Raw genomic sequence first — 69,864 nt, 5'->3', positions numbered from 1 at the left:
TAATCCTTGCTGGTTTCTTAGGATGGGAAAGGGGAGGCCGTCTTGGGTTCTGTCGAAGAGGAGGAGCAGGCTGAGAGCCAGCCTTACATCCCCGGGTGTTATTCTTGGCCTGTCTTGCCCCGTCATGGAAACTCCTCCCCCCGCAAAAAACCCCAGCCGTTCATTTTCCATTGCACACAAACCAGCCTGCCAGGAATATCCCCGGTAAGGTGACACCCCAGGCGAGGTTTGGACACCGAAGTATTTTCCTTTCTTTCCAAGAGTAAAGCCACGAACAATCTCGCCCCCGCCCCTCTCAGCCACCCCCAGGTTTAGGCACTGCATTCCCCCCCCCAAAAAAACCCTGAAGGTGCCACACTGCATTCGGACCTCAGTTGGGTAGCAGAGATTGGGGGACCACCCCACCCCCCAAGTCTAGACACAGGGCCTCTGGGCTCCTGGGTTGGATGAAGGGCTAGCAGTCGAGGGAGGGGGGTCAGGACACCTGGGTCCCACCCCATGGGAGAGGCCATGTAGGGTACAGAGTCAGTGGTGGGGTTTTGCTTAGATTTATCAGCTACTTTAAAATGAGGCTGCATTTTAAATTGCATTTCAACCTGTATTTTAAATTGGTTGTCCCCCCCCCATTATGTTTTTACTGTGATTTTATTGGTGTTAGCTGCCCTGAGCCCTGGCTGGGGAAGGCAGGGTATAAATAAAAATTATTATTATTATTATTATTATTATTAAATAAAAGCACACATTCTACTCACGTAAAAACACCAGGCAGGCCCCACAAATAACCCAGAGATGCATTTTAAATAAAAGGACACATTCTACTTGTGTAAAAACACGCTGATTCCTGGCTGTCTGTGGGCCAGATTTAGAAGGCGATTGGGCCGGATTTGGCTCCCGGGCCTTAGGTTGCCTACCCATGGGCTAGGTCCTAGGGGGACACACCAGGGTTTAAATTCCCTCACTCGGTCACACAGGTGACCTTGGGGGCCAGGCACTGCCTAACCTACCTCCCAGGGCTGTTGTAGGGATTACATGAGGACTAGGATCTTGGGGGACAAACCTAGACAGCATTTTAAAAAGTAGAGACACCACCTTGCCAAGAAAGGTCCGTATAGTAAAAGCTATGCTTTTCCCGGTAGTGATGTATGGAAGTGAGAGCTGGACCATAAAGAAGGCTGATGGCCGAAGAATGGATGCTTTTGAATTCTGGTGCTGGAGGAGACTCTTGAGAGTCCCATGGACTGCAAGAAGAACAAACCTCTCCATTCTGAAGGAAATCAGCCCTGAGTGCTCACTGGAAGGACAGATCCTGAAGCTGAGGCTCCAAGACTTTGGCCACCTCATGAGAAGAGAAGACTCCCTGGAAAAGACCCTGATGTTGGGAAAGATGGAGGGCACAAGGAGAAGGGGACGAGAGAGGACGAGATGGTGGGACAGTGCTCTCGAAGGTGCCAGCATGAATCTGACCAAACTGCGGGAGGCAGTGGAAGACAGGAGGGCCTGGCGTGCTCTGGTCCAGGGGGTCACAAAGAGGCGGACACGACTAAACGACTAAACAACAACAGGATCTTGGGGAGGCCAGAGTTCGAATCCTCACTTGGTGTCCACAAAGCTCCCTGGGTGACCAGTCGTTGTTTCTGAGCCTAGCCTACGTCTCAGGGCTGTTGTGCGGATTAAATAATGGACACTTGGAGCAGCTGGGAGAAAAGGGCAGGACATCAAAGCACTAAATGAACGCAGCAAATAAACCAAGCAGACTACTCACCATCCAGGGAGAGCCAATCCATGCTTCGCAGGGCCATGAAGTTGCGGGCGCGATACTCAAAGAGGACCGACATGGAGACCAGGCGGGAATCGTGGGCCACTTGCAAGGGCACCAGACCGGCCTTGTGGGCTGCGGGGCGGAAGAGAAGACGGTAAAAAGGCCGCACGTCGCAGAATTATAGAATCGTAGGCTTCGAAGGGACACCCAGGGGTCACCCATCCCAACCCCCTATGATGCAGCAGTCACAGCTGTGATACGAAGGGTTTTGGGGGGGGGTTATTTGCACCCACATGAGCTGAGCATCAGATGGGGGGGGCGCGGTTTAAGCACGGGATTAACCCTTCTAAGAAGGAAGCTGCTTTACAGCGAGTCAAATATCTCAAGGACTGCCCCCGTGGAAGATGGAGCAAGCTTGTTTTCTCCTCCGGCTCTGGAGGGTAGGACTCGAACCCATGGCTTCAAGTTGCAAGAAAGGAGATTTCGACCGAATGCCAGGAAGGATGTTCTGGTGGCCAAGAGCTGTTTGACAGTGGAACAGTTTCTCTCCTTTGTAGGAGGCTTTTAACCAGAGGCTGGATGACCATCTGTCAGCGAGTCTTGAGCCGTGATTCCTCCATTGCAGGGGGTTGGACTGTATGATTCTATGAGTCAGACCATTTCACGGCCTCGGTCCAGTAGACCTGAAGGAGCGTCTCCTCCCCCATCGTTCTGCCCGGACACGGAGGTCCAGCGCCGAGGGCCTTCTGGTGGTTCCCTCACTGCGAGAAGCCAAGTTACAGGGAACTAGGCACAGGGCCTTCTCGGTGGTGGCGCCCTCCCTGTGGAACGCCCTCCCACCAGATGTCGAGGAAATAAACAACTTTCTGACTTTCAGAAGACATCTGAAGGCAGCCCTGTTTAGGGAAGCTTTTAATGTTTGATGTATTATGGTATTTTAATATTTTGTTGGAAGCCACCCAGAGTGGCTTGGGAAGCCACTAATAATTTATTATTTATGCCCCGCCCATCTGGCTGAGTTTCCCCAGCCACTCTGGGCGGCTTCCAATCAAGTGTTATAAACAGTACAGCGTTAAATATTAAAAGCTTCCCTGAACAGGGCTGCCTTCAGATGTCTTTTAAAGATAGGATAGCTGCTTATTTCCTTCACATCTGAAGGGAGAGTGTTCCACAGGGTGGGCGCCACTACCGAGAAGGCCCTCTGCCTGGTTCCCTGTAACCTCACTTCTCGCAATGAGGGAACTGCCAGAAGGCCCTTGGAGCTGGACCTCCGTGTCCGGGCTGAACGATGGGGGTAGAGATGCTCCTTCAGGTCTACTGGGCCTTTGAGGCCGTTTAGGACTTTCAAGGTCAGCACCAACACTTTAAATTGTGCTCGGAAATGTACTGGGAGCCAATGCAGATCTCCCAGGACTGGTGTTATGTGGTCCCAGCAGCCAGTCCCAATCCCCAGTCTAGCTGCCGCATTCTTATTCAGTACTGTCCACACGGGTTGACAGCAACAGCTCTCCAGGGTCTCAGACAGGGGGCAATCTCTGTCAGGCACCGAACCTGAGTCCTCTGGCATGCCAAGCAGAAGCCAAGCCAAGGCCCTTCCAACAGACTCTGCTCCCCATCCACACCAGAGGTTTCTAAGGGGGCTGTCCCAGCACCACGGCAGGATTCTTCCTGAGGCAAATCGACTAGCCCTGCAGCCACGGATCAGAAGCACCCGCCCACCTCCTTGCTCCAGGGAGGAAGAGAGAGAGGGGGGGGTCCTGGATCTCACCCCACCCCAAAAGACGCAAGGTCCCGTACCTGGACAATAGCACCGCAGCACCCCAGACTGGATGAGGGAGGCAGGGACAGTGATCTGATCAAAGAGGCAGCTGTACGGCTTGGTCTCATCTATCCAGGGGCCGGTGATGAGCACCTTGACCCCACCCTGTTCCCACAGAAGAGAGAGAGACAGAGAGGAGGACAGGTTATTGGTGGTTTTTGTGCACTTGTTCTTATTCTGTATTTGGCTGCTCCCTTATGTGGGATGTGAAACACGAGAGCTGTCAAGTAAAACATTCCTAGAGTGAACATGGTTACACATGGGGAGGAATGTTTGTCCAGCCAGCAGGTAAACTTCCTGGTTCCTTCTGGGACGGGGCAGACTTCCTCTGCGTGTGACTAGAGGTGGGTGTGGCCTCACCTGTGCAGGTAACAACAAAAGCACAGGGCAGGGCAGCCACCTCTCTCTCTTTTGACTACATGCATCGAAGAAGCAACATCTGCTTAGCCAAAGATGCCCTCTTGGCAAAGGGACTGTCTTCTTATGAGATAGTTTCCAGGTATATGTTACTTTTCTAAGCTAAGTCTGCCTTCTGGGATCCTATTGTGAACAGAATGATGTGTGAGTAAACCTTTTCATACTTTTATAGAAGACTGTGTTGTGTCTTATCTTTTATGAGGGAATAAGGGGGAAATACCAGAACAGTTATTATAGAGGCTTTAACGAGCCTGAGCAAATGAGTTTAAAAGGGGGAATGTTACTCTGCTAAATTGTGAACTTGTTAACACAAGGTGGAAAGGCTATAATCAGACAATATATCCTCTCCTGCATCCCTGAACATTCCTACACCTCACTCCCCTTTCCCCACAAGAACCACAAGCAGGACCACAAGAGGACCTCTCTACATGACAAATCTGAAGAATCATGAATTGTGTAGGCTGTTTATGTTAGCTAGATTTAATATGTTTCCCTTGATGATAGTGAGAGGAAGATATCTAGCTATCCCAGAATCTGAGCGTCTTTGCAAACGTACTAAACAGGAACCTGATACTTTGGAGCACATTTTCTTTTCTTGTGATTTTATCATTTATGCCAGAAGACAACTATTAGAGGCCTTACAACTCAACAGGCTCAATTCTACGCTACCAACGGTTCAGGACTTGCTCTCGGACAGGAATGATCAAATTACTTTAATAGCGGCTGAATTTTTGAGAGCTGTCCCATGTAGAAAGACTAAAGAGATTTCGTGGTTCTTAACTGATCGGTGAGGTGGCAGTGCTGTATTGTATTATTTCTGCAAATTGATTTTCTCTGGAGTTAAAGATCTGACTGGGACAAACCTTGTTATGCTGAGCTCGTATTTTGCACAATTTGTATACGGTGTCCGTTTGATAATGTGTGGTTTGCTATGCCTAATAAAGGATTTTAATTCATAATGAACAGTCTACACCCCCCCCAACCAAATTCAGAAGCTTTATTTCCTCCGGCTATGGAGGCAGAGTAGAGTCAGCCTGGCTAGTAGCCACCCTTAGCCCTCTCTGGCCCCTCCTGAGGCAGGGAGTTCCGCAGGTTAACCCAGCGCTGCTGCGTGGAGAAGGGCTTTATTTTCTCCCAATATATTCAGCTTCACTGGGTGCCCATGGATTCTGCTGTTATGAGACAGGAGGCAGGGGGAAAACTTCTCTTTCTCTCTCTCCACGCCTAATAATTTCATAATTACTCACCATTCCTCTGAACTGTTACACCCTCCCCAAAAAAAGAACAACCCCTGCTTTCAAATTTAATGACATTTGGAATGTTTTTGTCAAAACCAAGGTGACACATGGATTGTCATATACTTGAGGGAAATAATAAGTTTATCTCGCTACGTATATGAAATAAAGGTTTCATTTATGAAAGGTATCTGAAGAAGTGTACATGCACACGAAAGCTTATACTCAGAACAAACTTAGTTGGTCTCTAAGGTGCTACTGGAAGGATTTTTTTTATTTTTATTTATTTATTTCGACTGCGTCAGACCAACACGGCTACCTGCCTGAATCTATTGACATATATATGACATATATGACAGTTTTGTTGCCTTAATTATAATTTATGGATTTTCCTATCGCTGTTTTCCACTGCTTTTAAAAACCTTTATGAATTCTCTTTCTCCTCCCTTTTTATATTCTTCTTTCTTGATTCACTTCACTATAATAATCTCAAATAAACTATTGATCACAATAATCCCTGCTTTGGACTACAACTCCCATCATGTAGCTGCGCTGGCAAGTGGCGGGAGTCGCGGTCAAAAGCAGCTGGAGGCCAGAGGCTGCCCTGAGCCTTTCTGTTCCCCAAGAGTGTGGATTTTAGAGGTGCAGAGGGATCTCAAAGTGACCCACGGTTGGGAAGGCGGCACAAGGATTGGGGCGTGGGTGTGCCAAATTCTGGCCCCGCAAAGGGCACCGTTGCACCCAGGCCGGCCGCCATCCTCAACCCCAAGAGGCTGCTTCTTTGCTGGGACCACCCATCCCTGCAGAGACCCCCTTTGTACCCACCTCTGGGTAGGACCACTCCGGGGAGAAGTCGATAATAGACACCAGCGGCTGCGGCGACGCCACGGGACCTCCGTCTACCGCGAAGCAGGCCTCCGCCAGGGCGGGCCTGGGGCTCCCGGACCTGGCGCCGGGGTCCTCCTCAGCGCTCTGCACGCTGCCGGGCGCCCCCTCCTCGGTCATGAACTCCTGGATGAGGTCTGGGAAGTGGCTGTCGAAGGAGAGGCTGAAGGATCCCCCTGTGGCGGCCGCGGCCGTCTGGATCATGGAGTACAGCTCCTCCTGCAGTTCCGTGGCGGCCATCTCTGTCTCCGGACGCCCGGCTTCCCCAGGGTCCCCCTCCTCCTGGCTGCCCCCTTCGCCCTCGGCCGCCGCCGTCTCCATGGGGGTGACCTCCGGGCTGCTTTTGACCTCCGGCGGCAACGGCGACTCGGTGGCGGCAGCCGAGGAGGAGGCGGCAGCGGGCGAGGTGGGCATGGGCGCCCGCCCGGCCCCGTCGTCCTGGATGAAGAAGCGGTTGGTGGGCACGTACAGAGGGTAGGTTGCTGGGGGTCCCGCGGGGGCCTCCTGGGGCTTGGTCTTGGTCTGCAGGCCCGCCCCACCGCCGTAGGTCTGGCCTTGCTTGGGGCTGTTCAGGAAGCAGTCGGGGTCAAAGGCCGCCGGACCTGCCTCGCTCGTCTCCATGGTGGACTCCAGGTTCTGCGAGAGGACCAGTCCCGGGCCGGGCAAGAGGGCCAGGCCGAGTGGGGGTGCGGGGGCACCGGCCGCCGGCTCCCCGGACACCAGGTGCTGGCTAGGGGTCAGCGCCAGCGGCTTCTCAGCCCCGCTCAGCCCGGTCATGACCAGGATGGTGCTGCCAGGGAGGCCAACCGAGAGGGTGACAGCGGGCAGCTCCTGCTTAGGGAAGCCCTTTGGGTGGGCCAGGCCAGGCGGGGGCAGCGTGGAGTCTGGGGAGGCCTCGGCCATCCCTGGGGAGGCGGCGGCCTTGGCCAGCTTGGCTTCCTTGCCATCAGGTCCGGACGACTTGGCCGCCTCCGTCTCAGCCTTCACCTCGGGGCCGCCAGCAATGTTCTGGACCTCGGTCAGGGCGGGGTAGGGGGGCGGGCGGACCTCCACCTTCGGGGAGATGATCCGGTGCTTGGTGCTGCTGCATCGGTGCGGGACGTGGCCGGGGCTCCCTGGAGAGGGAAGAGAAAAGTGAGCAAATCGGTTTCGGGGGATCTCGAAACCGACATGTGCCAGCGGGGTGATGCTGCGGCAAAGAAGGCGAATGCAATTCGAGGCTGTGTCAATGGAAATATAGCGTTTCTGAATACAGTGGTGCCTCGGGTTAAGTACTTAATCTGTTATATAAGCGCACTTTATAATCTCAAAATACAGGACAAAAACACTTGCAACACTCAGTTAATGTTGTACTTGAATCTTGTTTTGAAATTGTACAGTGGTACCTCGGGTTAAGAACTTAATTTGTTCCGGAGGTCCGTTCTTAACCTGAAACTGTTCTTAACCTGAAGCACCACTTTAGCTAATGGGGCCTCCTGCTGCCGCCACACCACCGGAGCACAATTTCTGTTCTCATCCTGAAGCAAAGTTCTTAACCTGAGACACTATTTCTGGGTTAGCGGTGTCTGTAACCTGAAGCGTATGTAATCTGAAGCATATGTAACCCGAAGTACCACTGTATACTGTTTGAAGATTGAGAAAGACTGTGGAAAACAGACCTAAAATTTACAGATTGCTCCCTCTTGAAAGAAAACTACTTGAAAATGATGTATAGATGGTATACAACACCATTACAGATTGTAAGAATGTACAAAACTGGGTCAAATATATGTTGGAAATGTAAGGAAAAAGAAGGGACATTTTACCATATGTGGTGGGAATGTAGAGAAATTTAAAAAATTCTGGGAAATGATATACAATGAGTTGAAGAAAATGTTCAAATTAACATTTGTAAAAAAATGCCAGAAGCATTTTTGTTAGGGATTGTAGGAAAAGACCTGCCGAGGAAAATGAAGAATATGTATGCAACAACAGCGGCAAGATTCTTAGCAGCACAAGGATGGAAGAATGAAGAAACCCCGACAAAAGAACAGCGGCGAGGGAAATTGACGGACTATGCAGAACTAGCGAAACTGACGCACAAACTGCGTGATAAGGACAACTGTGACTTTAAAGAAGAATGGCAACTCTTTACAAAGTATTTAAAGGGGAAAAAACGAACTGGACTCCTTGGCAGGTTTTGAATAAACAGACACAAATTTATGGTTGTTAATATTATAGATGGATAACTTAGGGATCTTTACATTTGTATGGGAGGAAATATAATGAAGATGATTTGTTGGAATAATTTGTTATGTGGAAATAGTTAATAAAAAAACCCTTTTTTTAAAAAAAGGAAATATAGCGATTCTGGGTCAAGGGAAGTGATAGCACCAATTCTTCTTGCTTTGGTCAGCCCCCCTGTCTGGTTCTGGGCGCCACCGTTTAAGAAGGAGATTGACAAGCTGGAAGGTGTGCGGAGGACGGCGACTGAGATGATCAGGGGTCTGGAAACTGAGCCTCACCAGGAGCGGCGTGGGGAGCGTAGGTTGAAGTTTAGGGGAGCTTTAGATCTGAAAATATTAATTGTGCTCTTCCCACGGAACATAAAAATGTCATATGGCAGCAATTCGCCCTTCTGCCACTGGAGGGAACCAGTCCCTCTCACATAACCCATCCAAACACAAAACCAGCAATAAATGGCTGCAGGAAGTGATGGGGAGACAGAGGGAACAGGTGTTTTGGACCACAACTCCCATCAGGCCCCAGGATGTCAGCCATGTTGGCTGAGGCTGATGGGAGTTGTAGTTCAAAACCTCAGGAAGGCCTCAGGTTGGAGAAAACTGACCTGGTTTAGGGGATTAAGGAGAGAGGGAGTTTGTGCGCATGGTGAGTTTGCGAGTTGGCGTAGCAGTAGATAGTTTGGGGTGAAACTAACTGCATTAATCGGATCTACGGTTCCTGTCCAGCTCCTTTCACTTCCTCCCTTGCAGGAGAGCTTTCTGGTGCCAAACGCGGGTGGCGCTGTGGGTTAAACCACAGAGCCTGGGACTTGCCGATCAGAAGGTTGGGGGTTCGAATCCCCGCAACGGGGTGAGCTCCTGTTGCTCAGTCCTTGCTCCTGCCAACCTAGCAGTTCAAAAGCACCTCAAAGTGCAAGTAGATAAATAGGTACCACTCAGGCGGGAAGGTCAACGGTGTTTCCGTGCGCTGCTCTGGTTCGCCAGAAGCGGCTTAGTCCTGCTGGCCACGTGACCCAGAAAAACTGTCTGCGGACAAATGCTGGCTCCCTCGGCCAGTAAAGCGAGATGAGCGCCGCAACCCCAGAGTCGTCCCCGACTGGACCTAATGGTCAGGAGTCCCTTTACCTTTTACTGACTGCAGAGGTTTTTTTTAAAAAAATCCTTATTGTTTAATTTAATTTATTAGTAGCATTTTCTTGCCATGGGCAACTCAAAACAACTTTACAAAAAAGCAAAACAAGCACCTCGTATATTTAGTAAAACCTTGGTGTTTGGGGGGTACTTTAAAAAACATATTCCCTGCCCTCTTTAAGAGTGCATAGATTGTTAACAGCCAAAGATTGAAAAGGCTTGTTTTTGCCGGGCACCTGACACTAGGGGAGCCTCTCTAGCGAGAGCATTCCACAAATGCAGAGCCACCACCGAGAAGGCCCCGTTCCCGTGCTGCCAGCCTCTGGGCATCCTGTGGAGGGGGCACGCAATGGGGTCCCCCCCCGACTCCTCCCCATCAGTCAACCATTCACTTAATACCTAGTCCCTTCAATCCAGCCTTTCTGGACCTGTGGGTCCCCAGATGTTGTTGAACTACAGCTCCCATCACCCCCAGCTAGCAAGGCCAGAGCTCAGGGATGATGGGAGTTGTAGTCCGACAACATCTAGGACCCACAGGTTGAGAACCGCTGCTAATCCTTTTCCTTAAGAACAAGCAGTGTACAAAAACACGTTGATTGTGGGTATGGCACAAGCTCACCGGACTAAATCGTTTATATCATTATGTGTCGTGCAGAAGCCAATTTAATGACTGGTGTGTGTCGGAGAGAGACAGAAACCCGGATAACTGTGGGGCAATGTACCTTAGCCTTCCCGAATCCAGGGCCCGCCAGAGGTTTTGAGCGATATTCGCCCCCAGCTAAGATGGCTGTGCTCACGACAGCCTCAGCATCGTACAGGCCTACTGGCTGGGGGTGTTGGGAACCGTAGTCCCAAACATCTGGCTTGAGAAGGGATCTATCTATCTATCTATCTATCTGTGCATCTATGTGATTCTTTAGCCGCGATTCTCGCACTGAAAGAGGGTTGGGCTGGATGGCCTCTGGGGTTCCCTCCCGTTCTACGGTTCCATGCATTGCAGACAGGAAAGACTAACCGAGGCCGCTGCTGCAGAGGCAGGCGTGAGTCCGGGGAGGGGGCTTGGCCTGGTGGCTCTCCAGGATCTGCTGCACCAGCTGCTCAATGGAGAACTCGGCCGTGCCATTTCCGTTGCTGCAAGTCCACTTTATCCCGTGAACTGGAGGAAGAGAGGAAAGCAGGTTTTGCACCCATGCGGCTGTCATGCCTCCCCACCCTACACCAAAAAAGGAGCCTGGGAAACGTAGTTCCGTGAAGGGGTGCTGCTGCCCGGGCCTGCCAGGGGCTGTAGTGCAAAACTCCGGGGGCGAGGGGGGGCACCTGATGGTTGTGGAAACTCAGCACCTCAACAAAACTACAATCCCCATGGTTCTTTGGAGGAAGCCTTCCCAGCGAAGCGTTTCCTGGTTGGGATAAGGCTGCCTGATTATCAAGTGGCAGGGAGTTCCAAAGATTTCTTACAAACGCAGAATGGGAACCACGTGGTAACCGCACATAGCTGTCAACTTTCAGATTTGAAAATAAGGGATCAGCGGCCTCAAAAATAGGGGATCAGCAGCCTCACCTGTCCCGGGGGCAGTCTATGGGATATCTAACAATCCGGGATAGCAGCGGGAAACAACGCTGGAATAAGGGAATTTCCCGCAAAAAAAGGGAAGGTTGACAGCTATGTAACTGCAGCAGGTTGGAGCGGTCGAGGGGACACCTGTGGGGTGGGGCGATCTCATAGCAGCCACCCTGGACCCTAAGCCCTCAGAAGCCCCCCCCCAAACACCCCCCCCCCAGAGAGACCACCACCCTGGCCTTACACATTGGCTTCAATTGGCCAACCAGCTCTTCCTTCGACCACTTCAGCCACTCCTTGCGGTCGCTGTTGATAGAGCACAGGACAGGCCCACAGATCTTCCCGCAATCCTCAATGGCCGGAACATTCAGGTAATGAACCAGCACAATATCCGGATTCTGGAGGGAAGGAGAAGAGAGGGGCTATTGGCCTGGGGGTGAATTCTGCCAAAGGGCAGAGTTTTGCCAAGTTACAGGGAACCAGGCAGAGGGCCTTCTCGGTGGTGGCGCCTGCCCTGTGGAACGCCCTCCCACCAGATGTCAAAGAGAAAAACAACTACCAGACTTTTCGAAGACATCTGAAGGCAGCCCTCTTTAGGGAAGCTTTTAATGTTTGACGTATTACAGTATTTTAATATTTTTTGGGAAGCCGCCCAGAGTGGCTGGGGAAGCCCAGCCAGATGGGTGGGGTATAAATTAAATTATTATAATAATTATTATTATTGCCTGTACAGGCAGAGAGGCGCTGGGGCTGAAGCCCCCTGACCTTGCAACCCTTCTTACAACCCCCCCTGTTGTGTAGGTCCTGGTGACGCCCCTCACCTTTTTAAACGCCCATGTCCCCATTGGCCCCCGTGACTCAGGGTTAAGTCCTGACGTTCAAGCTGAGTGCAGGGTTAAGGCCCGGCGGTTTCCTTTTTTTTCGTTCCCCCTCCCTCAAATTCAACATCCATATTCATTTTCTAACATAAACCTATTACATAATTACCGTATTTTTTGCTCTATAAGACTCACTTTTTCCCTCCTAAAAAGTAAGGGGAAATGTGTGTGCGTCTTATGGAGCGAATGCAGGCTGCGCAGCTATCCCTCTTGCTGTTCTGGCTTCTGAGATTCAGAATAATTTTTTTCTTGTTTTCCTCCTCCAAAAACTAGGTGTGTCTTGTGGTCTGGTGCGTCTTATAGAGCGAAAAATACGGTAACTAAATTAGAATAGACCTAATTACTCCAAACTTCTCTTTGCTGCATACAAATATAACACAGTTAGAAATTTTATATTAAAGCTTTTATACTATAAATAATATTTCAAATTCCCCTATACTTCTAGGTCTAGGTCAGCGGTCCCCGACACTTGTAGGGGTCCCCGCCCCCTTGGTTCCACAACCAAGCGTCCCCCAACACGATCCTACCAAAAAGCATTATTCAGAACAGTGGTTTGCACGACCCACCAAGGAAGGTACCATGAAATCCAAAACAATAAACTGCACATCTGTTCGGAATCCAGTTGAAACTATTTAGTTCAGTGGCTCCCAATTAGCTAAGTACTGAGGGCCCCCCGTTTTTCAAAAGCCAAGCCATGGACCCCCGACTTTTGAAAATGCTGATCTCTCTGCGATAGTTCTTGGCATGTGAATGGCGCCACCAGAACTTCCAGTGCAAAACTGGGAGGTGCATCTCCCGGGCCACCCTCCCGAGTGTGTAACGTGAGCTGCATGTTTTGGGCCCCCCCCCCCAAAATGGGGTGTCCCAGACAGTTGATAGGCATATGCTACATACTACCCGGGCGGGATACATCACTGATTCCCAACCTTTGGTCTCCAGCTGTTTTTGAACTACAATTCCCATCATCCCTGACCACTGGTCCTGCTAGCTAGGGATGATGGGAATTGTAGTCCAAAAACAGCTGGAGACCCAAGTTTGGGGAAACCCTTGGGTTACATGGACTTCCTGGCGTCCATGCACCACCAGTTGGGAACCGCCGATTTAGTTTCACCATTTCGGCAAAAACGGATGGGACTTGATCAGCTTTTCAAAGCCTGACAGGCGTTTAGCAAGCCTCTTAGATACCACATTTAGGGACTGATTCGCTGTTCAGTAAATTCCTAGTGTTAGCCATGGGCTTGATGAAGTGACCCCAGTTTCCCAACGTCTGGTTTGAAATCACTTAAAAGGGGTTTTAAATCGCCACGTTTAGTAATCTTGAGTCAATTTTCTTGCTTGGAAAGACGTTGGATGACCATGCATGAAATCAATAGCCTAATATATACCGTATTTTTCCATGTATAAGACAGCCCCATGCATAAGACGACCCATATTTTTGGGGTATAAGACGACCCCCAATTTTAAACTTAAAAAATTGGGGGAAATATAGTCTTATACATGGGAAAATACAGTGTATTTCAATCAGTATATGGCTACCTCCAAAACATGCACAAACCTTCACCTACCACAGATGTACGTCTCCTTTCCTCTTAGCTCCCCCTGGGTAACCTCAGTGCCCCTTGTCCCAGGAAGCCGAACCACCCACCTGTGGTTCCAGACTCCTGAGTTTCTGGAAAAAGAGGGGACTCTGGAAGAGCAAGCGGGAGGCCTAATCTGGCACGGCAAGGCTGCGTCCACACTAGGGTGTTCAAGTGCGCATGGGCCGCTGTTTCCGCACATGAATTTGTGCATGTGCAGAGGCCTTCCATCTTATTCTCCCGAAGGGTTGTCTTGTCCGGCCCTCAGAAACTTGATCCCTGCACCGCAGGAGGGGCTGGACTAAATGGCCCCAGGGACCCCTCCCAACCCATACAATGAATCCTATGATTCTACATATTTCGGCTCCGTGGCACATACCTGTAGCAGCCAATAGCAGCGCCGGTGGAATGTAGGGACGATGGACGAGTGGACGTAGCAGCCGTAAAGACACTGCGGAGGGGAGGGCAGAGGAAGGAAAGCGGGCAGGTGAGGCAGCAGGCAGAGGAAGGTGGAACAACCTGTGCCCTCCCCATAGCAAATCCCAGCCCCCAGCCTGGTCTCCTGGAACCCAACCAGTAAGAGCTGTTCAACAGTGGGACGGACGCCCTCGGAACTCTCCTTTGTTGGAAGTCTTTAAGCAGAGGTTGGGGGTCCACCTGTCAGGGATGCTTCAGCTGAGATTCTTTGGGATCCCTTCTAACTCTGCAGTTCTTTGATTCAGAAAGCCATGCCCCAAGACACCCTGGACCCTGGGTTCGGAGGACCTGTGAGCAGGCTAGTCCTCTCCCACCTGGTTGCCATCAGGGCTGTCCATCGTGAGTCCTGAGGAGACGGCTGGGCCATAGCTGTCAACATTTCCCTTTTTTAAAAGGAAATTCCTTATTCCGAATAGGATTCCTCGCAAGAATAGGGAAAAGTTGACAGGCGCTGTGGGTTAAACCACAGAGCCTAGGACTTGCCAATCAGAAGGTCGGTGGTTCGAATCCCTGCAACAGGGTGAGCTCCCGTTGCTCGGTCCCTGCTCCTGCCCACCTAGCAGTTCGACAGCACGTCAAAGTGCAAGTAGATAAATAGGTACCACTCCGGTGGGAAGGTAAACGGCGTTTCCGTGCGCTGCTCTGATTTGCCAGAAGCGGCTTAGTCAAGCTGGCCACATGACCCGGAAGCTGTGCACCTGCTCCCTCGGCCAATAAAGCGAGATGAGCACCGCAACCCCAGAGTTGGCCACAACTGGACCTAATGGTCAGGGGTCCCTTTACCGTTACCTTATGGTCTGGGAAACCCTGATCTCAGTGGCCTAGAACAACTGCTCTTCAACCAAGATGTTGTCGGACTATGACTCCCATATCCCCAGCAATCTTGGCCAACGGTCAGGGATGGGACGAGTTGCGGTCCAACAACACTGAGAGGCGATACCACAGGGTCCTCGCCTCTGGAGCAGCAAGAAAGGAGTTTTCTCCATCTTCCCTGTGACAAGCCTTTCTGTATTTGAAGATGGCTCTCCTATCTCCTCTTTTCCTGGATAAATATCCCCAACTCCCTCAGTTATTCCTCATAAGGCTTGGTTCCTAAAGCCTTCATCACCTTGGTCTCCCTCCTCTGCACACCTTCCAGCTTGTCAACATCCTTCTTAAATTATGGTGCCCAGAACTGGACTCCAGGTATGGTCTGACCAAGACAGAATAGAGTGGGACGATCTGGACACTAGACCTCTGCTGACGCTGGACCTCGACTGCTTGGCCTCGCTCAACTTCCTGGATCCTGGGCTGGCATTATATTGTGTCCCACATCTCTTGCCACATCTATCATTACAGATTTGACTTGTTCATCCTTTGTATGCCACTCTAACAGCAAATTATACATTTTAGATTAGATTTTAAAACAAAACAAATTCCTTCCAGTAGCACCTTAAAAGGTGCTACTGGAAGGAATTTGTTTTGTTTTGACTATGGCAGACCAACACGGCTACCTATCTGTAGATTAGATTTTAAACATTAGTAGCTAACAACTCCATTTCCGATTTGGTTTTTTTCCGTTGCAAAACCACTTTTCTTATCAAGCTTATACAACTCATTGACCTGATAATATTGTAGCCAACCATCCAGTTTATCTTTAATTTGATCTAGTGGTCTGCTGCTGAACCTCGACTGCTTGGCCTCACTTGGCTTCCTGGAGCTTGGGCTGGGACCAGTGGCCTGTGGCCTGGCAGGTCCCTGGAGCATGGGGCTCGCGCATACCTCTATTAAGGTCCTCTCTTCTCCTAGCTGGAGCCGCTGCAGAAGACGGGACGCTCTGTGGGGTCCCTTCCCGTGCCCCACACTGCATTAGGGGCCTTGGCAGATGTCTGGGGATGCTTGTCTTGCCAGTTGGTACAATCCTGCCTCCCCCCCGCCCTTCCCCTTTCCTACCTCCACGCCTTTCACTTTCAGCTTCATGTGGTCCTCACGGGTCGTCTTGCCGTCTTTCCGCTTCTTCCAGCAATAGCCGTCTTTCCGGTACTTCACCTTCTTGCGGTTGTACAGGATGATGGAGCCGTTCTGGGGTCTGCCGGACGGGGAGAAGGAGGAGAGGGGAGGAGTGAGCTTTGTAGACCACCAACTGTATTTACGGGCCCCTTTATCCCATCTCCTTCTCTCCGAAGGATATCAGCCTTGTGGTATCCAAGGTTCTCTTCCTTCCCGTTTTACCCTCACGACAATCCTGTGAGGCAGGTGAGGCTAAGAGACTGGCCCAAGGTCAAACGCAGGGAGCAGTGGCGTAGCATGGGGGTGCAGGGGGGGCCGGCTGCACTGGGCGCAACATCTGGGGGTTAGGTGGCACAAATCCACGGGTTAGGGGACGCAAATTACTTGCCTTGCCCCGGGTGCTGACAACCCACGCTATGCCACTGGCAGGGAGCTTCATGGCGGAGTGAGAATTCGAACCCTGCTCTCCCCCAGGTCCTAGTCTAGCACTCTAAACCACAATGACACAAGGATTTGCCATATCGATTTGTCAAGTGCTGTAATTGTGACGTTTGGCCTACTCTTTTATAGCTGCTGGTTCGTTAACAGCGTTCCGTAGACTGTTTCACTGATGGCACATGATTTACACTGCGCTTGCGATGGCCTGCTGTGTTACTGTTGTTTCTCAGCTGCGTTGGGATTCATTTGAACGGAAAGCAGCACAGAAATACAATAAGCAGGTCAATCGGGGCCGAGGCCCTTGCGCCAGAGCTATTAGCACAGCCGCGAAAACTCACGCTTGGACAGCTGCACCAAATAAGGGTCTGGTGACTTCTGTTTCAGTGTATCTGGAAAAGTCTGCATGCACACGAAAGCTCATACCAATAACAAACTTAGTTGGTCTCTAAGGTTCTACTGGAAGGATTTTTTAAATTTTATTTCGACTACGGCAGACCAACACAGCTACCTACCTGTAACTATAATAATAATAATAAATAAATAATTTTATTATTTATATACCACCACCACCCCAATCTGTATGGGTTGCCCCAGCCACTCTGGGCGGCTTCCAACAGATATAAGAACAAAATAAAACATCAAACATTAAAAACTTCCCCCTACAAAGCGGCCTTCAGATGCCTTCTAAAAGTTGCACGGTTATTTTTCTTTTAGTGCGATATAAATGCAATAATTGAGATTTAAAAACAAAAGTTTTGCAGGAGAAGAACCATGGTTAAAACAAAGGCAGCCATGCCAGAGCCTTTGAGACAGAGTAAGGGTATTCAAACAAAAACAAATCACTTTCCGGCATCAGTCCATGCTTGGAAGCCACTGCGCAGCAAGTTTGCCTCCTCTGTGTGAGATTTCCATCTCTGGCACGGAGCTGGGCTGAGCCTACATCCCGTGCCCCAGGTAGGTGTCCCCCGAAATGTCCCAGAGTCAGAGGCATGGCCCTGCCTCACACACACCTACCTGGTCTTGGGGGAACACGACAGCCACTCTTCATGTTTCTCAAAGGTGATCAAGTAGGAAGCGATCTCCTACGACAGAAAAAAAAAGAGGGGGTTTGGGGCTCGTTCAGAAAAACACCACTCTGCCAGCAGCCCAGCTGTTCTTAGGAGACGGGAACCCACACAGGACTTCTGAATGACAGAAACCATTGCGGGACTGACAGGACGGCAAGTCAAACGCCAACACACCCATCAGGCGAAAAGCAAGCATCTCACGTCTCCCCACAAGGCAGCCGTAACCCCACACAATTCACCCCATGGGATCGCAGGGCATAAGAAGATAAGAAGCGCCTTCTGGAAAACATTATGGAAATGATGTATACCGTATTTTTGCTCTATAAGACTCACCTTTTCCCTCCTAAAAAGTAAGGGGAAATGTGTGTGCGTCTCATGGAGCGAATGCAGGCTGCGTAGCTATCCCAGAAGCCAGAACAGCAAGAGGGACCGCTGCTTTCACTGTGCAGCAATCCCTCTTGCTGTTCTGGCTTCTGAGATTCAGAATATTTTTTTTCTTGTTTTCCTCCTCTAAAAACTAGATGCGTCTTCCCCTAAAATCGACCCCGCTCCCTTCCACGAGTTCCCCTCTTTAATGTGCAGAACAGATTAAAATAAAAGAAAATAGAACAAAGAATAAAGTATAATTTAACAACCTTTGGATTCAAAATTTCCCTCCCCCCCTTTCCCGGTTGCGTTCCCCAATGTCCATCAATGCCTGTTGTCATCCTGGAGATCCCACATCTAGGCTGAAATCCTTCACAAGTCCACTTTGCCGTCTTTTTAATAGTCTTTGCCGTCTTTTTGATCATCTTTAGTTTCAAGCGTCCAATCTTGGAAAAGCTCTATCTCAAAAAGGTCCATTTTTTCCATCCAGATCTCTGTATTTAAGAGTAAAAACTCCAATTTTGTTTCTTTAGACCTTTCAAATCTGGATGTCCCAAATGTTCCCACTTCCAGCTTTGTCCAATTCTTGTTGTTCATGTTGTTCTTATTATTCTCTCTCCTCACTTTCCTCTAGTTTCTTTTCCTGCTCTCCTGCAAAAACGTTCCAATTCCAAAAGCTTCTAAATCCCCTACAGAGGCTTTGTTATTCAGGAACAAAACTTTACGTCAAGTCCCTTCCATTCTTCAATAGATAAATCTATTGTCTCCTTTAGTGTAGAGACCTCTGTAGACAAAATAGTGTTCCATTTCTGCAGTTTCCCAGGAGATAAAAAGTCCAATTCAAATTCCATGCCAGCAATACTTGTAGTGTCCCACAGCCCCTCTAGAGGGATTATAGTAACTCAGTTTCCTTCCAGATCGCACCCAACAGTCAAAGTAACTTGTTATTCCTTGTTTTAAACAATTTATATCTAATTTGTAACAAATGTAACCAGCAAAGTCCTCATAACAAAGTTCTCTTTTTATTCTTCAGCTTTGACAGCTCCTTTGACAGCTGTCAAAGCCTCTGTTTCTCCTCCCCCGGCGCTCTCGCAGATCGCTCCCGGTTCCCGGGGGGGGGTTGCATTTTAGCTCACGTTCTACTTTTCTCCTCCAGCCCAGTCTTATAATTTTCCATCGTGAAATTAGTGACTTTATCAAAATAAGGTAGCACTCAATCTTAGTTGTTAAATCCTTTGCTTTAAATCCTCTACGACAGGGGGGGAGGCGGACTTCCTTTTTGCACCTCCCCCGCTCGCTCCGAATTTAATTTTTTTCCCCCTTTTTAAGTCCAGTTTCCAATTACTCACGGGTTGTTCTTTTTAATCCGAATTTTCAATGGAAGAAGTCAGCGCTCTCCGCCAAATGGCATGCGGCTTCGCTCGGTAGGGGAAGCGGAGGACTCATAGCACCACACACACCCCCGGCACCCGCTCCGTAGCCTTTAAAAAGGCTCCTTCGCGGGTCGGGGGGGCGCAAACGGTGCCCGCTGAGTCACCATGCCCATGGGTTTCGGCGCCCATGGTTTTTGAGGGTCCCCGCGACGCCGACGCGGTAGAACCCAGCCCCTGCCGAGCAGGCTCCCTCCGGAGCTCGGAGGGAGTCCGCCATTCGGCGATGGCGCCAACCCAGAAAAACATTCTTAACATTGGGTTAACTATAATAAGTTTAAAATTTGGGGTAAGAACTTGCTGAATCTATTTGAAGGAATTGGAATACAAGAGGGGGTGGGGTGGGGAAGTCCTGGCAAGATGCTAATGAAAATAAGGTTATAAAATGGATGTTTTCTTTTTTTCTTTTTTCTTTTTTCTGTTATATTTGAAAATGTTCAATAAATATTATTAAAAAAACAAAAACAAAAACTAGATGCGTCTTGTGGTCTGGTGCGTCTTATAGAGCGAAAAATACGGTAGGTGGTACCTAATGCCGGTAAAATTAGCAAAGATTTATCATACGGATTATAATCTATGCTGGAAGTGTAAAGAAAAAGAAGGCACCTTTTATCACATGTGGTGGACGTGTCCTAAGGTTAAGGACTTCTGGGAAAAGATTTATAATGAGTTGAAAAAAATGTTGAACAATCCGTTTGTTAAGAAACCAGAAGCCTTTTTACTTGGAATAATAGGATTGGAATTGCCCCAAAAAGATGGTAGATTATTTTTGTATGCCACTATAGCGGCAAGACTGCTATTAGCCAAAAAATGGAAATCTCAAGAAATACCAACGGTAGAAGAATGGCAGATGAAGATGCTGGAGTGTTTGGAGCTGGCTGGACTGACTGGGAGAATCCGCGATCAGAAAGAGGAGGAGTACCAAGAAGATTGGAAGAAATTTAAAGACTATTTAGTTCAATACTGTAATATAAGATAATTAGAAGATACTTGAAAGTGTCTGATAGGCCTAGGATTGGAATAAGAATGTTGTATAGTAATATGAATTTAAGTGAAAAAAGAAAAGAGATGAAGATAGATAGCTGAAGGAGTTAATTGTGTTAGAAAAAGGATTTTGGAGAACTGCTACAATGAAATTCAGTTGGGGAGGAATGGAGGAAGTCAGACCACAATGAAAGCTAACTTGGATTCTGGAAGTGATGACTGTTTATACTCTTTTTTTCTTTTTTCTTTTTGTATTGTAAGATGTTTTGTTTCGTGTTTTTTATATGTTATAAATGTGGAAAATCAATTTTTAAAAATTGGGGTGTGTTTTTTTTAAAAGCACCTTCTGGATCAGGCCAAAGCCCAAATCTTGCTCTCACAGAGGCCAACCAGGTGATTATAGAGGGACTCCCCTCCTGCCGTTTCCAGAAACTGGTACCCAGGAATGTGTTCTGACTGTGCAGGCAGAACACATTCTTCACTGTGGCTAGAAGCCGTCCATAGCCCTCTCCTCCTCCATGAATCCTCTTTTAAAGCCTCTTCCTGTGGCAGGGAGTTCCATAGTCTAACTCTGCACTGCATGAAGGACTTAAAAAAACCAAAACTGTCCTGAATATTACAGCATTCAGCTCCACTTGACGTTCACGAGTTCTAGTCTTATGAGAGAAAAACATTTCTCCTTCCGCTTTCTCCAGGGTAAGTGCACCAGGGTCGCTTTATTTGGTTTGTAAAAACCAGTCAAGGAAGGAAGGAAGGACAAAGGCTTTTCAGCGGCGATATTTATCCCTGTTTTAAGAATCTGTATTGGATTTCAAACTGTTTTCGCAGACGGATGTGCTCCTAACTGTTTGCATAAATGCAGTTTTTAACTGTTCACATGTATGAAATTGGTTTTGTTTTAATCCTTGATGGCATTTACCGCAAAAACCGCCTAGAGGTATTTTACAGGAAGCCGTTCCTAAATGGAACCTGAGAAGTATAATTAAAATAATCATCATCCCCGGAGGTTCTATAGCAGGTTATAGCACCTGGCGTGTATATCCCCCCCATTTCAAAACAGGGCAGTTAATGTGAACAACGCCCATCCACCAGATGTCCCCGAAGCAAAACTTATTTTGGTACAGCTCTGCATTACCCAGTGCCCTGTCTCCGGCTGCGGCAGTTGCTGACACCCCCAAGAAGACGACAGGGGAGCCCTTTTCCCCAGCAAGCAGAAACTGGCCTTGTTTACTTGGTGCTGTTGAGAAGCCCTTTGCACTCACTAAGACAGGGGTCAGCAACCTTTTTCAGCAGAGGGCCAGTCCACTGTCCCTCAGACCTTGTGGGGGGCCGGACTATATTTTTTGGGTGGGGGAATGAACGAATTCCTATGCCCCACAAATAACCCAGAGGTGCATTTTAAATAAAAAGATACGTTCTACACATGTAAAAACACGCTGAGTCCACAGGCCGGATTTAGAAGGCATTTGGCCGGATTTGGCCCCCGGGCCTTAGTTTGCCTACCCATGCACTAAGGAGCACATCAGTTTATGTGAAGAGGCGATGATAGGAAACGGTCACAATCTGGAGGGGACAGGCCGACCTGTTACTGATCAGGTGTTGTTTACAGATAGGTGTTGTTTGTTATACATTTAACAACAATAATTTAAAAAAAAAAAAACTTTGCAAGTCCTGGGACCCTCAGGCCAGTGACCCACTGTTATGTACTGAGTTGAATAGGATCCAAAATGCAGCAGTCTGATTGGTCCTAGAACAATAGGATCCAAAATGCAGCAATCTGATTGGTCCTAGAAGAATAGGATCCAAAATGCAGCAGTCTGATTGGTCCTAGAACAAGAGGATCCAAAATGCAGCAGTCTGATTGGTCCTAGAACAATAGGATTCAGAATGCAGCAGTCTGATTGGTCCTAGAACAATAGGATTCAGAATGCAGCAGTCTGATTGGTCCTAGAACAGTAGGATCCAGAATGCAGCAGTCTGATTGGTCCTAGAACAATAGGATTCAGAATGCAGCAGTCTGATTGGTCCTAGAACAATGCAGCGGTATGATTGGTCCGCAGGACCCACCTAATCCAGCTCCAAGTGGAAGTGAATCCACAACCTGATTAGCCTACAGGAGAATCCCGGAATTAGCCAATCACGTGCAGCCCATTGTGTAAATAATGTATATAAAGCAGATATTGTGGGGGAGCTTCCATTCCTCCTCACCACTATGAGTTGAATAAAGAGCATGAAATCCACTCTCGACTCCCGAGTATATTTCATCCACCTTATCCAGGATCCTGTCCCCAGATGCCGGCAAGAAACCCGCAAGCGGGATCCGAACACAAGGACCCGAACTAACAGAATCAAGTCACGAGAAAGTAGATTCCGACTGAACATCAGGGAGAATTGTCTGACAGCAAGAGCCAGTCGACAGTGGAAACAGAGACCCTTGGAGCCTCCTTCATTGGAGTTTTTAAAGAAGAGGTTGGGTGTCCATCTGTCATGTATAATCTAGTTGAGATTCCTGCATGGAAGGGGGTTGGACTAGATGACCCCTAGATGCCCTCTCAACTCTACAATTATGATTCTAAGAAGGAATTCCTTTCATCTGTCCTTCCAATATTCAGCTTCGCCTCTTCCCTACAGGATCACAGCTGAGGCCTGGTCAGTCGCCCTTGCCACCTGCCCTTTCCATGCGACAGGTTTGGATGGAAGTGGTCAGGGTTTACAAAGCAATAACGTCCCCAAACCCTGCTCCATGCTCCCGGGTGAGTTTCGGGAGCTTCGAACGTTGCCATATATTTGTGATTCATAAAATATTCCGATTTCAATTTTCTTTTAGGATTTACATTTCCTGTTTCTACTCGCTCCCCTTTGTGCATTCGCTACAATTATTTAATTTGCTTCTTGGGGTAGAAACGGCTTTCTTTGGTGTTTTCACCGCACCAAAGGGAGCCTAGGGTGGCCTGCCCACAACCCAGCTGGACAACAGAATCAGAAAATCAAAACACTCTCCAATTATGAAACCGTAATAAAACAATGATGCATTCTGGAGGGCAGAGATGGAAACATCAGCCCCACAGTCTCAGTCGCCTCTCAGCAACTGCAATTCCTGCACCACAGCGGGTTGGACTAGATGACCGCTGGGGGACCCTTCCAATTAGAATTTTATGAAAACCTGCAACCTGGCTGCCTTCTTTATTGACCTTCCAAATTCTGCTTGGGGGGGGGGAGGCTTTGCAGACTACTTATGAAAACATGTTTTGTAATATGTCATCCGTCCATCCCCCGTAAGATGAACTCAATCTAAGGGTCAATAATGTGGTTTCTGAACATGCTGCAGAGGGAAGTGAGGAGCAGGTGGGGCTTATCAATCTGAGAAGGGAGCCCATCCAGGAAAAGGAAAACCCTGATTCTAAACCTCCACCGCCTTGCACAATATCTTCCGGAGAAGAAAAAGCACAGGGGTAAACCCTATGGAAATCGAGAAAGGAGTCCCTAAGACTGTTGGACGATGCCTTGCACGCCTCCGTCCAGCAACTCCTGCAGCCAAGCTGGTGCCCAATGTCCTGCTCTGCTTTCCTTTGGACCACACCAGCAAAGCCAAGACGGGGGGTGGGGGTTGTCATCTGGGCAGCCCAGGACCCCCAGACACACCGCCCAGGCTTGCACCCCAGGGAGGCCACTTTGGGGCTGTCAACACAGAGGTTTGACCTCACCCCGGGAGGCGAACTCCACTGTCTCTCGAGACAGATAGATGCCAGCAACAATTTATCTATATTGTTAAGCGCTACGCAAGTATTTTTAGAAATAAGCTAAATATTAAATGTGGGTTTGCTAAAGCTTGTTATTCCGTTCAACACAAACAAACTCCGCTTCCCGCTGACGTTGTTGCCCCCACGTCTGCCTTCTTTTGCCCTTATCAAGTTTGTCAGCTTAAACCATAAATGGCATATTTCCCAAACTTCCGATGACCAAGAATCTATGGAGGGTGAGGGTGTGTGTGGGGGGGTGCATTTTCAAAATCCACCATCTTAACTGCTGTTAATGCATGAGCTACTATTTCCATGTCCTACTCCCAATATTGTGTCCTTAAGGCAGGGGCCAGGAACTTCAGGCCCAAATAAAGCTAAAGGGACCCCTGACCATTAGGTCCAGTCGCAGACAACTATGGGGTTGCGGCACTTATCTCGCTTTGCTGGCCGAGGGAGCCAACGTACAACTTCTGGGTCATGTGGCCAGCATGACTAAGCTGCTTCTGGCAAACCAGAGCAGTGCATGGAAACGCCGTTTACCTTCCCGCCAAAGCGGTACCTATTTATCTACTTGCACTTTGACGTGCTTTTGAACTGCTAGGTTGGCAGGACCAAGCAACGGGAGCTCACCCCATTACGGGGATTTGAACCACCGACCTTCTGATCGGCAAGCCCTAGGCTCTATGGTTTGACCCACAGCACCACCCCTGGCCTACAATCCTCTCCATGTGGCCCTCAGAGCTCTGCCCAGGCTACCCCCACCTCCTGTCATCAGTGCTGCTAAGTGTAGCCACTGGGCTGGATTACTGATCATGCCTCTTGACTGTCTGGACCAATGACAGAGAGGGGTCTGTGCAGGAACAAGACCACTGTACAAAAGTAAGGATTTCCAAACATTGCCCTGCCCATTTTTTGCCCCTGGCCCCGCCCACTGCTGCCATGTGCCCGCCCCCAGGCTGGAAAAGCTTGCCCATTCCTGGCCTTCAGTTAGCCAAACCCTATCTTATAAAAAAACTTAGGGATTCAAATATTCTAAGGAGTAAATAGGAATACGTAGCGTCCCCAGGTGGTCAAAGGCTCTGTGAATTCTACAAGCCCTAATGACTGCCAAGAGATTGATACCAATGAACTGGAAGAATGAAGACATAATTCCTGTTAATCGATGGATTGATAACAGTGATAACAATTGCAATGTATGAACGGACTGCCTGTAGGCGTAGACTTTGTTTAGACAAGTATACTGATATCTGGAAAGAGTTCATACAGAAGGCAAAGGGCTCTTAGTAACCATATTAGTAACCATGCATAGATTAGGATAATAATAAGAAGAAGAAGAAGAAGAAGAAGAAGAAGAAGAATGGGACGCGGGTGGCGCTGTGGATTAAACCACAGAGCCTAGGACTTGCCGATCGGAAGGTCGGCGGTTCAAATCCCCTTGACGGGGTGAGCTCCCGTTGCTCGTTCCCTGCTTCTGCCAACCCAGCAGTTCGAAAGCACGTCAAAGTGCAAGTAGATAAATAGGTACCGCTCCAGCGGAAAGGTAAATGGCGTTTCCGTGCGCTGCTCTGGTTCGCCAGAAGCGGCTTAGTCCTGCTGGCCACATGACCCGGAAGCTGTACGCCGGCTCCCTCAGCCAATAAAGTGAGATGAGCGCCACAACCCCAGAGTTGGTCACGACTAGACCTAATGGTCAGGGGTCCCTTTACTTTTAATAATAATAATATATTATATATTATATAATAGCCTATAGCAATGCAATTTACTTAATGTCTTATGTTGTGCTTTTTGCACATTCATTTCCTTTCTCTCTTCCCCCCTCCACATTTTTTTTTTCATTTTCTTTTATCACTTTATTCCTTTATAAATGAAAATCTTTAAATAAAATATCAATTTAACTATCCATAAAATACCTCGTTGGTGTTCCAGCGCAGTCGCTCCTTGGGCAAGGCGGGACACTTGGGAACGCATTCCACCAGCTTCCTAGGCAGGAAAACCTTCAGGTGGTGGTTGTTCTCTGGAAGGGACGAGGCAGGCGGAGGGTGAGACCCGTGCTGGGCAGGGCAGGGGGGTGGCGAGAGGGAAGACAGGCTCCTGGGCTTCTCTGGGAGGGGGCCGGTGGGCGAGAGGCGGGGGGCCGCAGATCCCAGGGGAACCGAGGGGAGTGGTTGCTCCAGCACCCAGCATCCTGTTTCTGAATGTTCACCTCCACCCAAAACTCTTGCTGATAGGAACCCAGCAGGAGGAAGAGAAAAGAGCTGGGATAAAAGACCCTTTCACCCCAATATGTTAAGGACGGCCTTCCCCAGCGTGGCCGAATTCAGGTGTTCTGGGGCACGGAATTGCTGACGGCACCAGGCCATGATGGAAGGCTGTGCCAGGGTTTCGTTTTCTTGGCAGGGCCTCCTGTAGCCCTTGCAAAGGTGCAGACATGGGATGAGGAGACTTAGGGTCCTCTTGCTAGTTTTGGAGAGGGACCCCACTTACATGCTTGAAAAAAAAACCCACGAGTCGCCTTCTTGACCAGTGCTCCAAGCCATGTGTGAATGCTAGTTCTAAATACATATGGAACACACACACACAGAGAGAAAAACCCAACCAAAATATTCAACAGCCTATTTTAAATAAAATTTGTAAAGCACCGGGCCACTTGGCTGGCCAGCAAAAATTCGAGCACTGCAGCCCAGAAGCACCTTCTTGGGTGAAGGAGGCTGGTGCCAAAGTGAGCGGCAAAACCACTAGGGAACAAAGCATGGGTGCCAACACTGAAAAGGCCCTGCCGCTCTCCCGCCTGCATGGAGAGTGGGAGGCAGGGGATGGTCTCTTCCACACAAGCCCTCGGGGAGATATAATTGGGGCAAGGAGCACAATCCAGACTTGGAGGGGAGGGCTCCATGAACAGGAAAGAGAGCCCAGGGAAGTATTGGGGAGCCAGGATTCCCGGGTCTCTTTGGAATGGGAGAAGGACGGAGGAAAGATGGGAAAGGATCCAGCCCCCAAGAACTCACCAGAGACCTCTGTGGCTTCCTTGTTCATCTTTAGAGCGTTGAGTGGCAACAGCGTTAGAGTTTTTGGCCAGGGGGGCTCAGATCAGGACGCGTGAGGACTGGGATCAGACCTGGGGAGGCAGCGGGTGGGGAGGTGGGTGTTTAGGAAGGCTGGGGTGCAGAGGCACAGAAGGCAGCCACCTACCCTCAGGGCCCACCCCCAGCCTATATGACCCATTTTATACCTGACACATCCCCCACAGGCCCCACACATCCCAGGATCCACTGGTTTTCTCCTCCCTTCTCCCCACCCCCTCCCTACACAGCACAAACAAGAACCCCCACCCACATTGGCTAGCTAGCACCCTCATCTCACAGATTATTTAACTGCGATTCCTGTGTTTCAGCGGGTTGGACTAGATGACCCTTGGGGTGCCTTGCAAAGCTATGATTCTATACCTCTGCATTCTCTAAAGAGACCCTCTTTAGACCCTGCCTACGAAGGGGTGAACTCCCCCCCACTTTTCTACATCAAGCTTATTGCTGCCCCTTGCACCAGTCCCAGCCCGAGGGGGTTTGGGGGCAACTGGAGGCGCCCCTTCCTTGACCCCCTCGTCAAGCAGTCAAGTGAGATCACCCACAGCCAGCCCCCTGCCTCACCCACACACCCCCTACAACTGGGCTCCGGCTCTTCTGCCACCCACAACCCCCAGCCTTTGTGCTCCAGCTTCCCGGCAGAATAGGGACCATTTCAGAGCTGCAACCACGCAGGAGAATCTCGCCGTTCCCCCGCCCCAGCTGCCAAGCTCAGCCCCCCACATCCAGCCCCCCCCCCGGCCAAGCGCCCCACGTGGCTCCGGCCGGCCCCAGCCGCGCCCCCAGCCCCGAACCCAGCCTCCCCCGCCGGTGGCCGAGAGACCACGCCTCCCGCCCCATCGCGTCCCCCGCTGGCCCCACACCTCGGTTACCCCCGCGACGCCGCCCATCCCCGCGCTCCATCCGCCCCACCGGCCGCCCTGCGCCCCCCACCCGCGCCTGTGGCCCTCCGGCCCCCGCCAGGCCCCGCGCGCAAGGCTGGCCCTCGGAGCCCTCCAGCCCAGCCGTAGGGCGCATCCTTCGCTCCCGGGGCGCACCTGCTGCTGCTGCTGCTGCTGCCGGGGCCGCCGCCTCGGCTGGTGCCCGAGCTCCGCCGCCGGCCGCCATTCTTCTCGCCAGCACCGGCTGCGGCTCGGCCCCTGCCCGCCCGCCTGCCTGCCTGCCTTCCTTCCCCTGCTCCGCCCCGATCGCTGACAGCTCGCCGCGGCCCGGCAGCGTCTGAGCTCAGCGCGCAAGAGGAGGCGGAGAGCCGGAGGAGGAGGAGGAGGAGGAGGAGGAAGCCGCCCGGGCCAAGGGGGCTCTGGAGGCGGAAGGCGGCGCGGGATCAGGCGCAGATCGGCGCTGGGAACCGGGCGGAGAAATTTCCCACGCTTCCCGCTCCGCCTCCCGAGCTAAAAGAGCTACCCGGCGCTCCGAGCCAGGCGGGACCGGATCCCCACCCCACGGGCGGGGGGTCGGGCAGCCCAAGAGGCGCCCCCCGTCCCACACGCCCTCAGCCCCATAAGAACCGCAAAGTAGAAACGGGCCCAAACCAGGAAACAGCGGCTGCGTTTCAGCGGAGTTTTTGCGCACACGCGCTATCCTCGTTCGTTGCAACATTCCCAGGCCTGGCAAGTCTCGCCGGAATCACAAAACGTTTCGCCCAGGAGCTTCGGTGAGTTTAGCCTGCGGACAGAAGGCATCGTGGAATGGGAGCGTTGGAAAGGACCCCCAAGGGGCATCTAGTCCAAGCCCCCCCCCCCTGCAATGCAGGAATGTCGACTAAAGCATCCCTATACGAATTCCTGGAGGATAAAGGGTATCGTTGGCTGCTAGCCTCCGTGGCTGTATCCTGCCTTCCCTCTCCGAGGGAGCATACCTCTGAATAACAGGTCCTGGGCATCATAGTTGTGCTCAGATTGTGCTTGTGGGTGTTCAGTGGGCACCTAGTTGGGCGCCGTGAGAACAGGGTGCTGGACTAGACGGGATCCAGCAGGGATCTTATGAGAAAAATAGCAAAACCCAGTCAGGGTTGAACTAACCAAAACGTAACCATCTGTTATGATTTTTTGTTTTTCAGATTTGTACACCATCTGAAGATCCCAGGGCGATTCACAACATAAAAGTACAAACAGAAAACACAAAATACATAAGAAAACAAAACAAACATAACAAAACAAAAACAAACCAGTAACATCCCCTTGCCGCCCACCAAACACATTTTAAAGGCCATGGATCTGCCCAAGGCCTGGTTGAAGAGGAACGTTTTTGCCTGGTGCCTCAAGGTGTATAATGAAGGCACCAGACAGACCTCCCTGGGCATCCCACAAATGGGGAGCCACTGCAGAGAAGGCCCCGTTCTCGTGAAAAGGGCCTCAGCGGATGATCTCAGGTTCCTAGTTGGTTCATATGGGGAGAGGCAGTCCTTGAGGTACTGTGTCCTGAGCCGTTTAAGGCTTTAAAGGTCAAAACCAGCACTTTGAACGGGGAGCCAGTGCAGTCAGGCCACGGTCGGTGTCATAGGATCAAACCCTCTTGCGCCGGTGAGCAACCTGGCCACAAAATCCTGCAGCAGCTGAAGTTTCTGAACCAGAGCATAGGAAGAAGCTAGGCTGCCCCTGTCCAGTTAGGGCAGGGGTCAGCAAACCTTTTCAGCAGGGGGCCAGCCCACTGTCCCTCAGACCTTGTGAGGGGCCAGACTATATTTTGAAAAAAATTAATGATGCAAGAGCACCACGAGCCCCGGTGGCTGCTTACCTGTGTCTTGTGAGCGGCAAGGGCTGGCAGCGGCGCGAAAGGGCTCCAGAGAGGGGCTGCTTATTGCTGGCACCAACAAAGCCCAGTCCCCTTCCTTCTCTAGGCAGGGCGGGGAGAAGCCAGGAGGAGGGAGGGAGGGAGGGAGGAGGCTCTGGCGCCGCCGTGGGAGGGAGAGGGAAAGAACGCGCACGCTGGTGATCCAAGCGGTGATTCCCAGACCATCCACGGGCCGGATCCAGAAGGCAGTTGGGCCTGATCTGGCCCACGGACCTTAGTTTGCCTACCCATGAGTTAGGGGCACAGCTGGGCCACCAGATGAAGCTGAGGGAAGGCACGCCAGGTCTCATGAGTCTCAAGCGACAGCAGTGGATCCAGAAGTATCCCAAAGCTAGGCACCCGCTCCTTCAGAGGCAGTGTAACCCCATCAAGAGCAGGCAACCTCCCCGCCATCTGGTCTGGAGAACCACCCACTAACAGTGCCTCAGTTTTATCGGGATTGGGCTTTAGTTTATTGTAAAGGAGAGTTGTGTGTCATCAGCATATTGCTGACAATGTGGGGGTGACCCCACTCAGCAGTTTCCTATAGATGCTGATACGGAAGGGGGGGGCATGTCTTCTTCACCTTCTTCTTCGCTACAATATATCAATTTATTTCCAATTGTCAATGTCAAAAGGGACTAAAATCTATAAAATTCATAGAAACTCAACGTGCCAATTTGCTCAATTTCTCTAGGACTCCATCACACCTCCCCTGTCCTCCATAATCCCTCAAGCAAGGTGTCAAGACCCTAATCCTGTCAAATCACTCTGCCAAATCTTTCCTCAGGGCAGTGCCAGTACATGGACCATTGTCTTCTCATCGCTGGTACTCAGGATGTGCTTATCTGCGCATATCTCCAGCTCTGCATATTTCCCCCTCCCTCCTCCATATGTTAATCCTGTGTAACCTAACCTCTTCTTAATGTATTCATGATGTAACCTGTATAACCCAACCTCTTCTTAATGTATTCATGATGTAATCTGTGTAACCCAACCTCTCTTTAATGTATTCATGATGTAACTGGGATGTATTTTGCACTGTATTCTGGGACATGGAGGGAAGTTTCAAAAGTTTATGTCACCCCTTTCTCTCTGTTCAATCTCGTCTTGAACCTGTTGCGCAATAAACCTTGGATCTTCTGTAGTTTGCTCCTGTGCCCGGCTGAGCTCATTTTCTCCCGCTAGGACCCGCGGACTTAGTCCGACGAGCTGGGTGGCAGAGCAGCCTCGCACCCAGATTTTGCCGTAACAATGCTGAACAGCACAGGGGAGAAATTCAAACCCTGAGGAACCCCACACTGAAGGCTGCTCAGGGCTGAAGAGCAGTCCCCAGTCACCACCCTCTGGAAATGACCATCTAGGGAGGACACCAGAGCCACTGCAAAGTCACTCCCCCTCCCTGACCCTCAAGTCTGCAACGCCCCGAGAGTCTACCTGCTCCCAACTTGTTAAATCGTTCCGGGTTTCGCACAGCCTCTGTCACTCATTCCAATAGAGCCTCTCCTCACTTTAGGCGAAGTTGGCATCGCCAACTCCATCTTTATTTATTCCTCATAGTCAGAGGCCAAGCTAGCTACTGTTCTGTGTATGGCTGTCAAGGCAGGTGGTGTGCCTAGAGTAAGGCCCAGCAGTGATTTGGGTAGGGGAACTGGATGGTGGGGGGGCAGTGCAATGATTCTGGACCAGTGATAAGAGAGAGGAGCATGTGCCCAACTGCTTGCCGTTGTCAAGGGTTTGTGGGCTCCCTTCTTTGTCCAGGAGTGGCACTGAAAGGGTTGCTGGGCATGGCAAGCTGCAGGGCAACACAGGAGCTGCATCTGAACGTGGGTTTGCACCTCTCTGCGTGGCTCGTGTAGGATTTGCTGGGGGAAAGATCTGAGCTGCACTTCCCACTAGGTTCCTTTTAGCCCTTGCTGAGCAGCTCAGTAGGCACACGGGTCTTCCCAGTTTGATCTCTTCCTTGTGCTCACATCTCTGCCATGCTGAGACAGCAGCAACAGCACTTGGCTGCCTCTCTTCTTCTCAGCTGGTGCCAAAAAGGTCTCTTGGTGCTCCCAGACTGTTGCTGTTTCTGGGTGGTACTCAGTCACATACCAGCAAATTCAGGCTGCATGACTGTAATTGGATGGGAGGACTTGTGCAATAAGCATCTCCCTCCACCCCAAATTAGGCTTTTTGCAGCAAGGAAAGTGAAGGCGGGGAAGTCCATTAGCTTTGGCACACCGTCATCTGGCCTCCCCACAAAAAAAAGCCAGAGGGATTGCTCATTAAATAGCCTCTAAAAGTAAAGGGACCCCTGACCGTTTGGTCCAGTCGCTGACGACTCTGGGGTTGAGGCGCTCATCTCGCTTTACTGGCCGAGGGAGCTGGTGTACAGCTTCTGGGTCATGTGGCCAGTATGACTAAACCGCTTCTGGTGAACCAGAGCAGCGCACGGGAACACCATTTACCTTCCCGCTGGAGTGGTACCTATTTATCTACTTGCACTTTGACATGCTTTCGAACTGCTAGGTTGGCAGAAGCATGGACTGAGCAACGGGAGCTCACCCTGTCACGGGGATTTGAACCGCCGACCTTCTGATTGGCAAGCCCTAGGCTCTGTGGTTTAGACCACAGCGCCACCCACTTCCCTAAATAGCCCCTAGGTCTGGATGCATGTTTAATGAACAGGAAGTGCCCAGAGTCTTGATTCCCCCTCCCACCATGAAGACTCGTTTCTCACTCTCCTCAAATTATTTGGGTGACTGTGAGTCCGAGTGTTAAGAGATTATTTTTTCTCTTACTAACACCAGGACTCAAGACTCACCCAGTTCATTTGATGGGCAGTAAGATTCAGGATATACAAAAGGAACAGCTTCAATTGAACACACTGCAGGGAATTAACGCCACAAGTTGTGGCAATGGCTGAATTGATAAATCAATGGATGGTAGGTCCACTGTATCATTGAAATGATGGCCACCCGGATTGGCTTGGGAAACCTGGCTAGAGCTGAGTGTCTTTGAATAGCTGGGGAGAAGTTAATGGGAGGGCTGCTGTGAGCTTCTTAGGGGCCACCTGGATGGCCACTGGGAAACAGGTTGTTGGATGTTCCTCATCCTGTTGCCCTCACTGTGTTTGGCCTACAAGTCCCTGGCTGGGGCTGAAGGGAGTTGTAGGCAGAAAAAACACTGTGAGGGTTGATAAAGTCTGGACTAAATGGTTCAAACAGGGCTCTACTCAAGTCCTTATCAAAGCAGAGGAAAGCTTTAGCCTAGACGGCCTCAGTCCAGTATATCTGAAGGAGTGTCTCCACCCCCATCGTTCTACCCGGACACTGAGGTCCAGCTCCGAGGTTGCAGGGAACCAGGCAGAGGGCCTTCTCAGTGGTGGCGCCTGCCCTGTGGAACACCCTCACACCAGATGTCACAAGAGAACAACAACTACCAGACTTTTAGAAAACATCTGAAGGCAGCCCTGTTTAGGGAAGCTTTTAATATGTTTGATGTATTACAGTATTTTAATATTTTTTTTGGAAGCCACCCAGAGTGGCTGGGGAAGCCCAGCCAGATGGGCGGGGTATAAATAATAAATTATTATTATTATATTATATTCCCAGTCATAGACAGAGTAAACCAGTTACAACAATGACAACCACGGTCTGGTCGCACACTATGCATTTAATAGAAGGTTAAAACAACTGAAACTCTACCTTTTAAATGTAACGGTACAGCATTTCCTTTCACATTAATGGTATTTCAACATTAACTTGCATTAATGCAGCACAAGAGATGCAGCCAAATACTGCAGTTTGGGTTGTGTTGGTTTTTTTTTATGTCCTAGCACAGCTATACTACCCATGTATTAACTGTTATCAGTGAGCAGTTTGAAAAGCTTTGTACTCTAGAGCTACTGGCTGCCATAAAATAGTTCAGGTTTGGGAGTTTTGGTTAAAAACAATTTTTAGCAAGGTATTGTTGCCTGGTCTGTGGGTCACAGTACCCTTCTGAGATTGGAACAGTTGGTATGCAGTGAAAGCACCTGTGAAGGGCTTCGTGCAAAAGCTAACATTTGAAATATCCTATAAAGAGATTCCCTGCATTTCAGGAACATTGCAGCCATACATTTAAAAGCCTGGTGGTCATTGTGTTTATAGGGTTTTCCCCCAAATAAAACATTTTCAGTGTTTTAAATTCCATCCCAAACCACTGAGGATACAGAGCTTTGGGGCATGGTTGGAGTGTTTGGACTCGACATTCCATATTATTGCTAATGATTGCAGAATGCTGTTTCTCAGCTCAGGCTGGCTTTTGAGGTGGCTGTGAAGCAGTTCTAAGCCCCTTATTGTGAGCTTCTTGGAATCCATTTGGCCCCAGACAGACAACAATTTACCCTCATGCAGAACAAGCAAAAATTCAATGAAACTTCTATCTCTTTTGCTCTGAGTCATCAAAAGGGGAACCTGGGAAACAGGGCTCCCTCCCTCGTCCTCCTCCTCCTCCTCCACCAGTTTGGTCTGCAGTGTGGCATGCTAGACACTTTGCAACAAAGACTTGGTCAGTCTCAGAAGCATTTATAATTCACGTTGGAGGTGAGAAGGAAGTGATCTGAGAGAAGTGAGGCGTCAGTGAGGGACCCCTTTGGCATCACATTTGCTGGAATGGGAAGATGCAGCAAACTCCCCCAGACAGATCTTGTCAAAGCAGAATAAGCATAACCCTGACTCTTTTGTAAGAAAAAGAAGGGCACAATTTAAGTTATCCTTCTCAATGGATACAAGAGAATGGGGCGGGGAGGATGGGGGACAGATGGCTGCTGCTGAAAGGCCGAGCAAGAAGTTGCCTATTTGGGGAAGAGGTGTGTGGGAAAGAAAGAGCCCCTCAGATCAGCCAGGTACTTTGTATGAATTCCAGCGTCCCAGAATGGTCTTTTACCAGACCTGAGAGCTGCAGGTGAGAGGGGAAAAGATTCCAGACTAGTGGAAGCTGCCTGGTGGGGTTTTCATTCCAAATAAACATGGCACAGCACACACCTACGCTATATGGGGAGGGAGAGAAGGAGGATGCAGAGCTAGATCCAAGCAAGGCCTCCTCTCTACTTCTTCTTCTGCATTACTATGGAAACACTCCTGATGTCTCCCATGGCAGTGGCTCCCCCTCTTATTTCCCCCGCCCCAGCCGACAGTGGAACATTTGCTGAGAGCAAACTCCCTCTAGACATGTGTGTGTGTGTGTGTGTGTGTGTGTGAAGCAAATAAGGTCACAGAATTGTTGCTAAAATAAAATAAACTTCCAAAGAACTAGGGGGAGTTGCTATGGGTAGAAGTCAAACAGGGCAGGTCTTTTTGAGATATATACCCCTTCACTTTCTCCATCTCATTTCCCAGTTCCTGCCTGTTAATTCAGTATGCATGGATCAGCAGCAGCAGCAGCAGCCTGCCATCTCCCGCCCGCCCACGCAGGCTATTAGTGCTTTGAGAAAGGTTTTCCTTCACACACACTCACACACACATGCAAGCTCTGGCTACATACGCCATCAGGGTCATTCCTCCGACTGCAGTTTGAATCCCCTGTAGAAGCAGCCTACTGAGGCTTGGTACCTGTCCTGTGTAGCCATTGTGTAGGAGATCACAGGGCTTTCTTCAGGGATCCTCAGCTGCTCTCTCACAGTGGGGTTCCACTCCGGATAAAGGACCTGCAATGGAAGCTAGCTGTTACTCGGGCAGGTTTCTGCCCCTGCCTCATCATAAGAAGAGCCCTGCTGGATCAGGCCAGTGGCCTAACTAGTGCAGCATCCTGTTCCAAACAGGTGGCCCTGTGGGAAGTCAGCAAGCAGGACCCAATCACAAGAGCCCTTTCTTCCCTCCAAGGGTTTCCAGCAACTGCTTTTGACTGCCTCAAATTGTGGAGGCAGAGCATAGTCATCACGGCTAGTAGCCACTTGTGGCCCTCTCCTCCATCACTCAGTGGAGTGGACTGCAGTAGGTTGAAGACAGCCAAAATAAAATTATTACTTTGCACAGAATGAAGAGCAGATGTATGGAATCTGTTGCCATGAAATGCAGTGGTGGCACTAAAAGGGGCCTGGACAAAATCTTGCTGCACAGCCATCACAGCTGTCAATCACAATAGATATATACGCAAATACAAGTTGATGTGGTTGTGGGGAGGGACACAGGCTGGCCACTCTAGGGAGCAGGATTCTGGGCTAGATGCGCCTTTGGGTCTGATCCAGCAGATGTTCTTCTAGAATGGCAGAAAGCAGTTGCAAACCAACAACTCCTTTTAATTTAAGCACCACAACTAGGTGAGCTTTCCATACCTCTTCTACTTCACAGTGGAAAATCAAATAACTGGCCTTTCCCAACAAATGTTGACTTCTTGCAGTGATACAAACACAGGGGAAACTTGGCTGAATAAGGGAATTCAATGAACTTTAAGACTCAGCAAGCATCACTCAATGGAAGGTGCCAAGATTAATTACCATCACCTGGCAACTAAAAGCGACAAATAGTCCTAGCAGAGGAATGGTGGCTATCTGAAACCACCCACAGATTCTGCAGCCATCCCTCTCAGTTTATTTATTTTTTAATTGCATTTACAGCCCACCTTTTTCTTCAAGGAGCTCAAGGTGTCAGCGTACATGGTTCTCCACCACCTCATTTAATCCCCACAGCAACAACCCTGTGAGGTAGGTTAGGCTGAAAGGCAGGGACTGGCCCAGGGTCACCCAGTGAGCTTCAAGGCTGAGTGGAGCGTTGAACCCTGACCTCCCAGGTCCTAGTCAGCTATCTCTAACCACTGCACCATACTGGCTCAACCACAATGCAACTCTGGATGTCTCTAAACACCCATATGCCTTTTAATTCACCTAAAAGCGTGGCAGAACAAAGGCTACCTTCCCCTCCAGGAGCAGGAATCTCTCTGCTCATCCATGAAAGGAATTTCTCCACTTTTTAACTTTGCTCGGGTGGCGCTGCGGGTTAAACCACAGAGCCTAGGACTTGCTGATCAGTAGGTCGGCAGTTCGAATTCCCACGGCGGGGTGAACTCCCGTTGCTCGGTCCCTGCTCCTGCCAACCTAGCAGTTCGAAAGCACCTCAAAGTGCAAGTAGATAAAGAGGTACCACTCCAGCGGGAAGGTAAACGGCATTTCCGTGCGCTGCTCTGGTTCGCCAGAAGCGGCTTAGTCATGCTGGCCACATGACCCGGAAGCTGTACGCCGGCTCCCTTGGCCAATAAAGCGAGATGAGCGCTGCAACCCCAGAGTCGGTCACGACTGGACCTAATGGTCAGGGGTCCCTTTACCTTTAGCATTCCTTCAGGCTCTAACTCAGGGACAGGGAACCTCAAGAGTTGGGTCCATCTGGTCCTTAGGGCTCTCCCTATGCCATGCCCCTCCCCATGCCACACTTCCTCTCGCCAGCCACTGCCATCACTGGCTGTGCTCTGTGCCTTGCTTGAGTGCTTTTGCCTGACAAGACAGTGTCCTTGGCCTGTGAGAATACATTTTGCTTGCCCTGGTGGAGAAATGGTGCGTGGGTCTATTCTGCCTCCTTGTGAGAGAAAGGAGGCCGCAGGTGGTTCTGTTCCGATCATGAGAGAGGAGACCCAGAGGCAAGAGGCCCATCACCACACCATCTTTCTGGTGTGGAGAGCAGCTTGCACCCTTGTTTTCCGTGGCTTCGTAATTCTAGCTTACCTGCGCCTGGCTGCATTCGCCAAAGACTGGGTGCTCTTCATAGAGCTGGAAAGCTGGATTCAGGATGCTGAAGGGGCTCAGGGCGTCTTCTTCTTCATCATCATCATCATCATGGCACGTTACTTTTGTGGGCGAGTCGGCAGTTCCTCCCGCTCCTTCGGAGAATGGCTGGGGGACACCCCATTTAGCCTTTTTCAGCCTTTAAACAGAAAACAGGTATTTGCAAAGGCTGGAATGCTGACATTTAAGGCTTTTCCGGATTGCATATTTATCTTTGTGTGCAATCATTCCCTCGGTTATTATTACTCAGCTGCTGCATGGGATCCAGGCAAGTTTCCTCAAGGGAGCACTTCTGCTACAGGAAAACATATTCCAAGCATTCAACATGAAATACTTTGCTCCTGGGAAAATGCAGTTTTCACCCCGTCTCGGTGTTACCACAGCCATCAGGAATACAGTGTGTGCCGGTTTCACAGGAATTTTATATAAAATATTTATAAGCCACCCTGCAATGGACCTTCCAGGGTTGCTTACAAATAAAAGATGAAATACATAGATAATATACAATAACCATAGCGATTCTTACTGGTCAGAGCCCAGACGTAGCTAGGGACAAGCAACACAGTTCCTCTTTCTATAACCACACTGTGTCTAAAGTTCTGCTTCCCCTCCCCTCGTCTAGCTTATGATAAGGTGAGAGTTCACAAAGGGTTCTTAAACCATATAATAAGAAAATCCTTATATAAAACATGAATTATGTATAAAGATCTGCTAGAACCTAAAATCCCTTGGTGGATCTCACCCATCAAAGCTGTGGAGGGTAAGAAGAAAAATATGAAGGGAAATTGGGCAACATATAAAATGCTATTAAAGGAAAAAATAATAAACTGAGACTAAAGGATTCTGAGGAAATTTGTATATATCTGATAGATTGGCTCCAGTATTTCCAACTTAATGAAAGATTAAGTGTAGACAAACAAAAAGGATTTGCTGGAAAAATATCAAAACTAGAGGAAAATCTAATCCAGCCTAAGGGAAAAATCTAACCCAGATGTATAGCCTCCTCCTTGACTGGGAAGTCAAGAAGGAAGAGGTAAAATCAATTATGATCCGTTGGGCCCAGGACATCGGACATAATATATATATGAATGAATGGGGAAGGCTGTGGAGAGAAGACATAAGTTTCACTGCATGTTATAATTTGAGAGAAAACATAATGAAAACGTAATGCTGTACCAATGGTATTTGACCCCGGCCAAACTGGCCAAGATGTACAAGAAAAGCTCCGATGTTTGCTGGAGATGCAAAAAAGGGATTGGTACCTTTATGCACATGTGGTGGGATTGTGCGAAGATAAGAGAATTTTGGGACATACAATGAACTTAAAAAGATCTTTAAATTCTCGTTTAAAAAAAAAAAAACCCTGAGCCCTTTTTGTTAGGCATTATGTCCATTGATATACAAAAGAACCATAGAACCCTCTTTATGTACGCAACCACAGCAGCCAGGACTTTAATAGCAAAAAATTGGAAAGGTGATGTAATCCTCCACAAAAACTGATTGGCAAGCAAAGATGATAGAATATTCAGAACTTGCAAGGATGACTAGGAGAATAAGAGGAAATTGTAACCAGAAATTTAGTACCTAAAGTTTGACTTTGCCCACAAAGGTGCATTCCTCTGTTGTCTCCTGAGACAGACAGATGCCAACCAGCCCAGGTTTTGCAGTGCAACTTCGGCCCTTCCCAAGTTTGATTGTGCAATTCCCAGAGGTGTGTTCTCTACTTCTCTGTGGTCCAGACTTAAAGCAAGAGTACAACAGAGAAGGCCTGGCCAGGCTTTCACAATTTTGGGGTGGGATTCAATCGCATACTGGCAAATTCAGGTTGTGCCATTGTGATGGTTTTGGTGCGCTTGTGCAGCAAACCCACTTCCTCTAAAGATCAGACTTTTTGCTATAAGGAAAATGACGAGAAAATGCAATGGAAATCGGGGGATAATGCTCCCTTTGACACAACACTGGCAAAGAAAATGTGCGCAGAGGAGGGCGGCCCAGTCTGGAAACTAAACCTTGTGAAAAATATCTGAAGAAGTGTGCATGCACACGAAAGCTCATACCAAGAACTAACTTAGTTGGTCTTTAAGGTGCTACTGGAAGGAATTTTTTTTTTCCTTGTGAAAAATGGTTGAGGGAGTTGGGGATGTTTAGCCTGGAGAAGAGAAGAGCGTGAGAGGATATGAATATATGAATATCTAATATCTGAAGGGCTATCGCATTGAAGAAGCAGTAAGCTTGTTTTCCAGAGGGTAGGAACCAATGGATTCAAATGACAAGAAAGGTAAACCTGAGGAAGAATTTTCTGGTGGCAAGAGCTGTTCAGCAACAGAACTGACTCCCTCAGAAGCTGGCAGGCTCTCCCTCATCAGAGATTTCTAAACAGAGGTTGGATGGCCAAATGTCAGGAATTCTTTGAATTGCAGGGGGGGTGGAATAGACAGCCACTGGGGTCTCTTCCAACTCTACATTTCTATGTATTAATAGCCAAACTTGTCAAATCCCTCTGTGTGAACAAATTAGGATGAATTATCAATAAACAGTTTGTCTGGAAGGGCCCTGGGACCCCAAGGGGACTCAAAGAACCATGCTGAGTGATTCCCACCCCTGGCAGGTGACTAGGGTGTCAGAGGTTAACTTCCCGTTCATGACAAAAGGTCTGTTTCCTTACTCGTCCATGCTGCTTTGCCGCCGCCTCAGCTCCTCCAGATGATAGCAAACAGACAAGGCTCTGACATTTTCAAGTCTTTTTCGTTTTGGCCCCTTTCTCTTCTTCCGGCACAGCTCCTTGGGTGATGGGAGTTTCTGTGTGGTTGAAATAATCTGCCAGGGGAAAGGGTCTCTTTCGCCCTCACCAGGCCTTTGCACTACACAGCCAGATGTCTGAAGGGATAGAGAAAGCAAGAATTTGGCACTGGTTCATTAAATGACATTACTATTTTGTGGTGGTGGTGATGATGACGATTGCAGAGGCAGAAATGGCCAAAGCTGGAATGTGCATCTTCAGTGGCAACTGGGCAGATTAATACTTCAGATAACAAAGGGTTTTCACAAACTTCTTTCTTTCTTGAAAATTTATTGCACTTACAACTTATATTTGATTTCTCTAAAATAAGTTTGCACTGATTAGCCAATTAGTCACACTAATCAATGAAAATCATTCCCATCAGCTAAGATGCAGCCTTTAATTAATTGTTCAGCAGATTTTCGCTATTTTTATTCCAAGTACTTATAAAAACTGCAGGTGGCTGGGTGCATCATTTTACAAGGAAGATAAGTATGCTTTGTTTATCTTGGAAGACATTGTTTTTCGCACATGCACATTTGTGCAGATCTAAATCAGTTGATTAATGATCAGTCAATGACTACCTGGCTGATTAACAAAGTAGAATTTATTTAATCAAGTGGCAGTTCTAGTAATCTCACCTCAAAATGATAATTGTGGAGCTGGGAAAGGTTCAGAAAGAGGCAGCCAAGCTGATCAAGGGAATGGGGTAGCTCTCCTTTTCAGGAAAGGTTGCAACATTCAGGGACTTTTCAGTATGTAAATATGGTGAGTAAGGCAGGATATGATAGAGGTGTATACAGTTATGCTTGGTGTGTGTAGGAAGTGAGCAGAGAGCAGTTATTTTCCCTCTTCCGTAATGCAAGAGCCCCACAGGGACCTCCAATGAAGCTGAATGTTGGGAGATTCAGAACAGACTAAGGCAACAGCTTCCTCTCAATTGTTGTTGTCATCGGCATCCATCTGTCTGGAGAGACAATGGAGTTCGCCTCCAGGGGTGAAGTCAAACTGCTGCGTCAGCAGCACTGAAGTGAACACCCCCAGGGCACAAGTCTGGGCAGCATGTATGGAGGTCCTTGGCTGCCCAGATGACAAGACCTCCCTCTCGGCCTCACTGATGTGGTCCAAAGGAAAGCAGAACAAGACACTGGGCACCGGTTTGGCTGCAGGAGTTGCTAGAAGGAGGCGTACGAGGCACCATCCAATCATCTTAGGGACTCCACTCTGGATTTGTGTCAGGTTTACTCCTCAGCTTTTCTTCTCCTGAAAATTTCCCACGAGGCAGTGGAGGTTTAGGGTCAGACTTTTCCTTTTCCAAGATGGGCTCCCTTCCCAGACGGACAAGCTCCATTTGCCCTTCACTTCCCTCTACAGCACACCCTTCTTGACCGTTGGACCCACTGTTGGATCCACCTGAGCCTGTCTTCACATGCAGGGGAAGCCCCTAATTCACAGAAGGTTTCAGACCCACTGGCTATCCTCACCTGGTTTAACCGGCCAGTCAAAGCCATTTCCGGGGTGTGGCCGCTGTTGCCTGATGACAGGTTCCAGGCGAGAGCTGAGTGTAGGGTGGGGCCCAAGGTGGACAAACGACCCCAGAAAGAGCATGACGTGTTCCCCACCAGATAAACTTAAACTATGGAACTTGCTGCCACGAGATGTAGCAACGGCCGTCTACGTGGACAGCCCTCAAGGGGACGTGTGAGAGATTTGTGAAGGATAAGGTGATCAAGTCTACTAGTCATGTGTACCACCTCCAATATCAGAACAGTCTGCCTCAGAGAATGCCTGTTGCTGGGCAACATGAGTGGGTGAATGCCACTCATGCGCTCTCCGGGGGACTGATGGAGTTCGCCCCCTTCTGTACAGTTGCCACCTGCCTGCTCCTTTCAGGAGGCCTCAATCAGCTCCCTCCAAGTGGGCCTTTCAGAGGCAGTTCTGGACTGCCCTCAGATGGGCTTGCGCTAGCCCATTGGGCAAGGAGAAGCCAGGGTGGTGCTAAGGAGCCCGAGGAAAGGGAGGAGGGAGGAAGCCAGTTTACATTCCCTTCTGAATGGGAAAGAGGAGAAGAAACTATCCCTGCAAAGAAAGTGCACCCAAAGCAAAACTTTCTGGGGAGAACTTTCTCCAGAGGCTCACCTTAAAAACCTCAGGCAATCCATCAATATATATTGAGGACACAGACTGTTTGTGCCAAGGTTTTGTTCCCTGGTGTGAGACCCCAGTGCCTCATTCAGAAGCAAGTTTCTGGGGTGTGTGGCGGGAGGGGGGGTTCTCCCTGTGCCAGCTAACCTGCCAGCCCTCGACCTGTAGCAGGAACCCCCCACCCCAATCATTCAGTTTGTACAAACTTCACACACACTCACCCTCACACACTACATACGCTACGCTTCTGTTATAAATTCATAGAAAATCAACCATACATCAGATTTGCACTGTTCTACTTTTATTTTACTCCATGAAGGAAGGACTACAAAATGGGGAAGGTTTGATACAGGGCAGCCATAATCCCTTCAGCATCCCAGCACATCCACAGGAGCCCTGCCCAGTTGCTATGCCAACCCTGATGGTCCTAGAAAGAAGACCATCAAGATCACAAAGAACTTGCATATGGGAGTGGATTCAGCATGGACTGAAACAAAGGGCAATGATCAGATCTTCCCTCAGGGGGCAGGAAACTGCCAACTCCCCTTTGTCTCCTGGAAGTGACTCATGGGGAGGGGGAGAGAAGGGAACCAGCCAGGTGACAGGACACTCAGGTTACCACCACAACTCCTCCCTCAACCCCTCTTTTCTGTAATGTATGCATGATGTTTCTGGGGGTGGGCTTGACCTAGAGGAGGGGAATTTCAAAAGTTTTTATAAGGTCTTGCACACCATTTTTCTGTGTCTTTCCTCTCACCTGCAAGTGAGGGGAGCACCCTGTTGCAACAGTCAATAAAGGCCAAGCCTACAGGCTGCTGATTTGCTCCAATTTACTCTGGTTGGTGTCTTTACTTTTTGTCCAAGGGAGCCCTCGGATTTTTCTGGTAACAGACCTAATGAGCTCAGTTTCACTCAGCCAAGAGCATCTCTAATTAGCAACAGCCAGTGAGCTAAGTGTGGAGAAATCATAACACATGGAGATACAGCCATGCATGTCGGAAGATAATTAATCCAAAGGAGCATAAGTGAGGAGAAAGACCTAAGCTCCAAGAAATGCATCTCAATAAATATTTATGGCTGTGTTTATTTATTTGTGGTGTTGTTTTTTTAAAAAAACAATATTCACCTACTTCAAGAGAAAGTTTATTTAAGGGGCGGTCGTGGTGGTGAGTGGCAATTCAAGAAACCTGTTCTTATTGCCCATATGTACTTAGCTGTGGCTAAGTACGCCAGAAAATGGCAAGCAGAAGGAACGTGGCATTGAAAATGTGCTTTGTCCTGGGGCTTTTGTTCTCAGGAGTGATTGCTTCCTACCTCCTCCTCCCAAGGAAACTGGAAGTGCAAAAGGCTGCCAGGAATGTCCCACCCCTTCAATGAGAATAGGGTTGTTGTTTTTTTGGTGGGGGGGAGCTACCATGATTTGAATTAGAATTGCAAAGCAATCAATCTTTTTTCCCCCCTTAATGTTTAAAAGGTGGTAGTGCTGTCACACACCCAAAACATGAGAAATTGCCATACGTATCATTTTTGTGTTATTCCTGTAACTGTGGGGGAAGCCAGGAATGTTGTTTGCAAGTTGAATGTAAGAGGGAACAGGTTTCGGAGCGGAGAGGCAGACTGTGGTGAAGCAGCCTCTTACTCAGCCTCATCCACAGAGCAGGGGGTGAGGAGAATATGTACTCTCTAAGGTGGGAAAAGTGACATCACTGTCAGGAACTGGCTCACAACAAGAAGCAAGAGGACGGTCGCCTGTGGCCTTTTGGACAGGGAGGGCAAGACACCGTTGCCAGCCCCAGCCCTCCCTTCTAAACTGGTAGGGGGAAAGAGGGAATTGGGAACTTTATGCTTGGTCCACCTTTTCCAATCCAACATGAGAACATAAGAAAAGCCTGCTAGATCAGGCCAGAGAGTGCACTAGGTGGCCATTAGTCCAGGATGCTGGCCACCTAGATGCCTGTTGGGAAACCTGCAAGCGGGATTAGAGCACAAGAGCAACTCTCGCTTGCTCAGTTTCCAGCAACTCGTATCCGGAAGCATCGCCGCCTCTGACTGTGGGGGTAAAACACAACGATTGTGGCTCCCTTCCTCCATGAATATGTCTCATCCTCTTTTAAAGCCATCCAGGTTGGTGGCTGTCACTGCTTACTGTGGGAGGGCAAGTTCCCGTGCCTGTCTCCAGAACAGGCACAGGAGCTTGGGCACATTGTGGGAAGATGGCATCGTCGCTGGCACAGCCCCTTTGGGTGAGTTATGGCTGTGTGTGCAGCCTGGTTCTCTGCATTTCCCCCTTCTCTCCTGGGCTGAGTGGGTATAAGATACGGCAGCTGTTCTGCTGGTGGAGCAGCAAGGTGTCTCCACCCCCAGCGTAATTTGCGTGCAGGATTGCTCGGTGTGTCTGGAATGCTCCACGTAAAATTACCTTCCATCTTTTCTGCAGTGCACACACTCCCGCTGGAAAGGTTTCAGGTTCCACAGAGCAAATGAGGTTTGCAAAGGGAAGTACACACACACACACACACACACACACACACACAGCTGAGCTCACTAATCAGGGTAAACTCTATTTGCATTTTCCTATTTTTACATGGGGCATTAGTTCCGCAGGAAAGAAGCAAATGATTTCAAAGGAAGCCTCATCTTGCCATCCATGAAAACTTACCAGCAGGGACGGTGCCTCGTTATATTCTTCCATCCAGCAGGAGCTGAAAGATAAATGTGCAACTAAGTACCACTGGCTTTTACTTCAAAATGCCTCTTATATATTACATTCATAACTCGGGGGCTGGGGGATGCAACTCCTTAGCAGTCGACAAGCACAGGAATGGGTTGACGCTATGTGCACAGAATCCAAATTTCACTAAACAGAGGCTGACTGTTCTGAATAGGTACATTTGTATAATTTGTTTATTTTTTAATAAGTGCTTGGCTCCTGCTAACCACAGGGATGGTCAAGGAACTATGCAGAACACTAACTTTTAACTTATATTTTGCCCTGGGTTCCTTTGGGAGGAAGAGTGGGGCATAATTTTAACAAACAAATAAATAAAGCCTATCTTCCTCTGCCCATCTCCAACTCACACCAGCAGTCAATGCTCACATGTCTCCAAACAGCACACGAAAGCTCATACCTAGAACTAACTTAGTTGGTCTTTAAGGTGCTACTGGAAGGAATTTTTTTATTTTGTTATGTCTCCAAACATATATATTCATACCAATAAGGACCAAAAAACTTGAGTGTTGATGCTGTGTGGGCCCCTCCATCCTATGTTCAGGTTGTATATATGTGTCAATAAAACCATATATCCCAAAGACACCACAGTCTCTGATGGCCTCCAATCCAAGGAAACCAAAAGCTGGGTAAGTGCAGCAACCCCTGGAGTTTGTCGCTGCTCAGAGATTGGAGTAGCACGTAACAGCACTATTAAATCCTGGCTGGTTTTTCAGAGTATTGCAACTTTGATATTGTAGCTCAGTGGCTGCCCTGGCAAACGGATCAGAATTTGCAAAGGCTTTTGCATGCGCTTTGCACATTCCTCTTCTCTCCTTGATGACTTAAGTAGCTGAATGTTTCAGGGGGGTAGCCCAAAGTGCAATGATATGCTGACATAAACAACATTTTGTATTGAGTTATGGACCAGCGGTGGGGGGGGGGCAATGGAGGGGAATTAGTAAAGCTCTCCTGAAAGGATACACGAAAGCTCATACCGAGAACTGACTTAGTTGGTCTTTAAGGTGCTACTGGAAGGAATTTGTTTTGTTTTGACTATGGCAGACCAACACGGCTACCTATCTGTAACTGAAAGGATTGTGTCTGTATTTTGGACCATTATGCACAGTACTGTGTGTGTTACCCTGGTTGTTGGCTGAGACCATCCCAAATGTTGCTATTTGAACAGTCGGAGCTGGCAGCCTCTGCTTCTACTTCTTGTTGATATCTGCTGACCATCTTGGACTGTCTTGAAAAGGAGAAAGAGCAGATTACATCACACGTAAGCATAGACCAGCACAAACATTTCATTGGCAATTCAAAGCATGGATTCCAACAACTTACCTGTTTGCTGCGTTTAAATTTCACCGAGTCATGACTATTATGACTTTGATGGGAACCCCTCCAAATCTGCATCCTTTTCTGCAGAGATGCATAGCTAGGGGCATATCATTGCTGTAAAAGGAACTTGAGAAAGGCTGTGCTGGCATCGCAGGGGCAGAAAACGCAAGTTCCTTTTGGAAAATATCAGCTCACCTTTCAGGTACAGCTAGCGCAGGATGATGAGATAACCAAGCAGATCATATATATTTTCCAAGCATCCTCACAACCTTTGTATGTACTAGCCTAGCGGCTTGTTAAGAGTTAACAACCAAATGCAAGGAGCGTTCCAGCCCAGCAGATCTTAGAAATATATACGAGGAAGACTTTGGAACATATTTATTCCTCAGAGGATGGGCCGTGTCTCATTGTTCCTCCATGCCTTGCCAATTTCCTACTTGCCCCCAGCACTCTTTGAAGTTAACAAATTAATATTTAATTTATGTGGGTTTATATAGAAGCTGCTTGTTTAATTGCTACTTACCCAACCTCTTTTTTTTTTATTACAGCACTGGATGTTGATTTAAAAAAAAAGAAACTGAAACCATTTGCCCACAGACATTGAAATAGTTCATGATCAAACGGCTTTAGGGCTTCAGAGAGATGTAGGAGAAGCCTCCTCCTAGACCTCCTCCTAAACCTTTTTAGGTCAACGCCTCCCTGGTTCCATAAACTCACCTCCCATGTCCCAGACCCTATAAAAAGCATTATTCAGAAGAGCAGTTTGCACAACCCACCACCAAGGAAGGTAGTAACACAATGGAATTCAAAACAGTAATGATTAATTGAACAATTAATCCAAAATCCAGTTCAAACTATTGGATGAACTTGATCCAGCAAAACCAGGTTTTCAAAGCCTGATAGCCATCTGCGACTCCAGTGTCCCTAGGGGGTGAGGAAGCTTCCTAGCACCCCCTAGGGAACCTCCCCAGGGGGCAGTACCACCCTAGACTAGTGGTTTTCAAAGGGTGAGTTGCACCACCCTGGTGTGGCAGGAGAGCATGGAAAGTGTGGCAGGAAGACTCAAGGACTATCACAGAAACATTTCAGTGTAGCATAGAAGCTGATTTTTATTCTTTTATTTACAGATATGGATAGACCTTTTCAAAACGAGAGCAAAAGCATCAAGCTGATACCTCTCATCGGGTTTGCATACATATTTAAGGTAGATATGTAAGAGGCACGTTTATAATTATTTTTGGGGAATGATTCATAGAATCATAGAGTTGGAAGAGACCACAAGGGCCATCGAGTCCAACCCCCTGCCAAGCAGGAAACACCATCAGAGCACTCCTTGACATATGGTTGTCAAGCCTCTGCTTAAAGACCTCCAAAGAAGGAGACTCCACCACACTCCTTGGCAGCAAATTCCACTGTCGAACAGCTCTTACTGTCAGGAAGTTCTTCCTAATGTTTAGGTGGAATCTTCTTTCTTGTAGTTTGGAACCATTGCTCCGTGTCCGCTTCTCTGGAGCAGCAGAAAACAACCTTTCTCCCTCCTCTATGTGACATCCTTTTCTATATTTGAACATGGCCATCATATCACCCCTTAACCTCCTCTTCTCCAGGCTAAACATGCCCAGCTCCCTTAGCCGTTCCTCATAAGGCATCGTTTCCAGGCCTTTGACCATTTTGGTTGCCCTCCTCTGGACACGTTCCAGTTTGTCAGTGTCCTTCTTGAACTATGGTGCCCAGAACTGGACACAGTACTCCAGGTGAGGTCATGTTGTTACGTAGCTGCATTGTCTTATACCTCCTGGTTGTCCCGCAGTTGTCTTCTAAACTATAAATCAAGCACTGCTAGGAGTTGATTTATTTCCCACTGTATTTCTTATCAATTAAAAAATATGGTGTAAAAAAAAAAAAGGTTTATTCTGAAAGTGTGGCCCAGAGACGAAGAAGAACCACTGCCCTAGACCATCACTGAGGTACCAGTACCCCATTTGATATGTTCTGAGCATAGGTGCCAACTCTCTGGGGCCCTGGGTGCCCAAGCACCCACAAAATTCCCCACGAAAGGAATGGGCACCCTCAAATTTCAAGCAGCAGCATGCATGGCACCCATGGCCTCCACAGTTGTGGTGCCAAGCTGGCACTCCTGGTTTTGAAGTATACCATGGAGACTGGTGGGGGGTGGTGCCCCATTTGCCCTAGTAGACCAGCTGGAGGAGACTCTTGAGAGTCCCATGGACTGCAAGAAGATCAAACCTCTCCATTCTGAAGGAAATCAGCCCTGAGTGCTCACTGGAAGGACAGATCCTGAAGCGGAGGCTCCAAGACTTTGGCCACCTCATGAGAAGAGAAGACTCCTTGGAAAATACCCTGATGTTGGGAAAGATGGAGGGCACCCGGCTTCCTCTTCTCAAGATTGTTAGGCTGTTCTTCTAGACACTGTTTAACATCCCTCCCCCCTCGCTTTTAAGCCAAATTATTCTACATTTCTACACCACCTGATGTATGTAACACAGACTGCAGATCTCAAGGCTGTGCGGAAGTAAAGCTGAATTGAAAAATCCTCAGTAAGGAAACCATCTCAGAGAGCAAGACATTTCACAGATTTTTCCAGCATCTCAAAAACACAACGGCAACCTTTATACAAAATGAGAGGCTATTCTTAGCCTCCAGGAGAAAAACAGGGGTTATTGAGGATTATTCTGATTCCTGTAAATACCTCCACATCTCCCAATTCAATTTCTCTCTGCCACCTGCTGGTAACTTTTGCCTACGGCTTCTTATTTACACTTTCCCAAATTGCTGTTTTATCACTTCCACACCCTGCTAAATAAAGCTGCAGCAGCAGGACTTCCTGCAGATCTGGTGTGATTACCTCACTGGATAAAGTTTTTAAAGGCTAACTTCTCCCTCTTGCAGTCCTAACTTCATTATCTAACTCTTGCCTTGCCCAGTCATTCGCAGCCGTGAGTCAGCCCAGCCTACACTCGATGGGGTTGCCCTCCCACTGAAGGAGCAGCTTCACAGCTTGGGCTCCTTCTGTATCCACTCTGTGCCCGGAGGCTCAGGTACTAGCCTCAGGCCAGGGCTGCAAGCGCCTTTTACTAACTGCAGCTAATTCCAGTTACAGATAGGTAGCCGTGTTGGTCTGCCATAGTCAAAACAAAACAAATTCCTTCCAGTAGCACCTTAAAGACCAACTAAGTCAGTTCTTGGTATGAGCTTTCGTGTGCATGCACACTTCTTCAGATAGTTCTTCAGATACTTCAGATTCTTCAGATATCTGAAGAAGTGTGCATGCACACGAAAGCTCATACCAAGAACTGACTTAGTTGGTCTTTAAGGTGCTACTGGAAGGAATTTGTTTTGTTGTTGCAGCTAATTCAACAGCAATGGCCATTCCTGGGCTGGGGAAGCCTTGACGCAGCAGGTCATGTGTTAATAGAATAGAATAGAATAGAATAGAATAGAATAGAATAGAATAGAATAGAATAGAATAGAATCCTAGAGTTGGAAGAGACCACAAGGGCCATCGAGTCCAACCCCCTGCCAAGCAGGAAACACCATCAGAGCACTCCTGACCTATGGTTGTCAAGCCTCTGCTTAAAGACCTCCAAAGAAGGAGACTCCACCACACTCCTGGGCAGCAAATTCCACTGTCAAACAGCTCTCACTGTCAGGAAGTTCTTCCTAATGTTTAGGCGGAATCTTCTTTCTTGTAGTTTGGAACCATTGCTCCGTGTCCGCTTCTCTGGTGCAGCAGAAAACAACCTTTCTCCCTCCTCTATGTGACATCCTTTTCTATATTTGAACATGGCTATCATATCACCCCTTAACCTCCTCTTCTCCAGGCTAAACATGCCCCGCTCCCTTAGCCGTTCCTCATAAGGCATCGTTTCCAGGCCTTTGACCATTTTGGTTGCCCTCCTGAACCCTGGTCTCTCTCAGATCCTAGTCCTGACCCTCTAACCCCTATTCACCACCACGGGCAAGAGAGGCTCCCCAAACCAGGGACCCTTTTCCTCGCCCAATCTAGGGTCGCAGATGGGAGACTGTTTTTTTAATTTAAAAAGTTAAATCCATCCAAAGTCATCTCTAGTTGCTTTCCAGCTCCCTACACCTCCCGCCTCTTCCCCACACTTTGCCCCATATCACAACCCCAAAAACTCACTTGATTGCTTCAAGACTGGACTGCAGCAATGCGCTCTATGCGAGGCATCCTTCACGCTTGATCCAGAAGCTGCAGTTGGTGCAGAATGCTGCAGTGCGATTGCTGACAGGAGGGAGGCCTTGTTAGCATCTAACACTTGTGCTCAGAGAGCTGCACTGGCAGCCTATTTGCCCCAGGGCCAAGTTCAAGGTGTTGCTATTAGTATATAAAGCCCTTAACAACTTGGACAAGCTTACCTGTGAGTTTGTCTGAACCCATGAGTGCCTAATTGGCAGAATTGGTGCTACTACAGGTGCCACACGATGCCCGTTCCACATTAGTAAGAACTTGACCGTTAAGTGTGGCAGCACCTGCACTTTGGAACTCCCTGCCTCATGACACCAAGCAGGTGCCTTCACTGTACAGCATTCCTGTTGAAGTAAGCTTACCTACCAGATATCTAGAAAGCTGACATAATTTTAATCTGCTTTGATTTTATAACTTTTGTATGTGTTAAAAGTAGGGCTGAGGGTTTTTTTTATTGCTTTTGTTGTTTTATCTTTTGTAAACCGCTTTGAGATTTATTTATTTTTACAATCAACCAGGGCATCTTATGAAATAAATAAAATAAATAAATTCTGTTTTATGAAATAACTAAAATAAAGTTTGTGAAACAAAATAAAGAAATAAGTTCATATTCATTGTCGATATTGGGCAGGCACTTTTACAACACTGTTTCAGACACCTGCTTAAAAACTTCAATCCATTTGGTTTGCAAACGACAATTGGGACAAACTGTCGGCTTGGTGTTACACCTGAACTAATAAACTATGGTTTGGGGAGGGTTCTCTATCCTCGGAGACCACTGCTGAGAATAGTATCTGGGGATTTTCATCTTAGAGAGAGCAAAGGAAGTGGGAAAGTACCCAAACCAATCTGTGAGCCTGCCTTTAGCTGGATCAGGCCAATGGCCCATCTAGTCCAGCATCCTGTTCTCACAGTGGCTAGCAGGATGCACTTTGTGGGAAACCTGCAAGCAGGATCTGAGCAGGAGAGCAATTCTCCCCTCCTGCGGCTTCCAGCAATTGGCCTCAAATTGTGGAGGCAGAACATAGCCATCCTGGCTAGAAGCCATTGCCTGCCCTCTCCTCCTCTATGGATTTGTCCAATCCTTTTTTAAAGCCATCCAAGTTGGTGCCCATTGCTTTTTTTTAAAAAAAATAATATTAAGATTTTAAAAATTACAGAAAAAAGAGAATAATATCAATCAAAGATAAAAAAACAATACATATAAAATACATATTTAAAAAAATCATCAAAAACCAAAAAGCAGAAGAAAAAAGATAAAAAACAAATCAAACCTGTACATCACTTGCTTACATTCACTTATTTCCTTGACCTCCTCGCACCTCCCATTTTTGTATTCTAATTCAATTTGTTATTTCAGCAAATCCTTCCAACCGTATTTTTATCTTAATAATTTGTCTAAGTTGGTGCCCATTGCTGCCTCCCCAGGCAGTGAGTTCCATAGTTTAACAATGTGCACCGCTTGAATGTCAATTTGTCAAAGCACACACGGCACATCGCACATGTCTTCTCCTTTCCTTTTTTAAATGTACATATCTCTGTGGCAAACGCAAGAAACCTACTTAACAAAGGGCATGAAAGAAGTGCTGCTCTCTCCTTCCATAGTGCGACCGGCTGGTTTAAAGCCTTGAGGATCCGCTCTTCCGTTCTCCTGCGTCTGACTCGCAACAACACTTTCTGTGCTCTTGTCAGTTATCCTGGAAGGAATCGCAACCATCTGTGAGTCACACAAGGAAGACACAAAACCAGCACTTCATTCCTCTATGATTTCCACCATATACAGTAGTGCCCTGCAAGACGAACGCCTCGCAAGACGGAAAACCCGCTAGACGAAAGGGTTTTCCGTTTTGGAGGCGCTTCGCAAAACGAATTTCCCTATGGGCTTGCTTCGCAAGACAAAATGTCTTGCGAGTTCCTGCGGGGTTTTTTCCCTTTTTTCCTCCTTTTCCTAAGCCCTAAGCCGCTTATCAGCTGATCCGCTGATAAGCCGCTTATCAGCTGATCCGCTAAAAGCCGCTAAACCGCTAATAGCGCTAATCCGCTAAGCTGTCAATGGGCTTGCTTCGCAAGACGAAAAAACTGCTATACGAAGAGCCTCACGGAACGGATTAATTTCGTCTTGCGAGGCACCACTGTACAGGGTTATTCCTTGGTGTACAACACAATAAGACCTTGGCTGCAGGATGAGGCCAAAAAATTAATTTGGTCCAGCACCCTTTTCTCACAATGGCTAAGCAGATACCCCAAAATGGAAGCCTGAGCCCAAGAACCACTTCTGACTCCAAGTAACTGGGTCTCAGAGGAATGTGGCCTGTCTGGGACTTATGTTCACATGTGGTGGGGGTGCAAATATGTACAATTTCTTTTGGCAAAGGGTGTTTAAGGAGATAAAAGAAACCACTGGGTTAAAGCTGACCAAAAGTCCAGAGGTAGCATTGTTATCGATTTACGATGGGGTGGAAGGTTCGCAGGCAGGAAGAATGGCAGATGAAGGTGATGGACTGTATGGAACTGGCGGAAATGACTGGCAGAATCCGAGACCAGGGAGAAGAGTCGGTGGAGGAAGATTGGAATAAATTTAAAGACTATTCACAGAAACATTGTAAAATTAAGGAATGTTAGAATGATGTTGGAATGAATTTATGTGACTTTAGCAGAAATGTTATAAAGTTTTAGGAAAAAACAGACTGTTAATTGGTGAAAGGAGGGAAAGTAAAGTTATATTAATATTAAGATAAATTACTGGACAAAAATTTGAAAAGAGGGAAAGGATTTGCTGAAATGGATAATTGATCTAGAATACAAAAAAGGGAGGTGTGAGGAGGTCAATTAAACAAGTAAATGAAAGATAAGTTATGGGAATACTCGTTGTTGGTTTTTTTGCTTTTTATTGTAATGTATTGTATTGTTTTGTTTTGTTAAACTTTGTTTTTTCCTCTTTTTCTTTTTGTAATCCTTAAACCCTTAATAAATATTATTTTTTTAAAAAAAGAAGGTTCGCAGGCTAGCAAGGACTTGCTCACAAATTTATTGATGGCTGCACGAGTTATTACAGCTAGGAAGTGGAAGGGGCAAGGGGAATATAAAATGGAAGAATAAAATAAAGAGGTGTGGGATTTAGCTATTAATAGCATGCACTATTAAGGTAAGACGGGGAATATGCAGAAGAAATGATTTTGAGGAGATATGGAAAGTATTTGTAGAATTTGTGCTGTTAAAGCGGAAAGGGGGTCAAACCATCACAAGAGGTGTTGAAATTTTGGGAGGTTGGATAGTTACAATGGAATAGTCTCGGTGTGTGTGTGTGTGCACATTTTTATTTTTATTTGTTTATTATTTTTATTTGTAATAATAATAATAATAGAAAAAGAAAAGTGGCCTGTGACAATGGAGGCCACTAGTAGCCTTATTTATTAGCCATGAATTTGTCAGAACAGGTGGCCATCGCTACACTTTTTGGGAGCAGATTCTATCGTTTATATGTTACAAGACACAGTTTGGAAAGCTCTGCTATTATTATTATTATTATTATTATTATTATTATTATTATTTATATACCACCCTATACCCAGGGGTCTCAGGGCGGTTCACAGAATAAAATGGTTTTTGCGACCCAAATAACATAGCTACTACCCTGTACACAACAACAGCAGCACGGATATTGTATTCCTAGGATGGAAAGAAGGAGAGGTTCCAAGAAAGGAAGATTGGCTTTTGAAAATGATGGAGTACGTGGAACTGGAAAGATTAACAGAAAAGATGAGAGACCAAAATCCCAAAGAAATCCTTGAGGACCAGAAACCTTTTATTGACTACGTATTTAAAGAACTGTTACAGCAAGATGAAAATGTCAGCAGGACTTGAAATATGAGCAACAGCGTGAATTATTAAGATAAATAGGTTAAATTGTATGTAATTAATAGTATAGGCGAAATATGCACCATTTTAAGGTAAATATGGAAACCGTGGAAGGGGAGGACAGGAAGTCAAACGAGAAAGTAACTTACTAGTTTATGTTAAAATGTGTAAAGCTCTTTTTTCTTTGTGAAAAATTAATAAATGGTTATTTTTTTAAAAAAAACCATAGCTACTACCTTTTTCCTGTGAGGATTTAATGTTAAATCTGAACTATTAATAGGAAGATGACCTGTCCCAATGTATAAAATATGCCCCGTTCCCCTTTGGTGATACCTCAGTGAAATTATTGTTAGAGAATTATTTATTATCGCAATGGAGCAGTTCCATTATGGGTGGCGGTTGTTTTTTGTAGGGCATCCTGTTGAAGGTCACCCCAATAAACACCCATCTATGGCAACCACCTGACGCCTCACGACATGACCACCACCGCCATTTTTTTTAAGCAAAGACTTTTTCAAGAAAATCCTGCTTCATTTTCTTGCCTGTTACCTTTGCCCAAGGCAAATAACCTTTTTCTACCCCTCACTTCACCCTCACTGTGACAAATCCCTAAAGGCAAATATTTTCTTCATGGAAGCAGTTTTCCCTGTCCAAAAAAATAATGCATTACGGTCTCTTTATGTTGATTTTTCTCCTCATGCTAATAATGTCTGACAGGATGGTCATTCACTCCATAGATAGATAGATAGATAGATGTCAATAGATAAATAGATAGATAGATAGATAGATAGATAGAGTCAAGCATATTTTTTTGGCGATGTCTCTCAAGTATGCTAAAGGTACAAAGGTTACTCCATTTTGTGTTGGCCCAATTTCCCTCACAGATTTACCTCAGGCTGCTCAAAAGAGGGAGGCGGGAAAAGGCGGGGAAAATGAAAGGCGCTGGATATTGGCTGTGGGAAGAGATAGAAAACAAGGCAAACTGCCACAGGGCAGCTTTTTGGGGGGAAACATGAGGGACTTAAGTGAGAAAGATCAGGAAATTAAAGGATGGGGGGGGTGACAGGAAAAACATGGTTCAAGGGGGAAAGTGGGGCATGTCTTTGTGGGGTGGGACAGCGGCTAAAATCTCTTTTTGCCCCTCTCCTTGGCTAGCTCCTCCTCAGTCAAATATTCCCCATATTTTCCCTCAGAACAGACCGAAGGAACTGCTTGCAAGATGTGCTGTAATTATAAGCAGAGGGGGGACATTTTGGGTTCTGGGGGTAAAGGAAGGTGGGGAGAAAGTGAGGGAAAAGGAGGTTGTGGAAAGGAAGAGGGGAAAACAATGGCTGGAGCGGAAGGAGGAGAAACAAAGAAGAAGGGTGTGTGGCGGCCAAATTGTTAGGGGAAAAGCCTGAGGGGCAACTTTTACCAAACAGTAGGGAAGGGGCAGTTTGTTCTCAAATATGTAGGGAAAAAGTGAAGGAAACAGAGGCCGCCACGGAGAGGATGAGGGAAACAATGGGGGCCGTTATTCTCCTCGTATATGTAAGAGAAAACAGTCCTAAGGATAGAACTTTTTTTATGTACGCTACAGCAGCAGCAAGAATACTCATCGCAAAGCATTGGAAGACACAAGATCTACCCACTCTGGAAGAATGGCAGATGCAAGTAATGGACTACATGGAAATGGCGGAAATGACTGGCAGAATCCGAGACCAGGGAGAAGAGTTGGTGGAAGAAGACTGGAAGAAATTTAAAATATATCTACAGAAATATTGTAGAATTATGGAATGTCAATGACGTTGGAATGAAACGAAGCGGTTCTAGTAATAAGGCAAAATAAGAAGATGTAAGATTGGATTGATATTAGATGAAAATTTGAAGTTATAATATGTGAGGATAAACAATTAAGGGTAAACTAAGAGGGTATGGATTTGCTGAACAAATTTTTAAATGGAATACAAAAAAGGGAGGTGTGAGGAAGTCATGAAAATAAGTAAATGTGTGGTAAGATACCAGAAAGAGGGATTTTTTTTCTTTATCCTTTTTTATGCCTATTTTTGGTTTTTGTATTTTTGTTGTGTTTTTTTCTTTTTTCACTGTTTTGTAACTTTTTTCTTGTTGAAAAATTAATAAAATATCACTTATAAAAAAAAATGTAAAAGAAAACAGCCCTAAAGGAGGGACTAACAAGATTGCTGCTGGTCAGGCAAACGGAAGAAGTAATTACTAGAAATGGAGGAGTTTTTGTTTTGTACATTTGGGGCTCGAGGACATTTGTACCCCGTTCCCTGCGCCCTCAGAGAATTCTGGGGACTGTAGTCTGTCAGAGGCGACTGGGAATAGCAGCTCCGTGAGGCCTGAACTACAACTCCCAGAATTCTTTGAGGGAGATCTCCCCTGCCCCTTTGGTCCTCACAACAGCCCTGCCAGGAGGTGAGGCTGAGAGATGAGGACCGGCCAAAGGTCACATGGCCGAGTGAGGAGGATCCAAACTCTGGCCTCCCAGAGTTTTAATTGTAAAATTAAGGCATGTTAGAAAGATGTTGGAATAGAATGATGTGGTTTTAGCAGAAAAGATATAAAGGATTAAGTAAAAACAATTTGGTGAAAGAAGAGAATGCAAAACCACAATATATTAAGATAAACTATTAAGATAAAAACAAAGCTGGAAAGGATTTGCTGAAATATTTAAATGAATTAGAATACAAAAATGGGAGGCGTGAGGAGGTCAAGGAAGTAAGTGAATGAAAATATGCGATGTAAAGGTTTGATTTGTTTTTGTTTTTTTCCAATTGTTTGTATTTTTTCTGTCCTTTCTATTTTTCTTTTTTTTCTTTTTTCTTTTTTCTCTTTGTAATTTTTAAAATTTGACTAAATATTATTTTAAAACAAACAAACAAAAAACAAACAAACTCTGGCCTCCCAGGTCCTAGTCCAAGACCCTCACCATTATACCAAAATGGCTCTCCTATACACTCTCAGGCTTTGCATGAAGATGCTTAGGAAATGTGGAGTGTTTCCCCCCCAGAGTGGCAAGTGTGTAGGGACAAGATCCCCCCCACAGTTTGCATTTCAGGGGGTTGGACTAGATGAACCTAGATGACCCTTCTAGCTGTACAGTTATACATTCCTAGGATTTAGGCTGGACTGGATGAATCCCAAACCGGAATTAAGATTGCCGGAAGAAATATCAACAACCTCAGATACACAGATGACACAACCTTGATGGCAGAAAGTGAGGAGGAATTAAAGAAACTTTTAATGAGGGTGAAAGAGGAGAGCGCAAAATATGGTCTGAAGCTCAACATCAAAAAAATGAAGATCATGGCCACTGGGCCCATCACCTCCTGGCAAACAGAAGGGGAAGAAATGGAGGCAGTGAGAGATTTTACTTTCTTGGGCTCCATGATCACTGCAGATGGTGACAGCAGTCACGAAATTAAAAGGCGCCTGCTTCTTGGGAGAAAGGCAATGACAAACCTAGACAGCATCTTAAAAAGCAGAGACATCACCTTGCCAACAAAGGTCCATATAGTTAAAGCCATTGTTTTCCCAGTAGTGATGTATGGAAGTGAGAGCTGGACCATAAAGAAGGCTGATCGCCGAAGAATGGATGCTTTTGAATTCTGGTGCTGGAGGAGACTCTTGAGAGTCCCATGGACTGCAAGAAGATCAAACCTCTCCATTCGGAAGGAAATCAGCCCTGAGAGCTCACTGGAAGGACAGATCCTGAAGCTGAGGCTCCAAGACTTTGGCCACCTCATGAGAAGAGAAGACTCCCTGGAAAAGACCCTGATGTTGGGAAAGATGGAGGGCACAAGGAGAAGGGGACGACAGAGGACGAGATGGTGGGACAGTGTTCTCGAAGCTACAAACATGAATCTGACCAAACTGCGGGAGGCAGTGGAAGACAGGAGGGCCTGGCGTGCTCTGGTCCAGGGGGTCACCAAGAGTCGGGCACGACTAAAGGACTCAACAACAACAACAGGACTTAACATCTGAGCGCAAAGCCTGCGCCCACAATGAATGGCATTTTCCAGCTGACACGGCCGGTGCCAACTCCTGTCCATCTGTTTCCTGCTGCGGCCACCTCCGTGAGGAAATGCACAGGAGCGTTTCCTGCCCTACAGTTTCCTCCCATCAGGGCCGTAGTCATTACCTGGGATTTGATTTCTGCACTGTTTGTTTTCCCCCCAGCAAACCTTCCCCCACAAGCCTCAGCCAGCAGCTGGTTTCCACTTTGTGTGCGAATTGTTGTAGCCGAGGGCAGCGCAGAAAGAACAAGAGGCCTCCGGCCAGATGAGAGCCCACCATTTCTTTAATTCATAGAGGGATGAGTCACAGATCCACCTAGAATCCTGTGTTCAGTTCTGGGCGCCACAATTTATGAAGGATGTTGACAAGCTGGAAGGGGCACAGAGCAGGGAGACCAAGAGGATTAAGGGCCTGGAAACAAAGCCTTATGATGAACGATTGAAGGAGTTGGGGATGTTCAGCCTGGAAAAGAGGAGACTGAGAGGAGATATGAGAGCCATCTTCAGGTATCTCAAGGATTATCACATGGAAGAGGGAACAAGCTTGTTTTCTCCTGCTCTGGAGGGCAGGACTCGAACCCATGGCTTTAAGTGACGAGAAAGGAGATTGCAGCTCAACCTCTGGAAGAACTTTCTGACAGTAAAAGCCGTTCAGCAGTGTAACGGGTTCCCTTAGGTAGTGGGTTCTTCTTCCTTGGAGGTTTTTAAGCAGAGTTTGGATGGCCAGCTTTCCGGGATGCTTTAGCTGAGATTCCTGCATCGCAGGGGGTTGGGCTGGATGACCTTCACGGCCCCTTTCGGCTCTATGGTTTTCTTATTCTAAGAACATAGCCATTGTGGCCAGAGTGGCCATTGATAGCCAGGGCCGGCCCAAGACATTTTGGCCCCTGAGGCGAACCACAAAATGGCGCCCCCTCCCTGCTAGGAAAGAAGGGGTGAGTGAAGGCTTGCACTGGGATCTGCTGCTCCTGTGAATCCTGTTGCCTGAGGCAGTTGCTTCACCTGGCCTAACAGGTGGGCTGTCCCTGTTAGTCATTTATTTGCCTAATAATATTTTACAATCATCCAAGTTGGTGGCCATTGCTGCCTCCTGGCCTATTAGGCTCTGGTATAAATCAGTGAGGGACGCAAGTGGCGCTGTGGGTTAATCCACAGAGCCTAGGACTTGCTGATCAGAAGGTCAGCGGTTCGAATCCCCACGACGGAGTGAGCTCCCGTTGCTTGGTCCCTGATCCTGCCAACCTAGCAGTTTGAAAGCACATCAAAGTGCAAGTAGATAAATAGGTACCGCTCCGGCAGGAAGGTAAACGGCATTTCATGCGCTGCTCTGGTTCGCCAGAAGCGGCTTGGTCATGCTGGCCACATGACCCAGAAGCTGTACACCAGCTCCCTCGGCCAGTAAAGCGAGATGAGTGCCGCAACCCCAGAGTCGGCCACGACTGGACCTAATGGTCAGGGGTCCCTTTACCTTTTTATAAATCAGTGATGTAGCAGTGGTAGTCGACTTTCCCATGTGAGAATGCAGTAAACAGGTTTACACAGGAGTAGACAGTGACTCTTGTTCCTTTGAAAAGCTCAGGCTGCTCACATTTGGCATCCGCCTTTCTTTCCCCCTCACTTAGCAGTGCAAATAGATTCCAGCAGATGGAGCCCTACGCAGATTAACACAGCAGCACAGCCCTGCCTTCCTTGTTGAGGCCCTTCCCGAAAAAGCATATAGATAAAGGTCACTCACAAGCTTTTTTGACAAAGCGCCACACCAAAGGCTCCTGAGTAAGCTTAGCAGCCGAGGAAGAAGAGGAGAGGTCCTCTTGCAGATCAGGAATTGCTTGATTTGCAGGAATAAATGGACAGTTCTCCAACTGGAGAGATGTAGGAAGAGGAATCCAACTACCCCAAGGATCCTCAGACCTGATACTGTAATGCCAAGGTTGCAGGTTCGATCCCTGTAAGGGGACAGCTGGATGACCCACAGGGTTCCTTCCAGCTATGATTCTGTGATTATTCTATAATGACTAGATGGGCCCCCTTTGGCCTGATCCAGGAGAGCTAATCTTGCGTTGTTGTGCTCCTCCTGACTGCGCTGTGCTTTTTCCAGTAGTGGGCTGAGTTAGGGCAGGATTCCACCCCGCCCTCCGCTCCTCTGGTTTTGGCAGGTCTCCTTGGCAGTGTTGTCTGGAATAAAAGCTGGGCAGCAGTCAAAGGGGGGAAATGAACCTTTTTGTTTAAAAGCCCCCCTCGCCTTGCATATTTATCCGTTTCACACTGCCATAAAAGTTTACAATAGGCGTGGGAGGTTGAAACATGTGGATAATTGGGGGGGGGACACCATTGGGAGCTTTTCCTTATGAATGTCCTTAACCTTCTACCCACATCCCATCTTTGCAGGCACAAAGATGCATAATTGGTGATATATATATATATATATAGAGAGAGAGAGAGAGAGGGAGAGAGAATAGCTTTTGTTGTTGGTGATTTATTTTTATCTTGCAAAGGAACAAGAGAAGAATCAGAGTTCTAAGGAAGAGGCCTAGATGTGTTTTGCTTTTATTTAATAAAAAAACACACTAGTATTTTTAGGTATAAATTATGCATTTGAAATAAGAAGCGAGTTACAGTGGTACCTCGGGGTTACATACGCTTCAGGTTACATATGCTTCAGGTTACATATGCTTCAGGTTACATACGCTTCAGGTTACATATGCTTCAGGTTACAGACTCTGCTAACCCAGAAAGAGTGCTTCAGGATAAGAACAGAAATCGTGCTCCGGTGGCGCGGCGGCAGCACGAGCCCGCATTAGCTAAAGTGGTGCTTCAGGTTAAGAACAGTTTCAGGTTAAGAACAGACCTCCAGAACGAATTAAGTACTTAATCCGAGGTACCACTGTAATTTAGACAGAGTGATGGAGAGGGGATGAAGGCGCAGAAGAGCAACCCTAGGTCACCACATGCAATAGATGCTCAGCCCAGAAGAGGCGGTGGTGGAAACAGCCAAGATGCAACAGCCAAATGCAACAAGGATTAGACATGCTCAGGAGCTGTGCAGGGAGGACAACACCCACAAGAACTCTCTTCCTTCAGCCAACGAACTCACCAACAACAACAGGGTTCCTCCGCCTCTAGCTCACATGCCTTGCATCATAACACATACAGAATATTACCCCGCCTATTTTTACAGAAATTTTTGTTTAGTACGAAATTTTGTTTTAGTACATTGTTTTCTTACAATGTTGGGTGAAGGGTGGGCAAGAAATCGGAATAACGACAGTGGTGTTTGTCTGTCGTACGTAAATCAGCAAGTGGGCCAGTTCTTCGGAACGGTCAAGCATAATACTATGGCGTTCTAGGGGCCGATTTTTTGGCTCAATAACAATCATAATTTTATTATTTATACGCCGCCCATCTGTCTGGGTTTCCCCAGCCCGCCTTATGATGTTTTAAGGTCGTTCATGTTCCAATCTCTTAGAGGTTTTATACGTATTATCTACCCACCACCTTAGGGTTTCTGCAGTAAGGGTGATCCAGAAAGAGCAACAGCAATACTGTTGTTAAGTTATGGGTGAACATATCAGATGATACAGCTTTGGTGCGTAGTGGTTGAGGAGCTTCTCTTGAATCCTGTCCCACAGCGCTGCCTGGACTGCTAGAGGCGCAACCAATGCTCGGGCCGTCTTGAACACTTTGGGGCCACAAAGGCTGAGAAAGAGGCCCCGCTCATGCTCTACAGACCCTCCTGTTAGCTCATTTGCTTGGAGGTAGCAGTCAAACCGAGCGAGGTAGGAGTCCCATGATTCAGAGGCTGGGGCAAACGGAGGTAGAGGCACGAGTGAAGCCATGGTTCCGATGCCAACGTGGTGGGCGATGGATGGAACACAGTGCTCTAGCCAGACGGTGAGCTCTGAATTGGTTCTGTTCAGTGATTTCGCTCAGTGTTTCAGCTCAGCTCAGAGGGTGGCCGCGTCTGGCTGTGCTCTGATGTCCATCGATCCCACCTTCGTCACCAGTGTTAAGTTGTGGGTGAACATATCAGATGACACAGTGATTCTTCAGACAGCTCTTGTTTATTCACAGGCCAGAAGAGAACTGAACTGAAGGGTTGAGTCAGCCTGCTTATATAGAGCTCAACTACAATGCAACAGTAACCATTTTCTGTAACTATCCAATCACTGAACATCACTTTCAATTCCTTATTTGCATATGTGGACCTGAGTGAAAACTGTCTATAGTATCCCCCCCCTGCTGGCCCAGGGTGAGAACATCAGTATGTACATAACAACTATAGTAAAAAAAAAAAATTCTTCCAGTTGTTATTGGTATGAACTTTCGTGTGTATCTGAAGAAGTGTGCATGCACATGAAAGCTCATACCAATAACGAACTTAGTTGGTCTCTAAGGTGCTACTGGAAGGCTTGTTGTTGTTGAGTCGTTTAGTCGTGTCCGCCTCTTCGTGACCCCCTGGACCAGAGCACGCCAGGCCCTCCTGTCTTCCACTGCCTCCCGCAGTTTGGTCAAACTCATGCTGGCACCTTCGAGAACACTATCCAACCATCTCGTCCTCTGCCGTCCCCTTCTCCTTGTGTCTTTCCCAACATCAGGGTCTTTTCCAGGGAGTCTTCTCTTCTCCTGAGGTGGCCAAAGTCTTGGAGCCTCAGCTTCAGGATCTGTCCTTCCAGTGAGCACTCAGGGCTGATTTCCTTCAGAATGGAGAGGTTTGATCTTCTTGCAGTCCATGGGACTCTCAAGAGTCTCCTCCAGCACCAGAATTCAAAAGCATCCATTCTTGGGCGATCAGCCTTCTTGATGGTCCAGCTCTCACTTCCATACATCACTACTGGGAAAACCAGAGCTTTAACTATACGGACCTTTGTCGGCAAGGTGATGTCTCTACTTTTTAGGATGCTGTCTAGGTTTGTCTTTGCTTTCCTCCCAAGAAGCAGGCGTCTCTTAATTTCGTGGCTGCCGTCACCATCTGCAGTGATCATGGAGCCCAAGAAAGTAAAATCTCTCACTGTCGGGCTACCTACCTGTTACTAGTAAAAAAAATGTTCTTGTGTTCTGACACCTAGAACCTCCTCGTCCTTCTCCGAGGGGGTGCATGCAGCCCCTCTCCCCTGGGGACGCGCATCGCCCTGCGCCCTGGCTGGCCTCGGAAGGAAGCCGCGCTCTTCTCCATCCTCCCCGGCTCTCCAAGCGCGCCGGGCGCGTTGCCCTTTTAAGAAGTGCCCACCTCCCAGGGAGGGGCCAGGAAACTTTTTCCCGTCTCGCGACATTCCCGAGCCCGTCTCCTCTCTCTCCTCCCCCCGGGCCCCCTCCCCGGGCCGGTCCTCTCCCGCGTGCTCCTCCCCGATTCCCCTTTGCCCTGCCCGGCGGGCGCCGGCAACTGTGGCGGCGGCTGCTGCTGCTGCTCCACCTCGCCACCATTGCGCGCCGGGGAGGGCGCCCCCTTGAAGGCCCCCCCCCCGCGAAGATCGCCCCCAACCCTTCCCTTCCCCCGGCCGCGGCAGTGATGCAGCATCCGCAGCCCTAAGAGCGAGGAAAAGTTCGGGGGCGGAGGGGGGAAAGGAACAGAAAAAGTCTCTATAAAGTTGGGCGTTGCAGCGCCGGGGAGCGGGGCGAAGTTTGGCGGGACCCCCTGCGCAGGAAGGTGAGCGCTTCTGGGGGGGGGGATGCGAGGGTGAGGGGGTGGCGCATCCATCCCCGGGGAGAAAGAGAGGCGGGCGGGCGGGCGGGCAGCGCCTTGTATCGGAATGCCGGGGGAGGCCGAGCGGGAGCGCAGGGCGCAGGGATCCCCTCCTGCGCGCCAGGCGCAGAGCCCGTGCCCGGCGGCGCCCTCAAGACAAACAGAAGGATTCCTGCAACGCTGGAGGATCTCCTGCGCGGGGAGCGGGAGCAGGAGGGCGGCTGGAGTCTGGGCCGGGTAGGCAGGGGATCCTTTCATCGGAGTAGCTTGAAAGCGCAATGGGAGGATGGGAGGCGGGAGGTTTGGGTGCGCAGCGAAAACTTCCCCGGACTTTTTCCCTTTTTCGTCTTGCTGCTTTCGCGGAAAAGGAGCCCTGCGAGGGCTTCAAGGCTTGCTTTGGACACTTGTACCAAAACTCCTAACTTATGGCTATAGAATAATAATAATAATAATAATAATAATAATAATAATAATAATTTATTATTTGTACCCCGCCCATCTGGCTGGGTTTCCCCAGCCACTCTGGGCGGCTTCCATAAAAACCAGAAATACACTAAAATATCACAGATTAAAAACTTCCCTGAACAGGGCTGCCTTAAGATGTCTTCTGAATGTCAGGTAGTTATTTATCGCTTTGACATCTGATGGGAGGGCATTCCACAAGGCGGGTGCTACTACCGAGAAGGCCCTCTGCCTGGTTCCCTGTAGCTGTGCTTCTCGTAATGAGGGAACCACCAGAAGCCATAGAGTGGGAAGAGACCCCACAAGGGCCATCTAGCCCAACCCCACCGCAGTGCAGGAATCGCAGCTGAAGATTCCTGACGGAGGATCATGCAAGCTCCGTTTGAAAACCTCCAACCAAGGAGATCCCGCCAACTTCCAGGGGAGTCCATCCCGCTGTCAAACAGCTGTTACTTGTCAGAAAGTTCTTCCTAATGTTTGGAATCTCCTTTATTGTCTTTTGAATCCATCGGGTGGGTTCTTATTGTGGGGATCAGTGGGGTTAAGCGTGGGGGGGGGAGTCCCCCCCCCAATCCCTGGAACTTTCCTCCAAACCCACTTACAATGGGAGGCTAGGAAAAGTTCTTCCTCTAGCAAACAGAGTGCTACAACCAGACCCAGCTAGCAGTAGCACCCCAGTAATGCTTCTTCCCATTTACGGCTTGGCTCACTTGCTTAAGTTGCCTGTTAGCTGTTCTCTCTGCTTGTTGAGAAACGTCATAGGTTCATTGCATCAGAGAAAGCTTCCATGGAGCACAGCCTGTTTTGTTAGATGCTCTTCTGTGTTGGCTCTACATTAATTTTGTATGTGGGGGTTGATGGAGGCAGGCAAGCATTCCCGTCTTGCTTTTGGGGTTCTGGGTTTGATGGTCCATTTGGCCTGTTGGTTCCAATAATCCTTCTACCCACTTGCAGAGGCCTTGTGAAGTTTGTGACAGTTGCCGCTCCAATGTGCCGGCCATTCCCAGAACCACCCTCAAACACTAGGAGGAGGACATTGAATCCCTGCTTGCTGTTCCTGTTTTTCAATGAGATTTGAAAACACTAATCTGACGTAGGCGGGAGATGTGCCTGTTTGGGGTGGGAAGACTGTAGGATGTATGAATTAAGGAGTTTAAAATGTCACTGGGATTTTTTTTCTGGTCCTTGACCCTGCCCTGAGGCAAGTGAAGGATTCTGTGTTCTGGTAGCAGAAAGGATACCATAACCCTGACTGCCGCCTCCCTCCTCAAATCCCCAGGGGTGTGACGCTCTGGAGTCTCCTGATGTTGGTGGAGGCAATACTGGGTGTTGGTGGTGGGGTTTATCATTTGTCCCAGGTCATGCCCGAGCAACGAGAAGTCGGGAGGTGGAGATTGGGAGCATAAGATACACGTCCCTTGTTGTCAGGAGTTATTTTTAGGAGAATGACCGGTCCTTCGTCTATGTTCCGAATACACAGAAACATTCCCGATCCGGGGGGTGCGTTGGGGATGAGGGAGAATGCAAAGTTGCTCTGTCTCTGGGTCCTATCGAAGGGCAGGCTGTTGTGTTCTCCTCTTGGGAGCATAAGATAGGTAAAATGACACCGCTTATTTGGGTCAGCTGAGGTGGACGTATACAGACGAGACCCCTTCGTATAGTGGTCGGGCAAATTTTCTGGTATCCATGGAGCGTGCTGCGGCCTGAAACCATTCCTGTGGCTGATTGTAAATGCTTCCCAAGTACTCATCCGTTGTTAACAAGGTAATGGAGGCAGCAGTGCTTGGTGGGTTGTGTCCTGGTGCTATGGAAAGTGTTTGGCTTTACACTGAACAAAGAAAAACGTGTGTTGTTTTTGTGAACTTGGATAGTGGCAGTGCTCCCCCCCGCTTTGCCCATGGCATGTTCTTAAAAGCTTGGACGTTCTCCTAATATCCTCACAAAATTTTTATTTTTTAAAAGGGGTGGATAGGTTTCCAGGCTCTCTGTTCAGAGAGGGCCCTTCCACCTGACCTTGAATCCTGCCGCAGTTTAAACAGTTCAGAAGCTGTCCAGCTTGGTGCTATCTAATCCCTCAGGTGGCGCAATGGGTCAGTGTGTCCGGCTGTTAAGCAGAAGGTTGGTGGTTCGAGCCCAGCCAGGGACGGCTGTTGTGCTCAGCGTTCCTTCCAACTCTGTGATCATATGATTCTGTGAATATTTGGGAGAGAGGTTAGGGGGGGCGGGGAATGTGACTGCTAAATTCTAGGGAAATTGACTTTGTTCTAAATTATGTTCTCCGTTTCCAGGAAAGGCCGTTTAGCCATTTAGCCTACTCTCTACCAGTGAGAAGAATCTCTGATACTGCATTTGTGGCATTTTGGGAACTGAGGAGGGTTCCCCACTGTCCTATATGACCTTAGTTCTTGCCCTCCCCTTTCCATGGGATGTTAGGGCCTGCAGTGACCAAGGACAGGGCAAGGGCCATGATTCAGTGGTAGAGCATCCGCTTTGCATGCAGAAGGTCCCAGGTTCTGATGGCATCTCTGGATAGGGCTGGGAGAGAACCCCTTGGAGTGCAGCTGCTGCCAGTCAGTGCAGTCAGTACTGAGTGAGATGGACTGCTGGCCTGACCCTGCTTAAGGTGGCTTCCTATATGCCTGCGTTTCCATGCTGGGTTGTGTGCAATAGCCCCTTCTTTGGATTTCTTTACGGATGGTGATCCTGAGCTGACGTTCCTTTGCTTCACCCCCTACATCGCGTGGCTTGGCTCACTTCCTTGAGTTGCTCAGGCTGGAAGCAGCTCTCGCAAGGCGTCCGCTTTTCCTCTTGGCACCCACTGATGTCTGGGTTGCTTGGCAAGGGAGGAGGCTGGTCCCCTTGGGCTCGAGGCCGAACCAGATAGCCTTTGACTTGGACCCTGTGTGACTCTGTCCCAGGTATGGGTGGCAGCACCTATCTCTCTCTCGCTGTGGCAGTTCCTTCAGTTCTGCTTGCGGGTACCTTGGAGTAGCCTTCTGTGGCTGAGGCTGCTGAGTTTTACACCCAAACGTCTTGGAAAGCCTCCACTCTCTCCCACCTGTTGCCCAAATTGGTTACCAAACATGGATTTTGGAGTTTTTCCTTTTCCAACATAGCTACCTTGAACATATTGTGCTGCTTTTCTAACAGGTTTCTCCAACTGCCTTGGTGTGCGTGTGTGATCATTGCCTTGTGTGTGTGTGTTTATCTGTCCAAGCCGTTCCCATTTGCCTTGGCCTGTTGTAAGCAAAAGCCCTCCTGATCCTGTCTCTCATGACTGCTCTTTGAGGTCCAGGCAGCTGATCAAATATCCCCTGCTTTGCCAGAAAGCCTCTGGGTAGAGGGAGAGCCGCAATGCCGGCCCGGCAAAAAGCTTTGCTCAGCTAGCTTGGCATGGGAACTTGCCTGCTTCATCATGCGCTGCACATTGCCTTCCCTGTGAATGCATGGACAGTACAGAAAAACAAATCCACCTTCTCTTTCTTTCTCTCCCTCTCTCCTTCTCCCCCTGCCCCCGTTTCTGTGGCCAGTTCTGCAAGTCAAGGATCTGTTTCACCAGTAGCAATTAGGTCTGCTGTGTGTCTCCCTATGGTGTCTTCCTATAATGCTGGGCTGCAGTTGGGAGGGTGCTCTTCAAGGTGGTGGCTGTCCTGCTGTCTTGGCTGCTGAGGGGGTGTGGAGGAAAGTGATTCCACTCCCCACCCCCGCCCAGCTTGCTTTGTGAAGAAGGTCTTGTGGGTCTGCTTCAGAACATAGCCATCCCGGTTCGTAGCCAAAGATAGTCCTCTCCTCCTCCATGCATTTGTCAAATCCTGTTCAGGCATGGCCAAACTTGGCCCTCCAGATGTTTTGGGACTACAACTCCCATAGTCCCTAGCTAACAGGACCAGTGGTCAGGGATGATGGGAATTGTAGACCCAAAACATCTGGAGGGCCAAGTTTGGCCATGTCTGCTGTAGATAGTCTTTGACACCTCCAGTGCCCCCCTCTTGCCCCTAGGTAACCCCACTTCCCCCTTTGGGAAAAGCTGGTCTAGAGCCCTTCTCCCCAGGCCTCAGTTTCCCTGCCTCTGTCCAGGAATGGGGAAGGTTCTGTGAATGGCTGATTGGTCTAGTTTTGATGGGGTGGGGGAAATCCAGCGTTGTCATCCCTTGTCCGGGTGTGGCTCCTTCACAGCATCCCAAGCAGGGCCTAGGAAGACAGTGGTTGCCTGGGACTAGACATTGCCTACTGTTAGGCTCGCACTCACAGTCCTGCCAAGGAGAAGCGAACTCTTCTTCCTGGATGTCAGTTCTTTGCTCTCTGCCTAAATACTGGGAGCGCCATTTGATGTGCGCACACGGCAGACACAGCAGCTGCCCTGGTGTTCTGACTGGCACCTCCCCAGCTGAGTCAACCCTGTCATTCCACAGCCTGTCAATCCTGCCCCCTTAGAGGTTTGTGGCACTGTGAAGTCTTGGCCCTTAAATCCTTCAGCTCTACAAGGAAGGGATCTCCATCTTGCCCTTCGCCTCACCCTCTCCGTCTTCATCTTTCCCTTTCTCCTCCCTCTGCTCCATCAGCCTGAGCCAGAGGTGGTGATGTGATTAGACTGTTTCAGACTAAGACCAGGGTTCGAATCCCCACTTGTCCATAAAGCTCCCTGGGTCACAGCCTCTGATCCCAACCTGCCTCACATCTTCTGATATTCTTATCCCTTTGGCCTAACATGGTTGCTTTCTTTCGGCAGCTACCTGAAGCTTGATGAATGTACTGGGATCATTCTGAGGCAGACTTCCTGGCAGCCCTGAGAGGCTTTCTCCCTAGTAAAGTGATGCAGAATCATAGAATCATCGAATAGTAGAGATGGAAGGGATCCTGAGGATCATCTCTTCCAACCCCCTGCAATACAGCTGTCCCATATAGGGATCAAACCTGCAGCCTTGGCAATATTAGCACCAGGCTCTCACCAACTGAGCTATTCAGAAATGCAGTGGGACCTTTGGGCACCCTGTGGGATTCTGTTTCCCCTCCTTTAAAGTTTGTAACATCTGCTGCCACAAACTGAGAAGGGAGACTCCAGTGTGAAATTGGT

General features: G+C 48.3%; 3 protein-coding genes across 20 annotated transcripts in view; 1 reads left to right on the top strand and 2 right to left on the bottom strand.

Annotated features, from left to right (window-relative positions):
* Positions 1–29,197, bottom strand: part of CAMTA2 (calmodulin binding transcription activator 2) — a gene marked incomplete at its 3' end in the record, with an annotated part of 61,855 nt that extends 32,658 nt beyond the window's left edge. For 5 of the 8 annotated variants that reach the window (XM_081835597.1, XM_081835602.1, XM_081835601.1 and 2 more), the window contains exons 1-11: positions 28,108–28,222; positions 26,981–27,093; positions 25,886–25,989; positions 17,403–17,470; positions 15,894–16,029; positions 13,864–13,935; positions 11,274–11,427; positions 10,484–10,624; positions 6,056–7,230; positions 3,557–3,683; positions 1,763–1,891 (exon numbers count right to left, since the gene is read on the bottom strand). In XM_081835597.1, coding sequence (XP_081691723.1) covers positions 1,763–1,891; positions 3,557–3,683; positions 6,056–7,230; positions 10,484–10,624; positions 11,274–11,427; positions 13,864–13,935; positions 15,894–16,029; positions 17,403–17,470; positions 25,886–25,989; positions 26,981–27,008 — 2,134 coding nt within the window. In that variant the 5' untranslated portion in view covers positions 27,009–27,093; positions 28,108–28,222. Of the gene's footprint in view, positions 1–1,762; positions 1,892–3,556; positions 3,684–6,055; positions 7,231–10,483; positions 10,625–11,273; positions 11,428–13,863; positions 13,936–15,893; positions 16,030–17,402; positions 17,471–25,885; positions 25,990–26,980; positions 27,094–27,619; positions 27,727–28,107; positions 28,223–28,587; positions 28,711–29,076 lie in introns of those variants that run through there. The other 3 variants (XM_081835598.1, XM_081835599.1, XM_081835600.1) reach the window with 3 other exon arrangements.
* Positions 29,198–33,467: 4,270 nt separating this feature from the next.
* Positions 33,468–58,956, bottom strand: INCA1 (inhibitor of CDK, cyclin A1 interacting protein 1). Of its 9 annotated transcripts, XM_081835777.1 has the most exons (8): positions 55,420–55,481; positions 55,297–55,381; positions 52,331–52,465; positions 46,344–46,448; positions 45,152–45,194; positions 40,234–40,445; positions 37,509–37,707; positions 33,468–35,501 (listed from the first exon to the last, which is right to left on the bottom strand). In XM_081835777.1, exons 2-8 carry the CDS (start codon positions 55,350–55,352, stop codon positions 35,349–35,351), a joined length of 903 nt encoding a protein of 300 aa, XP_081691903.1. In that variant the 5' UTR covers positions 55,353–55,381; positions 55,420–55,481; the 3' UTR covers positions 33,468–35,348. The 9 variants fall into 9 exon arrangements, with proteins under 9 accessions (XP_081691903.1, XP_081691902.1, XP_081691909.1 ...); XM_081835776.1 differs by lacking the exons at positions 55,297–55,381; positions 55,420–55,481 and adding an exon at positions 58,774–58,956; XM_081835783.1 differs by lacking the exons at positions 55,297–55,381; positions 55,420–55,481 and adding an exon at positions 58,636–58,741.
* A 5,064-nt stretch (positions 58,957–64,020) lies between these two features.
* The window catches only part of KIF1C (kinesin family member 1C), a 53,437-nt gene continuing 47,593 nt past the window's right edge, over positions 64,021–69,864 (top strand). The window contains exons 1-2 of one of the 3 annotated variants that reach the window (XM_081835614.1): positions 66,283–66,554; positions 66,753–66,908. The gene's annotated coding sequence lies outside the window, so the exon portion shown is untranslated. Of the gene's footprint in view, positions 64,293–66,282; positions 66,555–66,752; positions 66,909–69,864 lie in introns of those variants that run through there. The other 2 variants (XM_081835612.1, XM_081835613.1) reach the window with 2 other exon arrangements.

Source organism: Podarcis erhardii (genome assembly GCF_964252035.2).
Source record: "Podarcis erhardii genome assembly, chromosome: 13".
NCBI lineage: Eukaryota > Metazoa > Chordata > Lepidosauria > Squamata > Lacertidae > Podarcis > Podarcis erhardii.
The sequence above is the reverse complement of the archived record's forward strand: the minus strand, read 5'-3'. Positions and strand labels throughout refer to the sequence as shown.

Excerpts from the sequence above, each read along its gene's own strand:
- INCA1 (XM_081835775.1), bottom strand. The coding sequence starts at position 58,021 with ATGGAGCCCAAGAAAGTAAAATCTCTCACTGCCTCCATTTCTTCCCCT. Across the intron at positions 40,446-45,151 it reads ACGAGGCACCGTCCCTGCTG|ACATCTGGCTGTGTAGTGCA; the intron begins GTAAGTTTTCAT and ends CTATCCCTTCAG. Across the intron at positions 37,708-40,233 it reads CGGCAAAGCAGCATGGACGA|GCTGAAAAAGGCTAAATGGG; the intron begins GTAAGGAAACAG and ends TTCTGTTTAAAG.